Here is a 72089-nt window from a genome sequence, read left to right as displayed (position 1 = left end):
ATTGATAAGATTCTAACTAAAGAGCAATTATATATAGCCACACCTTCAAGACCTACCCTGCTAAGTGATTTAAATACTTACATTTGTGGATTGGCTACAAAACCAACTAACTTGGATGCTTTTGCTAAATTTAAGTACAACCCAAATTTCTACAACTAGTTGACTCGTATAATTGTCAAACATTAACTCTTCTATATAAATAATCCTAGCTAACCTTATATGTATTTTATTCTTTCGCTCAATGTGTTGCACTAGCAAGAACCAAAGTCCTCTAACTTTTGGAACAATATTATGTCTTATATAAGGGCAAGAACAAAAGTACGAGCTCTAAAATTTGGTTGTAGGTACTATGAGAAAACACATCAAAGTTTTCATCGCTTCTTTCTATTTTTTTTACTACATGGTACTCTCAAAGTTTTGCCAACATTAGGAACATGATAGATCTCAAGTCCCAGAAATATTCAGATGGCAAATCATCAAAACATTAAGCTACCAAATTCATGTGAGAGACTCCAACAAGAGACAAAGATATTAGAGATCTATCAACAATGGCATCCCAAATTTCTTCAAGAATGGCATATCTCTATGACAATATCCAATAGGCATCCACTTTGCAGGTGCTGTTGTGCAAATTTCTTCATCAACAAGCACCATTGACAATTCAATTCTTCTTTAACAATAACTTCATCAATAATTAGGCATTGTTCTTTTAATGTCCAAGCTTAGGATTCAATATCAAACATGCACACTTTGGCGAAGAACTTCACTCTTTGAGCCAAATTTACTATTTGTAGCCACTCTTCAAATATTTCATAGATCCACTTATCTTTGTAAGGCTACACACCTAGTTGCATGGCAATGTGATTATTCACAAAAAGAGAAAATACCAAGAAGTAAAAAAAAGAGAACAAAATAAAAATAAAGAGAAAAGGAAAAAAAAAAGAGATATGCCCTCATAAGCATTGTGTTGCACCTAAAGGTCCTCAAGTTGTATGCATTCAATGGCAGACCTGTCTCCCTACATCACTTGCACTTTTCAATTTCTCGTCTCATTTTTCTAGTGCTAGTATATCACCTTTGATCCCAAATGAAAAAGATACTCTAATTGAATAATAGCATTTGCATCACCTATTATGTGTGGTTGATCTAGGGTACAACCATGTTATTTTACAAGTTACTTGGCTTGGACTCTGATTCTAATTTTGATCAATCTTATCTTTCAATTTTTTCCACAACCTTCTTCAACAACTCCCTTTTTCCTCAATTGCAACAATTTTTTCCATCCTCAGTAGTTCAAGCTCCCATGTTTCATCCACTACTATCATTAATAGAAGAACCCAAGGAGCAAATTCATAACTATGTATTAGGCAATGTAAGCACGTGCACTCATAGTACATTTGCATCATAACCTATACACGGTTTTGGGTCCTCAAGTGTGGGATAACACTTTAAACTTGCCTAGAATTTGACCCATCTCCCAAACCATCATTAGTATATGTCATGTAAATGAATAGATGTATAGCACTCTCCCCTAGGAAGTGAATGCATGTGATATTTTAATCTATAGGTACAATAGTTTTTGGAGACTCATGAGCCCTCAGTTCTACTTCAATCTCAAATCTCCCATCTTTTGTAGCCTGCATTCCATTTCCAATGACCATTCAAGTTCAATTCCAACTAGAAGGATCCTAAATCAAGTGTATCTTCAACAACCCCATTTTCTACAAGTTTTGTCACCACCAACAATCTCAGTTGCCATCTAGCAAAATACCTATGAAGCTGATAAGCTACCAAGCTAGTAAGCAAGTTCAAGTTTCCCCATTAGTAAATATATCCCAAAAATACAGCCATCTACCTAATTTGAGCAATAGTAAGCCCCTAAGTATTGATGCACCCAATCATAAGAACAAAGACCAAATCCACAAAGGACTCCAAAAATCCAATAGTTTTGTATAAGTAGAAGTAGAATTTGAATAGATTGAAACAATATCCACCTCTTGTGACACTTCTAACAATCCAAGGTGATGAGCCTAAAGGCAAGAAAGCATGAACTAAATTAGAGGGAACAACCAAAATTCAACACAAGGAAAAAGCCTCTCAATTAGGCACCCCAAAAAAGGATGTTGGTTGAAGAGAAGAATATCCCACCAAATGAAGTGGATAATCTCAAGGAGAAACAATTTATCAAATGGTCACAACCATGGCTCTAGCACCCAAGACATTAGTTAACTAATATAGTTGCCTCAATTAATAGATGTGTCTCTAGCAAAAGAGTAAGCAAACAAACCATCAAAATGAAAGGATGTAGTTAAACCCAATAGACAAACTAAGGAGCTAAGCAATTCCTAAGGTTGAGACCTTAGTTAAAGTGGGATAAAACCTAAACCTCCTAAACACCCAATATCCTAAGACAATTGATTACCAACCTCAATGTCCTTCAAGGATGTAACATACAACCATAGTTCTACTCGCTTTATTACATAGGGAAACCTAATGAGAATTCGACCTTACCAACAAAAACTTGGCCTATCACTTAGGAAGAGCTTGAGCATATATTACCTAAGGATGCCATCATAATGTAGAAGCTCATAAGACCTTCCCAAGGGATAATGCACAAAAATTTAAGTTAATTCCTTCTTTTATAAAAGGATTTTAGGAACCTAGTGAATAAGAGATTAAGCACATCCAAGCCACATGTATCCCATCTTGAAACAATGGTATGATATTAGGTTTGAAATAGTGCAAGAGCTAGGCAAAGGGATCAAATAACTATAGCATACAATTATGCCTATGTTGACCAACCATAGTACAATTTATAACTCAATACCATGGGGAGAATATTCTTGACGAAATTTTGAATCACCAACTAATTGATGAATTCCTTACTAAAGAAGAACTACACATTGCAAGTCATGTCCATGAATCAACCACAATAAAGTCTATTTCGTATGCTTAGACTTATTTATTATAAGATCAAGAAACTTAGACATCTTTGCAAAACTCTAGTATAGCTAAACTTTGATACCTTCTTAGTCAAAAGTACAATTGATAAAGCCATGTACTTAAATAAACACACAATACAAACCTAAGTAACTAAATAAAATGATGTCATGCTAATAAAATCCACACAAAGGACAAAAGCCTTCAAAAATATAGTATAGTAACAAGTTTATAGCATTTGAAGAAACATTATGGCATTAAATCAATCATCAAGAAATGAGGACATGAAAAAAGCACCAAAATTGAGCATCTAAAGGTCAAATACTAGACCTTGGAATGAAAACTAGACCTTCAAAAGAAATTTGATAAACTTAGGTTAGAAAAAAATAACCTCAAGATAAAACTCAACTACCTCAAGTTGAAAATTATCAACCTCAAGGTGAGATTTTCCATTGGCATAACTTTTGTTAGTAGATCTTCTATAGACATAACTTTCATATGGGCATAACTTTTGATTATAGTGTCAATTGATTTACCAATCCACTTGATTAGAATCATAAAACTCCTGCAAAAAAAAAAAGTGATTTTTTGAATTTTGGATGCATTGCACTTTTTCTTGCATCCTTTTGCTAAGTCAAACCTATCTTCAATACACCAAAATCATATATGCTTATCATTACAAATAAGCTACCTAAGATATGGTAAAAAAGAGGCATGTCCTTAAGACTTTCCCAATCCTTTGAATGGAAGATCTTTGGTAGATTTCATGTTATACCCAACATCTAATCTAGTGACTAAATATGGAAATAAATAATAGCAAGTTTTTAAGGACACAATGTTAATATTCATAAGCAACATGGCTATTCATAAACAATGCTTGAAGGCATCTAAAGGAAAGACTTGTGATCCATAACTACCACAACTACAAGGGTTTGTATCATTGAGTACATTACAAACACCAACTCTTTTAGCACTATATACGAGTGTTATCTCCCTACCCTCACCATGCTTAACATCCACTATAAGGCCTTTTCTAAGACCCTAGCCAATTGCATCAAACACTTCCTTCTTTGGTTGGTGAACCCCCAATAGTATGATTTCATTTATGGGAGGAATATTCATGATGCAATCTTGAACCTTAGGCTTGTCTCCACTACATCATGGATGCTAGGCAAAAGCTTTCCTTCTTAATATGGATTTGGATAAGTCTTACAATCATATTAGGTGAATTTTCAAACTCTTCTTCTTAATATGGATTTGGATAGGCTTACAATCATGTTAGGTGAGTTTTCATCCTCAGAGTGATGGATAGGCCAGAGACTCTACAACATGATTAAGGCTCTCTTTACCAATGCTATGGCTAAGGTTTTAATCTATTGTATACTCTTAAAAGCCTTATTTGCCTTGGTTATTGATCCTTTGACCATAAATATAAATAAATGGACTAGGGAAATGTCCATTATTCATATGCGGTTACCTAGTGAACAATAATTTTCTATGCAACTTTTTGCTAATGATAACTCTAATATAATAATGGTAGATAAACACTCTGTTGACAAGATTCTTTGCTCTTAATGATGACTTCTATTTTGTTTCAAAATCGAAGGTAAGTACTACCAATATAGAGCTCATCTATGTGCACTAGGTGACCTTCCTCTTTGGCTTTTGGATTATGATTTCAAGCACATTGGCCAACTTAGGTGTTTTGTTACTTGGGGTGCCCCTGAGACAGTGTAGTGACACTAAAGCAATGTTTCAATTGGTTAGTTGAGAAGGTGGAGGCCAAGTTGTTGAAATGGACCAACATGACAAAATAAGATTGGCAAGCTACCTTACAATTGTTAAGCTAGTCTTATCATCCTATATGATGTACAGTCTCCATATTCCCCTTCTCGGCTACTTTGGTGCAAAAATCACAAGTTAATTCAACTATCTCTATGGTGATTTTGGCACCCACCAATAATGGTATGTAGCCTCATGGGATTAAGAGTCACTGATCCAATTTTAAACCATTGAAATTGCTACTACCGAAAGAAAAAGGTCTCATAAATTTGTCAAATGTGATTTGCAGACCTAAAAATATGTTTTTAAAGCATTCAAGTGTGTGCTAGTTTTGAACTTTTTGGACCATGCTTTCATAAATGGGCCGAAGAGATTGCAAACTTAAAAGCGTCTACCATGCCAAAAGTGGTGGAAACGTAGTTTCTATCTTGGTCCTTGGTGGGAACATGCTCTCTCTCTCTCTCTCTCTCTCTCTCTCTCTCTCTCTCTCTCTCTCTCTCTCTCTCCACACATACACAGAGCAAGGGGAGGAAGTTGGCTAGAAGTGAACTAGCATGAATGGCAATATAGGTAGCATGAGAGTGGAAAAGAGTGGGTGCACACTTGCATGAGAGCTACAAAATGACTAGGAAGAATGTAATGGCATGAGCTTACTACTTGACTGAGCAATTTTGTTGTATGATATTGCAATGCCAAAGAGGGGGATGATGAATCCTATCATGGTAGAATGAACTCTTCCACCCAAGGGGATGACACTAGAGTTAAGGCTTTTGGCTCATCCCCCTCTCTTGCACTACTTTTAGAGCTTGGATGAGACAATCAAAGCTTCACATTGTTGGTGATGAATGATTAGTGGTGATGGATGGATTTTACCCTACTCTTAAAGCTTTGTAGGGGTAGATAACACTTGGCAAAGGTGTTAAACTCGACTTGTCCCATTGATGCTAATATTGCTACTACATGATTAGCCTTTGCAAGTGACTACTTGGAACCAAATCTTCTAATTGAGAAAGCACTCATCTCTCTCTCTCTTCACATGTGTATACACTAGGCAATGTGTACTAGGTGATGTGAAGCAATGCTAGAAGCTGAGTGTGGTAAGGAACATGACAAATCTTGGATGGTGGACCTTAGAATTTGTGTGTGTGTGTGTGTGTGTGTGTGTGTGTGTGTGTGTGTGTGTGTGTGTGTGTGTGTGTGTGTGTGTGTGCGTGTGCGTGTGCGTGTGCGTGTGCGTGTGCGTGTGCGTGTGCGTGTGCGTGTGCGTGTGCGTGTGCGTGTGCGTGTGCGTGTGCGTGTGCGTGTGCGTGTGCGTGTGCGTGTGCGTGTGCGTGATTGGGAGAGCCCTATTGAGCATCACTTGATTGAGTGCAAAGCTATTTAGTGATTGTGAGCAAGAATGGCCAAAGGCAAGTATAGTGTTAGATGATAGAATGGCATGGTAGCGGTGGCTAGTGTAGAGCGACCGTAGTGTGGAGGAATGACCTCATGATAGCATGGATGGAACACATGGTGGCAAGCAACAATGGTGTGTTGCCCAATATTGTGTGTACACACACATACAGAAAAAGGGAGAGACATAACATAACAACAGACACAAACACAATATACACACATGTTGAGTGTGTTGGGGATAAAGGTGCTTGTGCCTTAGCTGCCTTATATTTAGCATGTACATTGTACCCATGCACTTGTACACTACACATGGTGAGTACCCATCACTATCACTTTATTCTTTATTATTTATATGACAATAGAATAAGGGAAGGCATATTCTGACAATTGGAGTTCCCACATACCATTTTGCTCTCTGTTGATTGAACCTCCATAGTTCTTACTTCGACTTATGCTTCCATTCTTGCTCCATTTTTTAACTGATATTAGAGCAAGCATTTGAGAAGCTTCACCAACATTGCATTCAATCTGGGAAGAGAGCTTGACTTAAGCTTTCATGGTGGCAGCCTTATTTCAATCCCTTTGAGGTATGCACTAGCTTCTCTACCTTCAATACTTGTTCTAGGCTAGTTGAGGAGCTTCCTAAGGCTTAACTGAGTCTTATTGAGTGCTTACTAAGTTGTGAAGTAGTAATTCTATCCATTTTGAGTGGATACAGAGCATGCTACAAAAATCATGGATAGCTTTGGAAGTTTGATAACACTTTCCTATTTTGGCCATAACTTTTGCATATAATACTAGATTGAGGCATTCTATAGCTAGAAACAAAGTGTATGCACCCTCATGAATGTTGGGAGGCCCAAGAGAGAGATCCTCAAACTTGATAAATACAAATGATGTGTATAAGATGTGCATAATACCTAAGTTCTCCCCTTTTATATTAAACCCTAATCCTCTAGGTTTAGTATAAATGACATGCCTAGAAAATGCTACATTACAAGCCATCCATGTTTGAAAAGGTTTGTCCCCAAAACTTTCAATGTACTACAAGTACATTAAGAGATCATGTTAGAGGAAACCCATATTATGAATAAGCTTTACTAATCACATGCCATGAAAGCAAATTTCCAATGAATACAAGTAGAAGTGAATATCCAAATCTATAAATAGTCAATATGTAGAAGAAATAAGGCTACTTTGATAAAAGAGCCATATATTTTTTGTTGGAGACCTCCAAATTTTGTTTTGGACAAATGACATGCTGTTATAAAGTAGAATCCATGGGGAATCTACTCATACCATAAAAGACAATTCTTGATTAAGTTATAGCAATTTAATTTTCCACAAAATTATTATAGCAAATTGACTTGAGTAGAAAACTCAGACAAGCACATTGTTTTATGAGAGTTTCCATCCTTATAAACTTTATTTCGCTTGAGGATTATGTCTTCAGAGTTAATTAAGGATCACTACACAAGTGTTTCATCACTATTCACTTACAATAAAACAAGTACCCTAGGAATAGCATTATTAAAAGGTCTCATCAAGGAGATCTTCTCAAAGGAGATCGCCAATCAAAACTTGAATGATTTTTTGTCAAAGCTAGTTTGTGACTCTTTTGCCAAAGCTCATAAGTTGTTTCATAAAACACCTAAGTAGATTTGCCTTTTATGGCTAAACCAAAGGAGAGTGTAGTCAATTACAAGAATGTACTTATCTAGAATCATCATAATGGCTCTAGGTCTCTCAGAACATGCTATTTTTACAATTGAAGACATAGTACACCCTGTTAGTCCTATTAGTAAAAGAAAACAAGCTATTGCCAAAGTTGTAGGTCAAAAATTGCCATAATATGCCCAAGAATGGCTCCAATAATCTAGTCGAAATACCCACAAAAGACAAGGAGAGGAATAATGCCCAATAACTAGCTACCACTCAAGAAAAAGAGCTAGAAAGGTAGCAAGAAGGAGAGATACCAACAAGACCTTCCTTAGCCATTAAGGCATCTCTACTAAAGGAAGTACAACTATTTGAGAAAGCTTTGCAAAAGGAGAAGGACATGACCATCAAATTGTGAGAGTTTTATGAGAGGTAGTGTGGAAAAAAGAATCATCAAATCCATAAAGAGTTGAGGAAGAACTTGCTAGGAGAGCAAGAAGATCCAACAAAGGGAAAGAGAAAGATATAAGAAGGAAGCAATCTGTGGTTGACCTAGGAGTTTTTCAGATACTTATTGCCATTATCTAGTCTATGCAGACAAAGATCACTAAGTTGGAGAGGGCTAATCAGATTGAAGTTGCCATTGCGATTTCTAAAAAGAAAAGCAAGGACTTATATATATTTTATGATTGGGTCACAAAAATTGATAGAAATGATACTTGGCACTCTTGGTAATCTTAGCACTCTAGAACATTTATGTGAGGAACTAAAGTAGGACAAAGAACAAGCTATCCAAAGAAACTAAAAATACAGAGGTATCACAAGGAAAGAATTGCTTGTGAAGAATTCTTGAGATGCTTAGCTCAATAACTTCATGACTTACATGGTTAGATTGAGAGGAATATTAAGAAAATAAAAGAGCTAAAACTGAAATGGTAAGAAGTTTACTAAAACAATATTAAACGGTCTTTTCAAAAAAAGTTCCAAAACAACATTGATGGCTTTTACAACTTGGTCTCTTTCAAGACAAATATCCATCCACTAGACATCCCAATCCTCTTGGGCTTTAATACACATTTCCCTTATCTAGAATAGAGCATTCAATGCCCATACATTGAGCTTATATAATCTTCTTCTCCATCTTAGAACTTCCAAGAGGGATTACTAGCACAACTAGAGCTCCACTTATTTTCATGCCACCATAGGAGCAAAACCTTCACATCATGTGGATAACCTCTTGCACCATGCAATGGTTAGCATACTAGGAGGACATGGATTTTGGTGAGGGAGCCTTAATGATCACCTTGAGGAGGTTTAAACAACAAAAATAACCCATCAAGATCTACAATTGCACATTTTATAGCATTGTAGCCTAATGTGACCATGTTTTCCATAATAATGACACGTCAAAGAGAACTTATGACTGCATGACTTACTATGTGATTGCCCACAATATTGAAACTTGCCCTTGTTAGGCTATGAGTCTTTACCACTGTTATTATTCCCATTTCAACAATTTTTGCTTCTAATTGTAAGTACATGGAAAGTGTAGGTTGAATCAATATTCTTCCTATTCGCTTCTTTTTTAAGTAAAGCACTCTCTATATCATTGCATCTAAAACTATCTTCAGGAGGATTAGCACACACAGTAGTATAAAATGTATCCCATGACTCTGGTAGTGTGACAAGCAAGAGCAAAAACTTTATGTTGTCCTCGATTTGAATGCCCTGCAAGATAGGCTGGCTGAAAATAGAGTCGAACTCATTCAAAAGAGTAGACATAGGGATACCCTCCTTTATGCGAAGGTCCACAAGCTTCTTCAACCAATAAAATTGAGACACGTGCCTTTGCTTGTCATAAAAATCACATATGTTTTTATATGAATCATATGCAACACCATTAGTTGAAATAATATTGAAGTACACTTGCTTAGACAAGGACAAGATGATAGTAGACTTGCATCACTCATCAAGCTTATCCAAATCTTTATCTCAAATTTTTTGCTTTGTGCCTTTGGCTTTCAATAGCCTAACCTACTTATTTTGCACCAATACTTGCCATACTTACACCTTCCAATACTAGAAGTTGTTACTATCCAACTTCTCGATGTTGAAAATAGTACTATCATTGGAAGAATTTGAAATATATGTCATTATATCAACAAAGGATTGCAAAGTACAAGAGTGTGGGCTACTATAATTATAGAAAAATAGTCCCAAAACCAAAAATGAGGGTAAGAAGTGGGGAACTAAAGAGTATATAGTTGTCACAAATAATAGGTACTAGAGTGCCCAATTAAAATGTCTGCTCTCAAAGAAATTGTTCATAAATAAATTTTAGCATTGTTGTCGATAAAAATGCAATATAAGTGACCATGCATTTGTAGAAAAATGACCAATGGAATAAGCTCTCATTGCTAGAAATATCCGGGTACCGACTTGGTTATATAAAATGCAACTAGTAATGTGGAAACCAAGTACCAAGAACTGTCAAAACATCTCAGGGAAGTTACTATATGTATATCTCTCTACATCACGTGCATTCAAGGCCTATTTATAAATATCCTTATCTGTGAGTTTTTCCTAAATAAAGCATAACCCTTTTCTATTCAATCTGTAAATAACCCCTTTATATTACACCCTTCTTTATATGAAAATGTATAGAAATGGTATTTTAAAAATACCTTATTTTGAGCCCACATGATGCACACATATATTCATGAGTAACTTACCCGAGCAAAACATACAAGGTGTTAGATACATAGATATATACAACAATGTATATCAAACATGTATCTACCACTAACAACCCACTGACAATGATAGATACAAGGTATCCAAGCTCAAAAGTAAATCAACCCATAGTCATGAATCTCTGTAATGAATAGTATAGCAAAATCCAAGGAGCATAAAGAGTCTCCCGCTAACTCAAGGAACCAAGCTTTGCAATGTAAACACAAATGTCTCCCATTGGATGTGTCCAAAATTCTCAATAGCACACAAGACTCAATGCATCAAGCACATAACATTTGGGAAACCCAAGTATATCAATGATGTATCTGGGAGCATATACATTCAATATCTCTTTCACCTGCAAGTGAAGAATCACTGAAGCAAACAGCTAACATCCAAATACATCCAATGGAGCTCAAATCCAAACTTTAAAGATCACCATAAATATTTGGATATAAACATCAATCCCAAGCATCAACATAAGCATGTGGAAGACCCGAACAACATGTAGGCATATAATAGATAAAGTTCCATAACCTGTAAGCTTGATGTCCAAACTAGAATTGTTATATTCTATATAAAATCGAGAACTGAAATTTGCATAGAATTAACTCTATGAGTGCTCAAATATATAGTTCTTGTCACTTGGTAATCCAAGAGTTTTCCTTTAAGGCAATGGATTTAGGAAAGAGTTGAATGCATGACTGCCTAGTGTATTGTCTTGAATCTCGATCAATGCCCTTTTATGGGAACGAAATCAAGATTGTACCCTATGGGTAGATGGGTCGACGTATATCACTCCCCCTCATTTCTCACTCACTATGAACCAAGTGAGGCATTAATTTGCTTCGGGTTGAGTTGAATTGCAAATGTAGTGACTCAAGGAGTGCTATTAGGTAACCTTAATGCCGAATTAAGAACCTAGATTTAGGTCGATCCTTATGGGTTATGGTCGAAATCTTCCTTTGTGAAGTGGACTCAAGAGAGCCTAGGCAATAAAGCCTATTTTATTCTAAGGAATATTGAGTGCGTCGCTTAGGAAAAGTCTCTTGATGGACCACTAAGTTGTGCCATTGAGAGCTCCTTAACTAGGCGACACATTACACCAAGGCATTACCATGATTTGGAAAGGTATTGAACAATATGATTTTCTCCTCATGGAAATCCTCGGTGACATTCATAAAAAGACACTAGTTCATAGGGTGTAGCAATGCCATTATGTATCACATAAAAGATATAAAATTGTATCACTATAGGCATCACTTTTGTATATCGCTTAAGCGATGTCAATAGTGATGCAAATCAAGATAGGTCTCAAAAAACATCTCTCCTCTCATACTCTCGCTCTATCTTTGTCTATTGCTCTCCATCCCTTAGTTTCCCTTCCTCACACACATACACTCTTGCTCTTGCTCTTATACTCTCACTCTTTCTTACTCACTCACTCACTCAGTTAGCTCTCTCTCTCTCTCTCTCTCTCTCTCTCTCTCTCTCTCTCTCTCTCTCTCTCTCTCTCTCTCTCTCTCTCTCTCTCTCTCTCTCTCTCTCTCTCTCTCTCTCTCTCTCTCTCTCTCTCTCTCTCTCTCTCTCTCTCATGTCAAAATGCAAGTTTCAGAGCACGTTGCACGTTAAAGAATGCAAGTTTGAAAACATAAGTTTAAGAATGCAAGCATGACATTTACTAACACAATTATAATTTTCCAATTGTAAATTATGAGATTAAATCAAATAAAGAAAAGCATGAGATGAAACAAAATATCTTATCATAATACATATATGGAATGTCAAAGTAGTATGATAGGCTAATGTTGCATGAATGGCTAAGATATCAGCTAATAAATCAAGGTAAAACTCAAGTAATGACCAATAAACCAAGTAATACATGAAAGTGTAACTTAGACTATGTTGTCATCATTGTGGTTTGAGTCATCATTGTCAATATTCAACTCAAAATGCTAAAAAGCGTGCCCCTACTCTTTGTACGTACTCTCTCTAATTGTGGTCCCTCGACTGTGTATCTATACCCTTGCTTGGGGTAGCTCAACTTGTTCATTGGCTCTATGCCCACCCTTGACCTCCTTCGAGAAATAGTCTTCATATCACATGTCTCATGAATATCTAGCACATTGTGAGATATCAATTAGTAGAATGAAGTTTTAGAAAGCACGTTGGGTCATAAATATATTGCCTCTCCATGTATGTTAAAGGGATATCTGATTCAGCTAAGTTGAATAAATATACTTTTGGCCTTGAATTAGCTCCTTCTTTTGAGGTAGGAGCCATGAAAGCTGCCATCGTCCATGAGACAAATCAAGTAGCTAAATGCTAGAACCAAAATTATAGAATAGATATGACTAGATTTTCGCCCAAAATAGTGTTGGGTGTCTCTCGAATAAATTAGTTCATCAAAGTAGGGCACTATTTCAGCCAGCAAAAGGGTGGTTTTAACCATGACGGAAGAGTTCCAAATAGCTACAACAACATACACACCTTCCCTACATAAGAAAAACAAAGTAATATATTCATATCTAATACTAAAGCTAAAAATTAAGATTGATTATGGGGCCAAATCTCCATCCAACAATGCCAATACCAAGCACCTAATGAGTGACGAATTGAGAGACATGCACTCCAAAGGATTGTACTTAAATGTGGTGAAAAGTGATCTCTGACAATAAGGAGAAATGCCAAGAGAAGAATGCAAATATCAACATGATCGTGATGGATCAATTGAAGAATGAACTCAATATCAAATTGTGGCAACTTCAATTAATGAATACATACATGTGCTAATGGAGGAAACTCGTGAGAAATATTATAGACCTTTGGATAGGTTTTCTTTTGATATGGGTGTGGTAGCAAGGAGATACATGCTTTAATGGATGCCACTCATGATCATATATGATGACTACTATGATGGGTTTCCATTTGATCCAAGTGGTTTTTTTGCCTCAACGAAACTCATTGCATGAATATTAGCATGCTTTCATTCAAAGAATTTTATGGTTGCATTGAAGTATACTCCAATATGCTGATCTTAAAAAGACTCCAAAAAATGCATTTAATAATGGATTTGTTATTCTTGGAATTTGTGTTGAAAATGACATTTTCTCACCAAAAAAGAGGGCTCTAACTTTTTTGCTATTTTTAAGATAACTTTTCACACGTGAGACTCTTTTTTAGGCCTACAAAAAGTGATTAATGAGACTACCTCTTACCAAGTACCAACCTAACTAATAATTTCAATGTTATTTCTATTGACCTAAGATAGACTTGAGCATTTTACCCTAGCCTTTCTAGTAGAGACTCATTTTTATCTAGCGTTTCAAAGGGAAGCACATTTCGAATACAACAAGTTTTCCATCTCTAGCAAGAGTATTCAAGCAAGATCAACATCCTCTTGAAGCAGGACTTCATCCTCCAAGGCAAAAATTTCAATAATCCACTAAGTACATCTAGAACTAAAGCTATTGTAAGGAAGTAGAAGATTGATTTTAGGAAGATTGCATAGAAGATCCATTATTCCTCTAAACCATTGAAGCCATCAAAAAAGCATAAAAGGAGATTCTCATCGGGTGTGAGATATCTTATGGAGATCAGGAAGGCAATGAAAGCTCTTAATAATGTAGTTCTAGAGTTGTCGTTCTAAAGGGTGGTCAAGGAGATATGTGAGAGGTATAGTCTCAATAGTTACAGGTGGACAAGGAGGGTCTTAATTGCATCCAAGAGGTTATAGAGGATTTTTTAATTGATTTTTTTCGAGACACATACATCTATGCTACCCATGCACATACGGTGAAACTTATTGATAAGTATATAATTATCCTAAGAAGATTGAGATATAGATTCTCCAAGGTTTTAGAGCTAGTCATCTAACAGATAAGAAGACATAATGTGCACCATATAGGAAGAAGAAGAAGGATCCAAGTCCTAAAGTGGAGGATATCACACATGAGAGATACATAAGATGGCATGAGGAGGAAAAGGCTATTTATAGAGGAACAAGTTGAGCAATGGAGGGAGCATAAAAGCAAGAAAGCGAAAGAAAAAGAAGTAGAGGAAGTGAAACCACTAGAAGATAAGTTTTTCAACATGCTTGATAATGTTAACCAAATAGGTTTCAATATACATAGGTAAAAGAAATGATATTGTTACTTTGAACTTAGAATGTGCATAGATCTTGAAGGATAAAATGAGAGAAGTAAATGATTCCATTTTTCTTGTTAGATTGAGGTATAACATATCTAAATTTGTTTATTCTTAAGAATGATATTTTTCTAGCAATATTTTTTTTTCTATATACTCACTAGCTTACTACTTTTACTAGATATATGATACATGAACTCCCTTTTGATATGCGACAAAAAATTAAGATTCTTGATCCTTTATTTTTATATTATATGAGGCTAAGTGAGCTTGAAGAAAATTCATTTGGCCATTGGCTTAGTAGAATTAATTTTGATACCTTGGAGCTTGTTATGATTCCATAACATGAAAAATAAGTTGTTAGGTATTTTTTCTAATTTCAAAAGAGTTTGTTATACTAATTTATTTACCTATGATTATTTTCAAATCTCATTGGAGCCCATGATAAGTAGTATTTTTTAATCAATTCTTTGATAACAACACATAAAAATGTAAAGATGTAAGTTGAATAATCCCAAGGCTCCTTGATCATTTGAACTTTGATTTATTGTAAGTACTCTAAATTTTATTATTTTTTAATATAGAGCTACAAAAATATTGATTGAAGTGCTACAAAAGAAGCCTCTTATGCCTTCTGATCTACTTGCACAAAGGAAGTATAGACAAGTTGTAGTAATTTTTTAATAAAATACATCAAGATACTTGATTTCATAAACTGCCATAAATAAGTTGTATAATTTTGATTTATGTTATTGTTTGTAGAGCTCTTAATATCAAGATGATAGTCATTCTTATGGTCAGAGAGTAACTGTAAATGTCATGAGATTGGTCAAGCCTATTTACATTAATGATGATAAGTTTATAAAGGTAAGATATTGTTTCACTCACAAGATAGTGCATTGAAAAATAACACTAAACTAACGTTCTTTTCTTTCAAATATGTGATAGTATTCCAATGAATGTTACAACATTGAGCATGTTTGGTATGTACGAGTAAAATTTTTCAAGTACATACTTATCAATTGCATACAACAAGATAAGATAAGAGGGCACAAATAAGGAGGGGTAGAGAGTGCGGAAGTAGAGCAAGATACCTCAACACCCAAGGTGACCAAAGCATCAAAGAAGGGAAAAAGAACTCGTAAAAAGGATGTTCCTCACAAAAAGAAATAGCTTTTATGTATTGTCTTATAAACCTCATGTATATAGATCATGAAGAAAGAAAATACAAATTAGTTGTTATAACTAAATTATTTATATTGAAAGTAAAGAGATATTTTCTTCAATATCCTTATATTGTATATCTTTCTCTCTTTTGATATCTGCAGAAAAATTAATGTTTACCATTCAAGAAGTGGAATCAAATATATACATACTAATTATTACTTGATGTACAAACTTACTCGTTTGCTGTTTAGTTTGTTGGAATGTAAATGAATATGGCAATTCAATATCTTCATTTTATGAATCCAATCTCACTTGATGTAGTATACATAATGATCTAACATTTAGTATCAATAATGTCCTCATTGAGCCAAACTTCAAGATTCACTATAGAATCTTTGCTAGAATCCTCAAGATTCTGATTCAAAGTAACTAGACTACTACCAACATAATGCCATCTACTATAATAAAAGCTAAGGATGAAATTTTTAGTAGAAAGCATTTATTTGCAAGTAATAGAGTTATGATCTATCTTACAAGGTATCTTGCCTTCTATCCTAGTATCCCACCTCTCATCAACAAATTATAATACATGATTATATGCCAACCTTTTGACTAACAATATGACCTTTGATATTCTTATCTTAGCATTGGAAAAAAAATCAATAATCATATTAATAGGCACAAATAAAGTAATATTGCTTAGCCTACTTGAGATATTAGGTTTTAATATTCTATGTATCTCAAAAAAAAATTTACATATGTAACTCTCACTAGTTGGATGCACTTGGTAAAGATACCTCAAGGCTTGTAAAATCAAGCAAAGAAAGCAATGATATTGCTTTCCATTGATCATTATAAATAGGGATAATAAAAGAATTATCATTAAAAAATATTCCATTCTCTAGAACAAGCTTTGTTTTTCTCTTACCTTTGTACATTTTTCTTCAATCAAACCATGTATAATATCAATCACATCAATAATGGACTCAATGGGCTATCATTCCTCAATATTAGAAGGATACATCATAATAAAGTATGATATCAAGTTTAATAGAAGAAAAGCATTGAAAATGAAATACTAACAACTCAATCTATGTAACGGAAAACTTGAAGCTCCAAATTCCAAATGCAACTCTATATGGATAAATACATGTTATACTAAAATCTCTTTTATGCTTTTTGTTTGCTTTAAGTCTAAAATACTTTATCCTACCTTTCTAGGTAGAGATGAAAGAGCTCTCACATCTCTATCTTTTCTTATGTTTTGCTTGTTGTATGATAATCTAGCTACCTTTGCTAATAATGGTAGGAATCCATCTTCTATTTGTTTCAAATGAATTAAACGCAAATATGGATGTGATTTCAGAGCTTGGATACCTTGTTGAAGATCGAATTATGATGTCCACGACAAAGAAAGAGGAGAGAGAAACAAGCTATCACAAAGGAAGGAAAGAGATCAGAACAACAAAACAAGGGAGGAAAAAAAGATTGACACTAAGCTTTTTGGTAATTTGGATTTGGTTTCAATTGTTATTATCATACAATCCCAAGCATGTCATTAATGTAAAGTGGCTAAGACTCTATGTGACTAATGTAAAGGATGTCATAATCACAACTATGAGATTATTAAAATAGATATCTATAATAAAAAATTGTTAGTAATATATATTATAACTATACCTATTCAAAAAATAATTTTTTTGTCTCTTAAAAATAAAACTTCCATTACGAAGGGTTTACTCTCATTAGTCTAGAGCACACTCTCTCTATATGCTAAAAGGCATTCTTGAGACCTCAAAACTCCCTTGATTTGATTTTTGAAGGCTATTTGTATGCACTTAGTCTCAATGTGAGTATTTTATGGTCAAAAGATGACTAGAATACTTGGGACAACTTGCAAAAAATTGATATACATTTAGGAGTACAAGTACCATTTTTACATCAGATTTATGATGGTTTGATATTTGGATAGCAATTGCTTAGTTTTGTTGAGCATTCTGTTTGTAATTCATTGATCGGATTATTTAGAGCTTGTAGTTAGATATACCTTGATATTTTTTGTATAAATATATACTTTTGTTATTATGGATTTTCTTGTTAAATATTCAAAATCTTCATGCTACAAACTTTTCATATTGGAAAGAGAAAATATAGAGTGTATTACTCCAAAAGGAGGTGACATGGATGTAAATGTATGGGAGGAATTAGATGAGCTAGCATAGTCTACTATTATATTGACACTCTCAAAGTCCATCTATTATAATGTAAAAGACAAAACAAGTGCATATGATGGATGGAAAAAGCTCAGTGACTTATATGAAAAAGAAAGTGCAATCTCGTAAGCTTTTTTTTTTTAACTCATTGATCTCCGCATGGAAGGGGGGGCTCCAATGTTTGATTAGCTCAATGAGTTCAATACCATTTTCAGCTAATTGACATCTCAAAAGTTTATCTTTCATGATTCAATGAAGGCTATGTCCTTGTTAGTCACCTTGCTTGAGAGTTGGGATACTTTTAGGACCACCAATAGTACCATTTCCTTCATTAAATCATGAAAGAAAATCTTAGAAGATTATCTTTCATAATTCAATGAAGGCCATGTTCTTGTTAGTCACCTTTCTTGAGTGTTGGGATACTTTTAGGACTGCCATTAGTAACTCCACATCCACAAGTTGTCTTCTGAGTGCTAATGTTGAGAGTAGTTTGCTCACCAAGGAGGTGAATAGGCTCCAATGCACTTATAGTGAGAGGAAGGTTAAATGCCAACATGAACTTTTGTAAAAGAAGCAAGTCACGGAGTAAGAAGGATGTGGAATGTTACTTCTTAACAAGAAGGGACACATAAAAAAAGGACTGCTTCAAATCAAAGAACAACCAAAAAGATAAAAGATGATTGTGGTGGCTATAGAGTGATCTTTAGTGACCATGTGTGGAACATTTGCAAGGGCTCTCTTAATGCAATGAAAGGCCAAAATTTGGTAATTTGTATCATTTGCGTGTTTCTAGTGTTAAAGACCATATTGTAGTTGTTACTAAAACAACCATCTATTACTTTATGTTTTGTGGACCCATGCTCACAATTTCATCAAGTAGAGTATTAAACTTTGTCACTTTTATAGATGATACCACAAGGAAGGTTCAGCCTTATCCTCTTTTCTTCTTAGAATCCACAAGTACCACTAGTAAAGAAGAAGAATAGAACATGGAATGATGATGATACACATGCCATTGATGTTGATGGGTCTTAATATGGTCTTTTACAAAACCCTATAAGCCAATCGCAGTACTCTACATAAGAGGTATGTCTAACTTACTTTGTAGTGATTTATACCCGTATAAGTGCAAGTGAGAGATGGATTGAAAGCCTAAAGTCGTGTTTCATATTGGAGGACCGAGTTGGTGAAAAATTGTTGTGTAATGTAAAGCCAAGGCGACAAATTATCTAAGTAAACTTGGGAAATCATACCCTTAAAGTACCTTGAGACTATTTAGTAAGGGAAGGTTTAGGGGCTTAGAGACATAGTCGAGTAACCAAAGCCATTGAGCATACCTATCTTGAGGACCCCTAGGTGTAGTGAATGTATGTGCACCTAACTATCTTGGGACATTTGCTCTCTTTTTTTTTCTTTTCCTATTCTATTCTATCTTTTTTATTTTTGAATGACACATGTGGTTCACTCCTTAGGAAAGAAGCTATAAGGTGTATGAAAGGCATCCTTTAGTGAGAAGATAGGGCTTGAGTGATTCTCAAAGTTGAATGGATGACTACGGATAAAACAGATGGTACAACAAGTAAATATGTTCTCCACCATATCCTCTAGCAAATCTATACAATAAGATAGAAATAAGTAGACTATATAGGTGGAGTCTCACAATAGCAACATGATCAATTCATGTATTGATATCAAGAATAGAGAACATAGGCCATTCTCATAAGGAGTTGGTAGCTACTATAGGAGCTTGACAAACATGCAAAGGTACTTGCAAATAACAATGAACATAGGTATCCACACATGATCATGAGCTTGAGAATGAGCTACAAAGAATGATACAAGTGCTCATAAATGTCTGTGTGTGATAATGTGTGTATGGAGAGAAAATAGGGCAATACATAAGCTAGATGAAAAATAGAGTTGTATTCATGTTGATAGAAAAGATGGATGTAAAGTATAATATGGGATAGACCTTGTTTAATCAGCATAGAAGACTTGCTCTTACTTACATCTCATAGGTGACCTCATAGTCACATGGAAATCCAATACATCTCTCCTCTTCCACAAATAGGGGATGATTTAGATGAGCCTATTTGAGAGGAGTACTTCAACATCTTGGCTTGAATAATAGGTTAAAGATAGATAAGGTTGGCCATGTGACACTCACTCAAAAATAAATAAGATAAAATAACAAAGCATTTAGAACCTTGAAGTTTCTAAGTTCTCTTCAAGTCCAAGAGTATAGAGAATAGAAAGAGAGACATCTAGAACTCGAAGTCTCAAGATTCTCTTCAATTTTGAGAATATAAAAAAGAGAAACATCTAGAAAGTCTTGAAGTATCTAGGTTCTCTTGAAGTCCATAGAATACAAAATATATTGAGGAGATGCCCATAGACATAGCCATAACAAACTACTTTTTAAATCATAGTCTTTGAATTCTCCAAGTGAGAGATTAAGCATACTAGTTTATACTTATGGAAGAAATCATAATGACATGATAGTACACATCCCAATAAAGATATTCCATCTTAGATATCCTACTTTACATATGCACTATCATGACATAGTAATGACATGATAGTACACATCTCAATAAAGATATTTTATATTAGATATCCTACTTTATGTGTGTACATGATTGGTCAAAAGTGCTTCTACATTTCAACCTTGATTTTTCTTGACTACTTTGCTCCCTACAATAGTACATACTTTCATAGCTAATAACTTCATATCTCACCATTAACTTTTGTTGATCCTAAACGTGAAAATATTCCTAAGATCACTCTCCTTAATGAATCTGTACTATCGCGGGTGAATCAAATGTGGGAAATCTTTTTGTAATCTATTTGCAATGATCTTGGAGAAGATTTTATACAAAGTTCCCATAATAGAAATGGGCCTTCACTGCTTTAAAGTTTAAGATGAGGAAAACTTTGATAACAAAGCACAAAGCACTACAATCTTCCAATCTAAGGGCATGCAATTTGATCGTCAAACCTACTAACAAAAACAAGCCAATGGGTCCTCAGGCTAATTAACATATATCGAGAAGAATTCATTAGGTAAGCCATTCCAACCAAAGCTTTTCCTCTAGGGAAAATGGGACAACCTCCTCTTCACTAATATCTACCTTCATCAAATCCACCCATTCGAGTTTCACCTCATCATGCACCGTGCCCTCAACATAATTGTGGGCAACAAGAACTGCATCAGGGAGAATTTATTGTAGACCCAAGAGAGATTTATAGTGCTAGAGACACATCAATATTATAGAGCCAAGCTCAATCACCACAATATCCTGTGTATCCAACAAGCACACGACATTCTTGTGTGCATATTATTGACGAAGGTGAGTATTAAACCAATGAGTTTGGCAATTGTGAAAATTTCTTATGGACCCAACAAAGATTTACAGTGCCGAAGGCACATCTATACTATGGAGCCAAGCTCAATGACCACACCGTGCTATGTATCCAACAAGCACATGATATTCTCACGTGCATATTTTTGGCAGATGAGGATTAAACTAATGATTTGGCAATGGCTATCATAAAAGGTGTCCAAATGGGCCAACAGTTTATATTTTGCATATTAAGAGAGAGCCTCTCTCTCTCTCTCTCTCACCAGCGGGCCACCCACCGTTTGCTACTCCCTGTACCCATCCGTACCATCTGCTCATCCGATTGTGCTGCTGCCCACACCCACGCCGACAACCTGCTCTTCTGGTGCTATCCAACCCACACACGATGAGCGGTCGGAGATATATGTGTGTGTGTGTGTTGAAGAGCTTGGTGCGATGGCACATGCCCTGAAGGTTTTGCAGTTGGTTGAAGGAGAGGATGCGGGGCTGGAAGCTTTTTGTTCTCGATCTCACACAAGTGTTGGAGATGATAGCGCACCTGAAGCTCTCGAGCCACTCCAAGCACTTTCGACACCGTAAAGCCCGAGAGCTTCACGTGCGCTATCCTCCTAATATCTCTCCTTCGTCTCAAGCATCCCATCTTGCCATATTGCCAGCTTCTTTACGTGGTTAGTGGACTTCTTGCTCACCTTGTCTCGCAACACATGCTCGGGGCTAGCCTAGGGCCACTCTAATCACTTTCGACGCCATCAAGCCCGAGAGCTTCACGTGCACTATCCTCCTAATATCTCCTTCATCTCAAGCATCCCATCTTGCCATATTGCCAGCTTCTGTACGTGGTTGGTGGACTTCTTGCTCACCTTGTCTCGCATAGCATGCACCATTATCAAGGCGGCTCTATCGCCGTTCCGCTATCTTGCCGTTGGCTAGATCAACACTGCTGAGAATTAAAAGGTGAAAAAGGAGAGTGCGCACACACACGTGCGTCCGTATGTATGCGCGCGCGCACGCGTGCCAGAGGGAGGAAGGGAGAGAGGAGGAGAAAGACAACAAAGAGGTTGTCTGCTCTCTCCTCTGGGCCGTCCAACTCCCTCCTCCAAGCAACCGCCAAATCCAGGTAAACCCTCGTTTCCCCAACACTACGTCCACCTGTTGTCCTGTGGCCAGTGGTGTACTATCCCCAATCCTAGCCGCTGGTTCACAAAGAGAGAGAGAGAGAGAGAGATGTGTAGCAAAGACAATTGTCTGTTTGGAGGGAGGGAAAGAGAGACTCGTAAAATTCAAACCTGGCTTGGGTCCATGTACAAGTTCGGAAATCATTCTGGAGGTTTAGGGATCACCAAAGCCACAAAATAAGAGAATATAGTATAGATTATATATGCACCTATTTAATGAGACTAGCATCGTGGATGACAGGGATACCATATGGTTAGCTTTTCAAAACTCAATATTTCAATATCTTTTGGTGCAAAACTTCTCATATCCAAATTGTATATTTAAATGCTAATGATAATATGCTATTAAAGATATCACACCACAATCTCACCCTCATGCAAGGCATATGATACACTTTCAAGGTCAAATAGGCAATGCTAGCATTGAAGTTTTGGCATACTATGTTGAATGATTTCAATTTGATTACGTTGCCTTATGTAAAGTTCTTTCACAAATATACATCATGAATCCTTTGATATGTGTGATCTTTTAGCATTGAAACAAAATACTTGCAAAGAATCGATTGGCCTAAAAGTATAACTTAATGCCTCTTTGAGATTGGTAAAAACACTGTTTGTTGCACGTGAAACTGTACGACACATCAGCCAGCTAGTATGTTTAAAGGAAACAAGGAGTCACGTTAACCAAGATGCATCTTTGATCAACTTATGCTGGGATGTATCGTCTTTACAAACTAAACTTTCATGCCTGCAGTACTTCCAAAGACGCCGTATTCATCGTACAATAAGAGACCCCATATTCATTATACAATGAGAGGATCCCTGCAGTACTTCCAGAGACCCCATAAACATCGAACACTTAAGAGGATGCCCCCATGATTTCATACCTTTGTACACCTGCCTTTTTATTGGGAAAAAGACTATAACACACCAAGGCATTTACCTTGTAACTTTACTACCTAGTGTTACATTATACAGCAGTTACAACTGCAAGACACTTTCTTTGCGTCTGCATGCCTCGTCTTCTGAGGTTTCGGTCTAGATTGACTCAGAATTCCCTCATTATGCCGTATCACTGCATTTTCAGTTGTGGCCATAAGACTTTGTTGCATCATAAGAGATGGAGTCCGCTGCTGCACCAACTTTTGCTTCTGTACAAGGCTGAGAGTCTCATGCTGCACAGGTGGAGTAGACTTGCCTTTTCTGTTTCCAGCTTTAGACACAATTCCTCGGGTTGTAGTTTTGCCAGAGAAACCAAAAGGCAATGCAAAGTCCCTCTTTGACCCAGAAGTTTTTGGTCCCTTCTGCTCTTCTCGTTGAATAGCTATTGAAGCCGCTTTGTATATAAGTTCATGCATTATGGAACTGCAAAATAGAATGGTATCTGTGGCCTCTTCTAGTGTCACATTGCGCTTCAAGGATAATGCATTGGGTTGGTAATCCTTCTGTGTGCCTGGATTGCTCAAGGACAGTAGTGAATCAGCTCTGATAGTATACAAAACTATTACCCTGTGATATAGTTAGTAGACTAAAGAGGCTTGGAACAATTCAAGCTCATCAGGCAGCACACATTACTAGAGTCTTAGCTATTACAAAGTCAAGGATAAAGAATATCAATATTTATTAACTGCACAGTGGAGCTATAAGATCAATGTTAACAGGAAAACAGATAAAAGCACAATACAATACTTAAAGTAAGTACTAAAACATGTGGCAAAAGTCTAGCTCATATACAGTACAAAAAGAGACCACAGGGTACATGATGTCAAATACACATTGATCAAGCAATACTTTTGGAATAGCAGTTGTAATGCACCATGGCTAACCTAATTAGGTTGCCATGAGCAACCAAGCAAATAGACAAAGTCACAATTGTAACCCACTTGGAGATCCTAAAGTTAGAACTTGTCAGATAAATTTTTTGTTTCAATTTGAAACCTTAGATCACGGAGAGCTTTTTAATGGTTTGAGGTTCCAAGTCCAATGGGTTGTCCAGCAGTCTCAATAAGTGGTAAATGTGCCAATCTAGCTAAGACTACAAGTCTAGAGTAGTGGTTTGGGCACAAATTTAGGACAATCGGTTTTCTTTATACAGTCCCTAACCAGCCAAAAGAGAGTCCTTGAATCTGCATTCAGTGAGTTGAATCCCATCGTCCAAGTGAGTAAGATAAGTATGTAGATTCCCTAAACTTTTTTTGTATTAAAAGCTTATCATATAGATTCATTTGAAAGACCTAATTGCTTACTAGGCATCTGCATACTTAGGGCATCATAGTGTAAATCTACCCCCCAAGGGTGTTAATGGTGAATGGAAATTTACCCACAAATCTCCATTCAGTGAGGTTGTAGGGAAAGCATGCTACACAATGGGTGTTCACCCATCCAAGGGGCCAAATGACACAAACACTACATGAATGCAAGGTAAAATGCAACACATGAATGCTAGTGCAGCAGGATTTTGTGCTTGAGCAATCCTGTTGCAAGGAGTTTATTCACTCACTTGAAGGCCCTTTTATAAGAAAAATGCATAGGTGATGTAAGTACAAAACAAAAAAGGATGTCGATGCCAAAGACAATAGAAGACATACAAATCCCTAGATATACACAAGGGAAAGTTGCTATTGAGCTAAAAAATGCATAAGAGCCTCTTTATTACAGCCCCAAAACTCAATTATTACCAAAGTTTCATTGAGTGATGCATGTTCCTAGAGAGTATGTGTCCTATGAGCCAAACCCTAATTTGGAAGGATCCGCATTTCTATCAATAGACAGGCTTCCCATCACTCAGTTCTACTTTTATTTTGCAGATTGTTGCCGCCTATCTCTATTGTCCACACCTAGTCTACAGAGGATATCTCAGTTTGAGCTACTTCGACTGTTTTCAGCCGGCGCCTGCTATCAAACACTCCCTACCTGTTGGCCCCTGCTGATCAGCCATCTTCTTCTCCAGATCAGGCTTCATTTGCTGCTGTACGTCCAATCTCAGTCGACATTTACCATCTGCAACCTGTCGCAATCTTGCCGTGTCATCATCAGCTCCTGCATTTACTGTCGAGCCTGCCATGTCGGCTCTTGCAGCCTGAGTTTTGCAATTTACTGCTGTCGCTTGGCTGCCACGCCATCATCCCTAGTTGCATTTACAGATTTTCTATTGTTCTGCTCTATCTGGCACTGCTCCAGTCTCAGAGCTACATTTGCTGCTGCCAAACATCTTTGTAGGTTGTCTCCTGCATTCCAAGATCTATCAAAATACGACACTCTCCAACTCATATTCTTTACCCTAGTCCTGGAGACACGGAAGTTGGAGGGTCAGCATTCACTTTGCATAGTGTGTTTGCTACATTGAGCATTGTATTTGTTCATTTTTCGTTATTCATTCATTCATCTTCAATGTTCAATGTCTCTAAGTTTTCCTAACCCTACTAAGTTCTTTTATCAGTCTATGCTTTGTCATACGATTGTGTTTGTTGTTTGTAGATGAATATTTATTTGCACAGTGTCAGAGCTAGGTACTCACTAAAGAAACCCAAGCTTTTGATTGGAGAACTCATCATCCAAAACACATTCTCAAAGGGAAGACGACTTCAAACATATCATCACCACTTCAATCTCCAAAGCAGCCTAGGCTGAGAACTAAGCAAGGGAAGGCCTCATAGCTTGCTCTGCAAGGTTCCAATACTGAAAAGACATTAGACTACCATGGAGTCTACCGACCGTACGAGATTTCACGGGTAAAGTTTGATTTCTCATGCACAGGGCCCAACACAACTGGAAGGTAATGTTGACTATTTCCCTTTAGGTTCAATGCACAAACCTATTGATTTTGCAAGAAGGCCAAAACCTCCAGTTGGGACTGGCCCATAGTAATGAGAAGTCTCAAAAAAGCAAGGTAGAAAATAAGTTTCCCACCGCATTAATTTTTAGGATACATCTAAAAAACATTTCTTATTATGTATAGTAAAAAAATATGATTCATAGAGCTTGTATAAATGGAATATTCAAAGAAATAGACATATGTATTAATTATGTACAAGACTAATGATCAAATTCTACAATATAAACCTCTAAATAATGTCAACTCTTCAAAAATATAGGTGACACTATCATTTCTCGACCATGTTATTAATTATAACGTGGTTAGAAAGAAAGTAACCATATTATTATTAAAGATCAAGTCAAAGCAAAGACGGACACGTATGTAATAAAAGTGAGAAACATGAATATATCTACTAAAAGTGTCAAAGAAGACCATGGGCCTTGCCAAAATGTTCATTACCTAAATGGAAAGCACCAAAAGTCACCCTTAAATCCTAGAGAATATATCATGACTCACCCCTCACCCTCCACATCCTCCTCAATCTCATTATCCTCACTCACACTACTAGAAGTGGAGGTATCACGATCCAAAGGTGCCTTACAATTGACCTGATTTCTGATACTTGTCATTTCTCGACCATGTTATTCATTATAACATGGTTAGAAAGAAAGTAACCATATTATTATTAAAGATCAAGTCAAAGCAAAGACATGTCACATAGGTAATAAAAGTGAGAAACATGAATATATCTACTAAAAGTGTCAAAGAAGACCATGGACCTTGCCAAAATGTTCATTACATAAATGGAAAGCACTAAAAGTCACCCTTGAATCCTAGAGAATATATCACGACTCACCCTCCACATCCTCCTCAATCTCATTATCCTCACTCACACTACTAGAAGTGGAGGTATCACGACTCCAAAGGTGCCTTACAATTGACATGATTTCTGAGGCAAATTTTTGAAAATGTTTCTTACAAGTTTTGTGTTTTTAGAAACGAGTTTCCATGCAATTATGGATTGATCATCCTATTGGAAACCACCATGGAGTGCAAGCCTACTTTCTCTTCTCCTCCATCTACTCCTATGTCAAGTATATCCACTTCTACTTCTGTATCGGCTGCAGTTGTTTCTACTTCTTTGCAAGAGTTTGGTGAAAATAAAGAAGAGGAAGGAATTCTTCATCTATTCGTAACACTTTTCAAGTCATAAAGAGGACCATTATCTTTATGTAAACACAAGAAGAGGTGCATATAAGAAAAAGTCAGTTAAGGGTCAATGAGCCCTTCGTAAGTTTTCCTTCTTCCTCTTTTTCTTCAAATTTTATTTCTGAAGGTCATTCTAAAGTCATACATCATCTTCATTTCCATCTTCTTCCACATTTCAATTTCAACCATTAAAATCAGAAAATCAATTCAATGCATTCACATATCTATTTATCACCACCTCAATTTCAAAACTCACCCTTCTCACCCATTTCTTCTACCGAAATACCATTTACTTTTGCTTTTCACACACCCTATGTGATATCTCACATCACACCAGGGGGTTCTTCAAACATAGGCATAGCCTTTAGGACCTCTATCTTTTCTATCCTTCCAAGCATTTCCTTGTTAAACTGCAACAAATGCAGAAGCGTATAGACAAGACTGACTGACAATGAACACGAGAGAGAGAGAGAGAGAAAAGAAACAGAAGAACACAGAGATCTGCAGTCAATGAATGCTTTAATGAAGAGGCTATCATGATTCCAAAGGTGCCTTACAACTGACATAGATTCTAAGGCAAAAAATTAGAAACGTTTCTTACAAGTTTCGTGTTTTTAGAGCGAGTTTCCATGCAATTATGGATTGGCCATCCTATTGGAGATACCAGCACGGAGTACAAGCCTACTTTCTCTTTTCCTCCATCTACTCCTATGTCAGGTATATCCACTTCTACTTCTGTATCAGCTCCGGTTGTTTGTACTTCTTTGCAAGAGTTTGGTGAAAATCAAGAAGAGGAAGGAATTCTTAAATCTATTCATAACACTTTTAAGCATTAAAGAGGACCATTATCTTTATGTAAACACAAGAAGAGGTGCATACAAGAAAAATTCAGTGAAGGGTCAGTGAACCCTTCGTAAGTTTTCCTTCTTCCTCTTTTCCTTCAAATTTTGTTCTTGAGGTCATTCTAAAATCTGTACATCATCTTCATTTCCATCTTCTTCCACATTTCAATTTCAACCATTAAAATCAGAAAATCAATTCAATGCATTCACATCTAATTTATCATCACCTCAATTTCAAAACTTACCCTTCCCACCCATTTCTTCTGCTGCAATACCATTCACTTTTCCTTTTCACACACCCAATGTACCATCTCACATCACACCGAGGGCTTCTTCAAACATAGGCATAGCCTTTAGGACCTCTATCTTTTCTATTCTTCCAAGCTTTTCCTCTTTAGAGTGTAGCAAATGCAGAAAGTAAACCACATCAATGGTCTCATCCAAGATCTTCTCTCAAATGAAATGGTATTGAATCTCAATGTGCTTTGACCTAGCATGAAACACTGGGTTCCATGGCAAAGCAATGCAACTCTCATTGTTGCAATGAAGGATCATAGGACCTGTCTAAGGGCAACCAAGCTCTCCTAGCAACCGTTGAAGCCACACTGACTCACATGTGGTAGAAGACGCCACTCTATACTCCGCCTCTATGGAAGAAAGGGCAACAATGAGCTGCTTCTTGCTACTCCACGAGATAATATTTGCATCCAAAGTAAAGCAATATCCCGTCGTTGACCTCCGCTGGTCAACATCACCGACCCAATGTCAATCCATCCACCTTGTAAGAACCAAAGATGAAGCTCCAATACCTACTAGATAATGAATACCAAGATCTCGGGTCCCCCTTAAAAACCGCAAAATCCTCATAACAATTTGCCAATGTACCATCTTTGGTTCACTCATGAACCTAGCCAACAAACCTACAGGAAAGTACAAATCAACCCAAGTATTAAGAAGCCAAATCAAGGACCCAATCAACTGCCTGTGGCGGGTACCATCTACCGTTGGAGAACCTACATGGACCATAGCCTTCCAATTTGGATCCATAGGAGTAGAAATGGCCTTACATCCCTCCATCTCAAACATGGTGAAAAGCTCTTGCACATACCACTACTAGAAAATGAAAATCCCCCACAAAGTCTAGTAAATCTCATCGCCTAAAAAGGAATGGAGAAGGCCCATATCTGTCATCTTGAACACCTCATGAAGTGCCTTCTTTGTCTCCTTGACCTTTTGGGCATGGTCACTTGTGAAAATAAGATCATTTGCATAAAGCACAAACAATGTGTACCCTCTAGTTGAGGTGTAGATACACAACTTAGGATCAAAAGAGGAACATCATTACTCCAACTTCCCTTTGAGGAATGATTCGATCTTCTTATTCTAGGCACGTGGAGCCTGTTTGAGGCCATAAAGGGCATTCTTCATCCTATAAACCTGTCCATGTAATGAGGATAAGCTAGGAGGTTGCTCAACATAGATCTCCTTCTTCAAATCATCATTTAGAAAGGCAGACTTTACATCAAGCTAATAAACCGGTCATGTCCTATGGCTAGCTTAGACAAGAGCAGCCCTAATAGTAGCCATCTGAGCTATAGGTGCAAAGGGGTCATGAAAATCCATCCCTCGCCGTAGTGTGAAGCCCTTTGCAACGAGCTGCACCTTGTGCTTATCTAGATTACCATCATTGTGGTATTTAGTCTTGAAGACCCATTTTACACCAATCATCTTCCTATAAATAGGCCTAGGCACAAGATCCCAAGTGCCATTCTACTCAATAGCATCCAACTTCTGCTCCATAGCCTTCTTCCAATGTTGTGGCTACAAAGCCTCCTTCACGAAGATGGGCTCTGTATCCTGCATGGCACGGGTCATCAAACAATTGTTAATATAAACAAACTCGACGGTATGTGTCCTGGTTCCTCCGAGACCACTCTGGACAATCCTGTGGCTACTAGCTCACACCTGTCACGTCGCAAACTGCCCCTCGCTCCGTCTGATTGTGCCTGCCCCAGATCGATCGCACCATCGTCAGCGCCCGCTTCATCAGCTCGCCCCCCCCCCCCCCCCACACTGCGTCCCCCTCGCCCTGACGGCTCGCGACAGCCTGTCCCGGCTGCTCGTCTTTCCCCCCGCCCCAACGGATTCGGCTGCCCTGTCTACTACCGCCTAATCCATCCCCCCTTCCCCCCCCCCCCTGCCCGCCCTATTGTGCCCGCCATATCCACCCCCTGTCTTGCTGTTCCTCCCCCCCCCCCCCCCCCCCCGCCCCCCCCGCCCGCCCTACTGTCCCCGCCATATCCATCCCCTATCTTGCTGTTCCCCCCCCCCCCCGGAACACTACCTCGTTCCGTGATATCGGCTATGTCCGTGGTGTCCAATACCCCTTGCCAAAAACAGCAGCTTCCCCCCCCCCCTCGCCACTATTCCCCCCCACCCTCCAGTTGTTCCCTCTATCAGCAGCAACTTTCCCTCCTCAAGTAGCACAGCGACGTGATTGGTAGTTTTCTCAGAAGGGTCATGCAATGGAAACCTCTAGTCAGATGCCAGCGCACTCAGCGAGTGCCCCCCAGTCAAACACCTTGTGCGTCATCCTCTCTAAGGAGCAGCTCTTAGTGCTCCAAGCTAAGGAGCTGGAGCTAAAGGAAACAGCGATTTATGGTCAGGTGATAGGACATTCCCCAGCCAAGGCCCAACTTAGAGACTGGCTTTACTCCACGTTATGCATTGGCACAACGCACATTGTGGAGGCGGTCCTAATGGGCCAAGGGATCTTCATGGTCCGGCTCAATTCGGCAGACATAGCTCGCGAGTTGCTTGCCAGTTCACCATATGCGTCCACGAAGGGAGTCATATACATGGTCCTTTGGTACAGCGGCTTTACTGTGGGGGCATTTGCACTCCACAACAGGTTTCTTCGGCACCCGGTCACCCTTCTTTTCCCCGACCTGGCAATAGAGTATCACAAGTTGGTGGAAGACTTACGACGACCCTTCAGCACTATCCTTCCCGCGTCTTTCATGGATACAGTGACAGCAACAAGAGTCCCAAAGGTACGGGTGGTAGTGAAAGAGATCAAGAATATCCCATAGTTCCTAGAGATTGAGGCGGGCGGGCACTCCTTTAGGCAGCAAGTCATTGTGACGGGGCAGCCAGGGCAATGTTTGTGCTGCCATGACTTTGGGCACCAAGCAGCAAAGTGTACATGCTTCGATGCGAAGGCGGCCCCGCCTACAAGCCCATAGGTGGATGGGGACGATTTTACACAAGTACAAAGACGACAGAGAGGGAGACAGCAAGGGGGGCCGCAGAGAACTCCTCAGACACAGCCACGGCAGGGTAATGGAGAGCGAGCGTCCCCCCCTGGCAGAGCACCACGCGCTCCCCCCCTCCTCGCCCCGCCCAACAAATCCATAGATCTCCACATCCACCCCTCACAGAGGCATTTCAGGCCGCCTCACCTAAGGGCCCACAGCCCCCCCCCCCCACCATCATCCCCGCCACCCTGCCCTCCCTCCCCCGATATCCACACAGTTCAGGCAACCCCTCCTTCACCTATCCTTGTCCCCCCACAGGAGAGGAGCCCCAGACACCGACAACTTCCACCCATCAGCTCTCCAATCCCTCCTCCCCTCACACAGCCACCAGTTCATCTGCCCATGCCGCATCATGCCACACTTACTCGAGATAGGCACAGCTACTACCACAGGAGTTCTTTTGCAGTGGGCCGTGGTATTATTTGAGAGTTACAAAGCGCGGAGTCTTCCCATTACCCCTAGAGGTGGGACTCTTCATGGTACGCAAAGCTAGGAGCGGCAAGGTCAATCTACTAGCACCACCGGATGGACCAAATTACGCCTTCTTCTGTCAGACCTCTCACACAGGAGAATGGACGACGACTCAGATAGAGGAGGAGGTAGAGAGTCAAGTGGCAAACCACATCTCCCAATGGATGGGAGAAGGGGGCTTAACACTCTTCTCCCAGCAGTGGCTAGGTTGCATGATGGACATCAACTGGTGGGTAGGGGCCGAGGTTCCTCATTTGAGTATTATCTTTCGAGTCCCCCCGCAGTGGAGAGTGCTAGCAGATGTGATTGAGTGGCCCCTTGCACAGGCGGCCCGTTTCTACCAATGTACGAAGTCTCGCCTCTCAACTTGGTTGATTAATGCCTTGGTGGTACCACCAGGCGCATCCATCACCCCCATGATACATGCGAGGGCTACCATGGGGAAATGGAGTTCACCATTCAAGCCGGTAACGAAGCGCACCCGTATGCCTCATAGCTCCTCTTCGTGTGCAGCGTCCACGCCGAACAGATGCCTATTCGGTCAGTCACAGATCTCCCCATGAGTTTACACCTTGCATCTTGGAATGTGAATAGCCTCCACTACAGTGGGGCACATGGCTCTAGGAAGTTGATTGTTCGGCAGGAGCTACAACCTGCCCTTGCCGGTCGGATCGACATCTTACTTCTACAAGAGCACAAGCTCACCTCCACCCAAGCTGAGAGGGTAGGGAAGATTCTCCCAAGCATCTCGCACACCTACTAGGAGCACGCCATCGGTGCCCATGGTAGGAGCGGAGGCGTATGCACCTCTATTGGCCGGAGTCTCACCGCCTATGTATGAGACCACGGGATGATAGTGGCAATGAGGGTTCTATGGATCAGATTGGATATTGGGGACTCATGCCTTGGAGTCCTCAATGTCTATGCCTCTACTAAGGTTAGGGCACGCAATAGGTTCTGGGTGGAGATTGCGGATGGACTCCCAGAGGTGGACTCTTGGATCGTTGGAGAAGACTTCAACAACCTAGAGGCTTTAGAGGACCAGCATGACAGAGGTAGAAACTACCAAGGTATGACTGGGGAGGAGCAGGAGGTCTTCCTACTGGCACTAGGAGCACGTGATGCTTGGAGAGATTCTGCCTTCCATAGGAGGGAGAGGTTGCTGGATTTCTCTTGGGGATACAGGCGGCTAGGTGGGGTCTCGCTGGAGCGGTTGGACAGGTTTTATATGGGAGAGGGGATGCTCTCGCAAAGGCCAAATTGGGCAGTTGGCAAGCACCATGTTGTCTGCCCGGTTCTCCTAACACTTGATCCTCCAGTATCTACCCTTGATGCACGATCCTGTCGGATCCCAGACTTGATTTATAGGAGGGAGGAGATGATGAGACAAATTGAGCATATTTGGACCAAGGAGTGGGGTAGGAGGAACCCGATCGCAGAGAAGGTTGCAGAAGTCCTAGCCAAGTCGAGCAACATTCGCCAAGAGGCAACCATACATGCCAGCCAACAGAGCTGGGAGGAGGAGAGAGCACTTCGGCGGGACCTTGCAGCCACGCAGAGATTATTACAGGAGGCACCAGGGGTTTCCTCCCTCCAGGCGCAGGAGGTGCGCACGCGAGCTGCCGTTGCTGGCCTTGAGAACAGCCGTTCAGAGTTTTCCTTCCGCGCCTCAGCAGCTTTTTGGGCACGGAAAGGGGACACGATATACAAGGAGTTTTTCCAAGTGCAGCAGTCTCGCACCTCAGGAGTGCAGATACGCAGCCTTCAAGATCAGTATGGGAGGACTCGTTCTAGCCCAAACGAGGTGATGGAGATTGCCACCGACTACTATAGGCACCTATTCCAGCAGGAGCCAGCCTCAGCTAGGGGACAGCAATGTAGACAGCAGGTTTGGGATCACATCCCGTTCCTCCTCATAGAGGAGATGGGACGCTCCCTCCTAGCCCCCTTCACAGAGAAGGAACTCCAGGTCTTCCATACACAGGATGGGCAAAAATGCCCGAGAAAGGATGACCTCTCTAAGACCTTCTTCACTACCTTCTGGAAGGTGGTGAAGGAACCCTACTGATGGCATTCCAGGAGATTTTCAACTCAGGACAGATGCCAAGGAGTCTCTCAGTAGGCCTTATCAGTCTTCTTCCCAAAGGGGGAGACAAGTTGGAGCTTTCCCAGTGGAAACAAATCACCTTATTGTCAATGGCCTATAAGGCACTGGCAAAGATGATTGGTAGGCGACTATGCCCTATGCTTCCACACATTATACATGGCATACAGACAAGCTTTGTACAAGATAGGAGTATCCTCAACAATGTATTCACCTTCTTTGAGGCGACAAAGCGGGCCTAGCACAGTGGGCAAAGACTAGCCGTACTACTCCTGGATTTCAAAAAAGCTTATGGCAGGGTGGACTGGGATTTCCTATAGGGCACCATGGTGAGGTTGGGTTTTCCCCAGGCTTGGATTTGCGAGGTCTCCGCACTCTACAGATCAGCCACCAGCAGGGTTCTCATAGGAGGTAGGCAGGGGGAGGAGTTTCGGCTGGAGAGATCGGTCCGACAAGGTTGCCCCCTGGCCCCATACCTGTTCCTACTATTTGCAGAGGCGATGTTCCACTTTCTCAAGTCTCGGGTGAGCAGATTACGCAGTCTCCGCCTTCCCGTGAGGGAGGAGACTAAGTTGCTAGACTCAAAGTATGCAGATGATATAGCACTCTACATTGAGGACGATGTGTTGATGTTGGAGAGAGTGAGACTGGCTCTTGAGGTGTTCTGTTCTACAACGGGAGCAAAAATCAACTAGCGGAAGTCAGTTCGTTTTCTCAGAGACTCGGACTCTAGCACGGAGTGCGGTGTCCACCTGGGATTCAAATGGGTGAGCAGAGGGCAAACTGTCTGTTATCTTGGGTTCCAGGTGGGACTCAACATCACTCCTTCCCAACAGTTTCTTCCAGTCCTCCACTCTATTCGGAGGAAGCTCACCTACTGGAGCACAGCTCGCCTCTCACTAGCAGGCCGAGCCCTGGTGGTTAATCAGGTCCTCCTAGCGACAGCCTGGTACATCACCTCATGTTGGTGTTTCTCGCCATCCTATGCAAGGCAGCTTGGCTGCTTGGTGTGGAACTTCTTGTGGTCCAAGTCAGACGGCTCCAGGGATTCCAAGGCCAAGGTGGCATGGGCGACCATCATACGGCATCGTTCAGAGGGAGGGCTCGGGATCATAGATCCAAAGTATCAGAGTATGGCCCTCTTGGGCAAGCTAGTCGTCCGTGGTCTCACACCAAGAGGGCAAACTTGGAAGATCCTATTGCACGAGGGTCTTCAGGAGTGCAGACCGAGGCTCAGTGGTGAGTAGAGACCGTCCCTGAGATGGATCTTCACATCAGCCTAGATCACCCCCCCAGATCACCTTTCCTACACAGCTTGCTCCGAGTGTGGCAGAGCCTCCGCAAGGCCCTGATACAGAGCCCCCTGGGCTGCCAAGAGAAAATAGACCGCCAGCCGGTGATCTGGAACACCCAGGTCAAAGATCAGGATGGGGCTCAGATTGGCAAGCGCCCCCACATCCAGTGGGCTGGGTGGGAGGCCGGCCCGGCTCGTACCATAAGGACATGGCGGGAGGTGTACAGGTTGGTGGACGAGAAGGTATTGCGGCGAGCATCAGGCTGCCAGAGAGAAGTGGAACTGAGGAGAAGGGAGATAGATGCAACAATTCCTTAGGACTGGCTTCCTCCCCCAATACGAGAGCCGATAGAGCCTGGGAAGGTATGGACCGCTAGGTTTTCTCTAGCAGGCATCCCCCTCCAGGTAGCAGGGAGAGTGGGTGGCGCTCCACTTGGGACCTTCACCATACAGGAGGGGGGGCGTCTGGCACTTGATAGGGGATAGCGGGATGAGGGGATCACGATCCTCGCATGGAGAAGGATCCGAGTGATTGGCCTGTAGGGGAAGACATGGCGACTGAACCCCTTTGTCTTCTGGGAGGAGTTCAGGGAGTGGCGCCTTTGGATCTGGAAGGGCAGGCCACTTGATGAGTTGGAGTGGGATCCAAGGGGGTGGTTATGGCCGGCCACTGCTGTCGCCAAGAAGCCACCGAGACTCCTAGAGTACACTACTAGGATTGGCAGACACGCACTGATGCAGAAGGATATGGTTTGGGCGCTGTCGCGTAGCAAGCACTTGGCGGAGCATGGCATCACGGAGCCTTTCCGACGGACCTTTTGGCACCGCCTATGGGATAGCTAGAGATTGAGGAGGCTATCATACTTCTTATGGCTGGTGGCACACGGAGGCTTGACGATGGAAAGTTGGCTTGCCCAGATGCAGAAGGAGGGAGTTTGTAAGCGTTGCACACAGCAAACTTTGGAAACCCCAAAACACTGCCTTTGGTCCTGCGAGGTGGCGCAGCTAGTGTGGAGAGGAGCATGCCGCATCCTGCGTTGCATGGCTCCCAACCTTGGATGCATCTCTTGGGGAGCTTTCTATTGCCAGGCAGGCAATCAGGGCCGTCACCTTCTGTATGAGGCCGGGATGCACACGATATTCATTATCGAGGCAGGGTCGTGTGCAGTGGTCGGCTTGGAGGCTCTACCCATCTGCCAGGTACTGGAGCCCACAGCAAATCGCTCTGAAGTATGGGAGATCATAGGGAGTCTTACTGGATGGCATATCTAGAAGGTGCGGTGTCAGGAGTTTTTTAGCGGAGAGAGACTTTCAGTACATGCAACCTTAGCAGAGCTCTAGACCTCCATCATCCACTCCCTCCGCAAACGATGGAATTAGGTGCAGGGCGAGTCCAGGGCTCATTAGGAGCTCCGCTGTCATTTCATGTGCACTTGGGGCGGCCAGGATCTATTTTTCGAGATGCAGGCAAGCAGCCCCAAATGGCGTTACATCCCCTCTCCATGGCTTCTTGCCCCCATCCCCCCTAGACTGCCTTGAGAGGCTTTTACATTTGATATTATTGCGACTCTGCATCAACTCCAGTTAGTCTGTTGAGCATGAGCGCTTCCTTGTATTCAAAGATTTTATTCCTGAAGTAATATAATTAGCCACTCTTTATTTGCAAAAAAAAAAATCATATGGCTGCTAGTCTTCAAGAACTCCCTCAATCACCGAATCACAAAGTCCATCTCAATCCCAACAAGTAGGAGACCGATACTCCCTCTACCACTCTCCATCTGCTAAAGTCTCTGAAATATCCACTGGGACCAACTCAACAAGTGAATCTGGTGGTAAAGCAATCTTCTCCTCCATTGAGAGTGGAACCCCAAAGGCAAAGGCTCCGAAGGCACTAGAGCAAGTGCCCAACTATCACCTAGATCTCCAAGAATGGGATGCTCAATACCCCCCTCTATAGCTGAAAACTCCACGAACCAAACATCTTGACTCAGGTACACCTCCACAGAAGCAAGATCATAAAGCTTGTATCCTTGCCACTTGGGACTACAAGCTATATCCCACGAATACTTGTCTCTTGGAAGCTAGCTCAAACTAGTCTCTCTTGTTCTTCTAGATGTGAATGTAGGCATCACACCTAAACACCCTAAAATAAGAGACATTAAACTTCTATCCAAAATAAGCCTCAAAAGGGGTCATACCGACCATAGTCAAAGTAGGGGATCAATTAAGGATGTGGACAGTAGTAGCCACTGCTTTGGCCCAAAGACACCGAGGTGTTTGCCGATGCTCCATCATAGTTCACTCCATCTCAATCACAGTACAATTCTTCCACTCCAATATGCCATTCTCCCAAGGGGTATTCGTGTTGTGTCAAACTACTAGTGAATGCCACGATATGCACAAAAACGAGTTAGCTTATGAGAAACGAACTCCCCTCCCTTGTTGGAATGTAGGGTCTTGAGTTTCCTGCTAGACCTATTCTCTTCGAAGATCAACCAATCCTTTCAATATGAGAATGCTTCGGACTTTAAGGCCAAGAAATATGCCCATGTCATCAACAATTAGCATAAAATACAAACTCCCCTTGAGGGACTTCATCCTCATGGGTCCACAAGTCTGTCAAAACAAGTGTAAAGCTAGGAATAGCATCACTATGCTCCTTGCCACAAATACAAAATACATATGGTGGGTGGCTCACCCCAATCTTGAGCAACACACCACCCCAGGGATCCCTATGGAACTAATAAGGGAGGACCAAAATCTGCAACCTCCAACCCAATCAGATACAATATATTAGGGCCTTCATCTTGAGATGCTTTTGTTGCAAGGCTCAAGATGCAAGGTAAATCTACAAAACTGTCACCTTGTGATATAGTTAGTAGACTAAATATGCTTGGAACAAATCTAGGCTCATCAAGCATCACACATTACTAAAGTCTTACCTATTACAAAGTCAAAGGATAAAGAATATCAATATTTATCAAATGCATAGTGGAGCTATAAGATCAATGTTAAGAGGAAAATAGATAAAAGCACAATATAATATTGAAAGTAAGCACTAAAACATGTGGCAAAAGTCTAGCTCATCTATAATATGGAAAGAAATCACAGGGTACAAGATATGAAATACACATTGATCAAGCAATTCTTTTGCAATAACACTTGTAATGCGCCATGGCTAAGCTAATTAGCTCACCATGAGCAACCAAGAAAATAGTCAAGTCACAATTGTAACCCGCTTGGAGTTCCTAAAGATAGAACTTGTCAAATAAATTTGTAGTTTCAATTTGAAACCTTAGTTTAAAGAGAGCTTTTTAATGGTTTGACGTGGAATAAGTGGCTAATGAGCCAATCTAGCTGAGCCTACGAGTCTAGAATAGTGGTTTGGGCACAAATTTAGGGAAATCGATTTTCTTTATACAATCACTAACCAGCCAAAAGAGAGTCCTTGAATCTGCATTTAGTGAGCTGAATACCATCATCCAAGTCTGTAAGATAAGTACGTAGATTCCCTAAACTTTCTTTGTATTAAAAGCTTATCATAGAGATTCATTTGAGAGAGCTAATTGCTTGCCAGGCATCTGCAAACTAAGGGCATCATAGTGCAAATCTGCCCCCCAAGGGTGTTATTGGTGAAGGGCAATTTACCCAAAAATCTCCATTCAGTGAGGTTGTAGGGAAAGCATGCTACACAATGGATATTCACCCATCCAAGGGGCCAAATGACACAAACACTGCGAAAATGCAATATGGGAATGCTAGTGCAACAAGGTTTTCACTTGAGTAATGCCATTGCAAGGAGTTTATTCAGTCGTTCAAGGGCCCTTTTATAAGAACAATACATAGGTAATGTAAGTACAAACAAAAAATTGATGTTGATGACAAAGACAATAGAAGAAACCAATTACTAGATGTACATGAGGAAAAGCACCTCCTCGAATCATAGAGTTGATGTTAAAGGCGGAAGAGAAGTTAGGGTCACCTCTCCCCATCATGTCACCATTGAAGGAGGAGCTGGGCCATGAGTGTCACCTAGGTGCTAAGAACCTAATGAAGAAGCTAAGAAGCACTAATCTGGATAGGTGTGAGGAGAGACGACCTTTGAGATAGCATCAATGGGTGCCCGAATCTTGGCCTCAAGAGGGCAAGCCTCCATGCTTGTCAAAGAAGCGGGGTTAAATCAAGAGAGGATATTGAACCAATTAAGTGAGGACCGAAATTTCAAGCCTCCAGCCCAGTTGGATACAGTAGATTCCTACAATGTTACTCCTTAACTGAAAGACAAGCTCAGTACTAGAAGAATACCTGATGACCCCCATATTAGTGCCTTCATCCTGCAATGCTTTTGGTGCAAGGCTCAGGATGCAAGGTAAATCTAGAGAAGTGCATAGTAAAAGAAGTACATGAGAACCTACATGATATATAGCTAAAGATTTTGCTTAGCTCATCCTAAGGGTCCATCTAGGAGAGTAACCTTGAGGGACCAAGGACACAGTGTGTTCAGCTTTTCAATCAGTCAAGCTTTCAAGAGTCCTAAAAGGTGTTGATTGAGGGGGTTGACCATAAGTAGACTTAAAACCCCCTCTTGGTTGCCAAGGGGGATCGGCTTGGCTAACCCGTTTGTATCTCTGAGGTCCGATTGGTAGATCCTTGCATTATTAGTCTTAATTGAAAGGCAAGCCCAGCCTCTAAGTACCAAAAGGATGCCTGACAACCTCCAAATCAGTGCTTCAGATTGATATATGAAGCAAGGTAAACCTAAAAAAGTGCGATGACAGCAATAAATGAGACCTACATGATGTCGAGCTAAAGATTCTCTTGACCTATTCTAAGGGCCCAATTAGAAGAGTAGCTTAAAAAGAGTGGCCCGACCAGCCTAAGGATCGTACTAGACAAGTAGACAAACTAGACTTATGACCCTAATGGATAGCTAGCTTAAGGATAGGATCACCATTGGACTCCGTCTCTTATGGCATATGCAAACTTAGAATCCCCTCTCGATTGCCAAGGGGAATCAGCATGGCTGCCCCTTACAAGGCCTGGCATATAGTACCACAAGGATACCTGATGACCCATAAATCAGTTCTCATGAAGAAAAATAAACCTAGATAGAGTGCAACAACGGAAGTAAATGAGTCATGACACCTACGAGAAAATTTTGCTGCAAGGCTAAGGAAGTAAGGTAAACCTACATAAAGTGCAACAGCAAGAGTCATGGCACTGATATCAAGCTAAAGAATCTGCTTAGCCTATCCTAAGGGCCCGTGTAGAAGACTAGCCGTAAAAGCATGGTCTGATTGGCGTAAGGATCTTATTGGGCAACTAGAATAACTAGCCTAAGGACCTAATAGGGTCCTAGACTAAGGATAGGGCCACCACCGAACTCCACCTCTTGAAGCAAGGAAAGTATCATTGTTAGTCTCCTGAGGGACCGAGGACGCATCGCCTTCAACAATCTAATCAATTAAGTTTTTGGGAGTCTCAAAACGTGTTGCGAGTATGCAACCTCAAAACCCCCTCTTTATTGCCGAGGGGGATCTTCTTGTCTACCACTTGGTACACTCCAAGTCCAATAAGTACTTCAATTTTGAATATCTATTGATTGCCTAGCCTTTGTACAACATGCATCATCAACATTGCCCGGCTTCTAGCAATGTGTACGAAATCTATTCTTTTTAGGGATGTGATGCTAAGTGGGTTTCTTTAGTTTAGCAATGGAGTCCACTTAGGGTTTGAACCTAGAGTATCACTATGTGCAAGAGGGATTCTTTGCATGGTGGATGCATGCGTAGCATGAAGATTAGGATCTACAATGGAAGTAGTTGTTCATAGAAAAATATATGTTTGGGCTCCCTAGGGTGGTATTTTGAGCCACTAAAATTAGGGTTTACACTAATCAACAAATCTTGTGCAATAGGTCATGTGTCATCACTGGCCAGCTGACGCCATCATTCAATTCCAAATAGCTGTGTTTTCTATTGCCCAACTAGCATTTTAGTGGCATCATCATCATCAGCATCTAACTAGCTATGAAGGACCACAATTTGTTCCCTCTACTACAATCAACATCACCTTTAGCCTAGTGGACCACCGATACTACTATTCAAAATCTATCATGAGCATTGACACACTCTCAAAGTTGTACTTGGCATCTCCAACACCACTCTCAACTCACCTCATCTTGAATCCTTGAGACACGGAGGTTTGAGGCCTATGTTGTATCATATTCAGCATATTCAATCATTCATTCATTTGAGCATTCTACATAATGAGCTGCATTGTTGTTCTTTTCACATTTCTCTATCAGTGCCTGAGCATTTCTTTATATGGCATTAGAGCTAGGTGTCGTTAGCCTACCTTCTTTTTGTCAATCTCATCTCCTGGTTGTGAGCCCTAGTCAAAGCCTTAACATTCGGCAAATTGCATACCTATACTTCATTGATATATGAGATCTTCTTCAGCTTGGAGTTTCATTCAGTATGGATTCATCACTTACAAGCTATTCTTGTAATCTTTCTTCATCAGTTGTCCCAATTCCAACTTTGAGGGCAAAGCTCTTTTAGGTCGGGATGGCTTGTAATAAAGTATAAATGCTTAGCATATTTCTCTGTCTCCATCGTGGACTACAAGCTGCACACTATCCATGTCTGTCACCGTCACTATCTCTATCACCATCACAGGTGCTGCCATCATTTTTCAGCCTGATCCGGAGCCCTCACTGATGCCTTGAGCTGGGTGCAAGGAGCGATCAGTCCTCATTGTATTAAGCTTTCCTTCATTGTTTAGTGCAGATCGTTCTTCTCTTCTTGCTCTCTCTTCTCCTCTCCTTTCCTCTTTGTGTTCATGATTCTCTTCCATTGCGCACTCTCACATGTTATCATCGCCTACAAGAAGACACCAAGTTTCCAGCCAAAGAAGAGACCACATTATTGCTGAAAACTCAAATTTCAGCCTGCTGTTTGCTGCAGAAAATGCAGATTTTTTGTGTTTCACAGGAGCCACACAACAAACGCAAGACATCCACAACTCTTTTCCTGTAGGTGTTGTTGATTTTCCCTCTGTTCCGGCTCTCTTACAGCAAAAAGCAGCAACCTTCATGTGTTTGCAAGTTATACGAAGATGTCTAATCCCTAGTTCCAAGGCTTTGATGACTCACACGAGGAGGTTTCCTATCACTTCTCTGAACAATAGTGTGATTATCATCAAGAACGGAGGTCATGGAGCCCTTTTGGATGGTCTCATCCTTCAGAGCAGCCTTCTCCTCCCCCTCTCTCCATGTTTCACACAAAGCCTGTTCTACTGACTTTAAAATGCCTAACATGGCACCACCTGTCCACATGCTTGTTCTCCCTTCTTTACCCAAAGAGGACCGGCTAGATGGTTCCAACTATTCACTTTGATCTTGTTAGGTTTAATGCATCCTTGACACCTTCAATCTTTGGGAGCTTGTTACCCTATCTATACCCCATCAATGGATCATGCAGCCCTATGGGATCGGCTCAACTCTCAAGCCCAATCCTTTCTTTTCAGGAGTTTACAAGATTCTTTCCTAATACATGTTCACAGGTTGAAGAGAGCATGCGAAAGTGTGGAAGAAGCTTGGGTCTTTGTACCATCAAAATACTTTTTCCCACAAGATTTCTCTTGAGAAGAAACTTTGGATGCTCGGTATTGATAACTCTCCTTCCATGAAGGATCACATCAACAAAATGGAGGACATGAGGGATGAGCTTGCATCCTTCAAGAGGACAATATCTTTGGAGGATATGGCAATGATTCTCCTAAATCGGCTAACATCTCCAAAGTTCGATGTATTCTATACCAACCTTCTTACATTGAGGACCTGAGAGACTCTTCTTTGGGAGGAGCTTGCCCCACCAATCTTAGAGCTTGATGAGCAGCTTAGAGAGGTAGGAACGAGTGGATCCAACTCCACGAAGGCTTTCACAACAAGCCCGGGAGGAGGGAAGAAGAAGGCGAAACTAGAGGCAAAGAAAAAGGATGACACAAAAGAGGACACTAAGGATGATAAGAAGCTGCCCAAATTCCCACATTGTGGTAAGGATACTCAACCAAATAAGAATTGTTAGCAAAAGTACCTCCATTTGAAGCCCAAGGAGGGTCTAAGGATTCAAAGGCTATCCTAGCTACCACTGAGTCCATCTTTGTACATGTATTTGAGAAGGAGGATACCACTCTTCCCTCTTCCATTGCAAAGAAGCATTGGCTCGTGGACAATAGGGCTTCTTCCCACAAGACCCAATGACAAGATTGGCTTCAGGATATGAGTTCTAGAGGGGGGATCTGTCACCATTGGTGACAATTCTTCTATACCGTGCATATAGAGAGACCATTCCCATATTGCCAGATTGGTAACATTCTTTTGCCAAAGTTCTTTAAGTACCAGATTTGGATTTTAATCTACTGTACGTTCATGGTGGTACACAGATAGGTACCTGAGTTATTTTTACTCGGGGTGCAATGACTATGGAGGATGCTTCTACAAGAGTGGTTCTTTGGCCAAATACATAGAAGGGCAAGGAGCTTTATTTGCTCACAACCCTTGCCACAAGGACTTCCCACGAGCTAGGACTACTTTGGCATGCCCGATATGGGCACCTCAACTTTGATACTATCAAGCGGCTTCTCAGAAGAAGATGGTAGAGGGACTTCCTAATTTCCTTCCCATTTACACTCTATGCCCTAGTTGTCTAAGGGATAAGCAGCATAGGGAGCCCCAACCACAAGTTGCCTCTCATAGGACTTCTACACCACTGGAGTTGGTCCATACCGACCTATGCAATCCTGTGGACACGGCCTCCATTGGGAAGGCCAAGCATTTGGTATTGATCGTTGATGACTTCAGCTGTTATATGTAGCCTTATTTTCTAGAGTACTGAAGTAAGCTGGACTATAACTTCTATGATTGGAAGGGGTTTGTGGAAACCCAAACATTTTTCAAGTTTGGAGGCATTCGAGCAAACCATGGCAGTGAGTTTTATTTCTAACCTCTTTTCTAAGTTTTGTAGGGATAATGGCATTCGGGTGGAGTAATCCCATCCGAATACACCATTCAAAACTGGTGTAGTGGAGCATGCCAATCGAACCATGCTAGACATGGCCCATTCTATGTGGAGCATAGGAGTCTTTCTCACTCCTTTTGCGATGAGGCGCTCACTACTACAATTCATATTCGCAACCAATCTTCTACCTTCACGTTATAGGATATGACTCCCTATGAGGCTTTTTACAGAAAGAAGCCTTCCATTTTCCATTTTCACATCTTTGGGTATGATGCTTTTGTCCATATGGACAAGAAGAAGAGAGTGAGCAAACTCGACTCCAAGTTGAAGAAGCTTATCTTTGTGGGCTATAGCACAACCATGGAGGGCTATTGGCTCTATGACCCAAAGAAAAGAAAGATCAAGGTGAGCAAGGATGTGATCTTTGATAAGGCTTCTAGCTCTAACAAACCTTTTGATGGTTCTTTTTCTACAGGTGATTCTCTATCATCCACTGACCCCCTCGGCCCCCTCCCCTTCCTTCTAGGTTAGTCCACACTCCATCTATGACTCCTCCCCCTCCTCCTCCTCTCCCCTTGCTTCCCTTCCTCCTTTGACAGCCCCTTCTTCTTCTACTACTTCATCTTTGACTATTCCTAATTCTTCCCCATCTCCTCAAGTTTCTTCTGGGGTTGTTGAGCCATCAAAAGGGGAGCCTTTCTCTTCAATTGAGGGGGATGTACCTTTACCAAGTGAGGGGGAGTCCCTATCCCAAACAAGCACATTGCAGGTACTGGAGGCTACTCAATCTCCTTCGCATAGCAAGATAAGCGTATGACCATTCCATGGTGGTTTCGGTAACTTATGCAGGACTTTAGTGTTTCCCACTTTTCTGCTACCCCTATAGGCCCACATAGATCAGCCAAATTAGAGGCCCAACAGGATAGTTTACTTTGCATAAACTATGCCCTTATGTCACAAGTTCTTCAAGATCATGAGCCTACTATAGTTTATGAGGCTCTTTCACAAGATATTTAGTGTTGAGCTATAAGAAGCACCCTACTATAGCACTTTCTTCTATAGAGGCTAAGTACCGTGCCCTTGTTCGATAGCTATGGAGTCAGTTTTGACTCCATCGAATACTGGCGAAGATTGGCTTTCTGCAAACACGTCCCACTCAACTACACATGGATAACCAAATTACCTTAGCTCTAGTAAAGAACCCCATGTTTCATACTCACACAAAGCATATTGAGGTTTAGTATCATTATGTACAAAAGCGGATCGTGGATTCCTAGTTAGTGGTGGTCTATTGTCCTATGGCAAACAATGTGGCAAATCTCTTCACCATGAAGCCTTTACCCATTGGGTCTTCATACTCTCCTAAGATTTGAGAGGGGGTGTTAGCCTACCTTATTTTGTCAGTTTGACTTCTCCTGGCTGTGAATCGGAGTCTAGTAAGTGTTGAGCTAAAACACGCTTTACAACTAATTAGCATTTTTAAACAGCCCCAAAACATGCTTAATTAATGAAAAACACAAATTTGGTGTGCACTTCGAGAGAGTTTCAATGGTCCCCCAAAACCCTAATTTTTGGGACACCCTTCAACATCTATAAATAGAAGGCTACCCACCATTTAGCCTCATCCTTCTGTGCAGGTTTCTCACTCTACTGTGCAGATTTCAGTCATCAGCCACCTACCATCTGCTGTCCAACCATCACCGACTGCAACCTATCACTATCCAACCCTAGGCAGCCTGTTTTCAGCCATCACCTTGCTGTCATTGTAGCACCTAATAACCTTGTGTTTCCAACATCATCTAGTGCCAACAATAGGCTATTGCCATCTCTCCCACCAAGCAACTACTGCAGTACTTGCGTTTTTGCCGTCCAGTAGGCCATCTACATCAGCAAACACCTCTCTCGTTGTCACCTGATAGTTCTCTACCTCAGGTGATCAATTTTCAGCCTTCTCTGAGTACACTACTGTGTTTATCAGATTTCAACCTCTGACTATTGTGTTTTGGTAACCAGCCTGCTGCCCTTCATTATTCACCACTCTCTCATCTTCGATTGTTGGTTACAGTACTCAAGATCTATCTATGGTGGATGTCACTCTCCAACACTCCATTGCTCTATCCTTGGACATTCTATACACTCTTACATTCATTCACTTCAAAGTTTCTTCTCTCTATGTTTGTCTCTATGCTTGGGCTTTGAGTTTTGTGTTTTGCGTAAAGGGTTTGAATTTTGCTTGTCTTTGTTGGAGTCTTTGTGTTTCACTCTTGGTCATACATGTTGTGTTTGCTCAATGCAAAACCTAGTATATCTGCACATGGTATCAGAGTTGGTGCTTTTCTAAAGAGTATCCTGCGGCCATTGTGGAGGCTAGTTTTTGTGTGAGACTCACACGCGACTCGATTGTGACTCATAATGTCTCACGCACCTTCTTCTAGGGATCCTATGATGCCCTATCAAGGTCCTCCATCGTTGGAGGCTTTGAGAAGTTATTATGGTCTCAAGAAGGAGGTAAACACACCTTCACCTTTACCATCTTCTTCTTCTCATTTTGGTCATCTTACAAATGAAGAGTTTGAGGAGTACTTGCGCATCACGTACAGTTCGGTTTACACTCCTCCAACAAATGTTGCTGCTTCATTTGGACCGGTTGGTGAGACTAGCCACCTCTATGATCTTTGAGGCACCACGACATTCGGTGCATCTAGTGATCCATCTCCTTCATCACACCTAGGACTTATGTCAAGTTCATATAACCCTTTTGAGTCATATGAGCCAAAACCCTCTTCTGTTTCTCCTTTTGTTGTGCAAGATCGAATGATTTTCAGTACGTTAACTTTAATAGAGGAGGCTCTCGAAACAAACACCCCTCATCAAGTATATCTCTGCCATCTGTTTCATTTGAGCAAGTAAACCATACTTTTCAACTCCCTCCCATCCCACCACTATCTTCTCCATATTCTGATCTACTCACATCTTCATTCCAAAATCTTGGATTACATTCCACTTCTGCTCAAAGTACACTAGGGGTTGGATCTTCCGTCTCCGCTCCTAACACTTTCTCTTTTCCTATCCCAAAATCTACCTACCCTCCATTCACTCCATCTCTTGGTTCATCATTTGGGGGAATTCCACTCTTTAACATTGTACCTTCCGCTTTACCACATCCTTACACTCTGGGACGACTGTGGTGGGCATCCCCCTCACTGCCCCCACACAACCCCCCCCCCCCCCCACACGACCTTTCAGACGTAGGGATATCTATCCTCTACTTATAGACATCCCTTGGGTTACTCCTATGTTAGGATTTCCTTCATTTGCTCCACATATCCCTATCCCTTCACTTTGGGCTCCTCACACAGTTACCATGCCCATACCCAATCCGCCTATCCCCCACCTATTCACCCTACTTCCTATTACACACCTTCTCCATCTCCTATCGCTACTACTCCTATTGCAATGGCCAAGAATGCCTTCACAAATAAGACATATTTTAACGGGTCGTAACTTCATGTAGCAAGTGCTTAAATCTCAAGGACTTTGGGACCTCATTGTCGATACTAACCCTCAATTAGCTCACCCCGATGACATCCATCAATGGAGAGCCTGCAATGCCACAACCAATGTTGAGTTAATGCTTCCTGAGTTCCAAGCACAATTACAACATTTTTTCCTCGCATCTGAGCGTTGGAGTTATCTCATTGACTATTATATGGTTCAAAATTGCACTCGACGTATCAATCTCAATTTTGTGCTTCAGGAGTTTTCCATTAAGGAAGGGAATGATCTTGAAAGTCAAGTTGGCTGAATATCGGCAATTATTCATCGAGTTTGCCATTACTAGCTTCCCAAAGTTAAACAATGATCAAGTCATGTTCTTCTTGAATAAGTTGCCCAACAAATACTTACATTTTATCCAACACATTATCTCACTCCCTAGATTACCAACCTTCTACGAGTTTGAGTGCCAGTTCTTGCCTTATACGAGGTGCATGATCAAGTCCACAAGTTCTCCACACGCATCCATTCAAAGGGAGGGAAGCTTGGTTGCCTCTTCTTTGGGAGGGAAAACCACCAATGGCAAGAACTCCCCAAATGCAAAGGCAAGCCAAAACAAGGGTGACACAACTTCCTCTAACGGAACCAAAGAAACACGACCCCTTTGACAACAAATTCCTAAGAAAAATAGGTTTTACACATTGCCAGAGGTTGGGCCATGTGGACAAGGAGTGTTGTATCAAGGCCCAAGGTCTTCCTCCTAGAAAACCACCACAAACTGTTGCGACTGCCTCCACTCCGTTTGTCCAATCCAGTGGGGCTACATCTCCCACTATTACACCATCTGCTCCATCTACCCTAGCGGCTACTGGATATGTGGCACATGGACAGTCTAAGCAACCTATCTCTACTCCTAAAGGATTAGCTAATTGGTTTGCTAGTAGCTCACCTATTGCACTTTATGCATCCATTCCTAAGGCATCCATTGCATCTTCTAGGACCCCTTCCCCACCTCACCGTATGCGATGATGGCCACACACTCAGCCTTTCCCTTTTTAGACTTCCGTTGCATACTTGCATACTCATTGCATTGCACTTAGCTTTGCTTTCTTTTATTTTCACTTTTGTTTTTTGGAGCATCTCACTACTTATCTCTATGCTTGCAAATTTTTCTCTATTTTGCAAAGTTTTGTATTTCAATGTAGGGCTAACATTCAGGCTTGCACTAATCCTTCCTCAATTGAAGACAGGAGATGCAAGCTGTTTCTTTCATGGTTCAATCTACTTGGAGTTTTGCTCTTCTACCAGCATGGAGGCTTCCCCTCCCACGGCAGATCATGCAACATCTCTCTTGATACTATCATGTGTCAGAGTGAAGCAATGCAGAAGCGAATGACCAAGGGAAGAGTGAACAAAGAGAGAAGAGAAAGAGAGAGAGAGATAGTGGAACGCAGAAAATCTGCAGTGAAGAATGCTGTATAAGAATGCAGAAATATACACAAGTGTAGAGAGAATGTCTACATATGTCTCCATAAGGGCAGACTCCACGGTTTGCAACCTAAAAACTGGGAGCACAACTGAAGAAGACTGCAAAAACCGGGGCCAATAAACAAGCCAGCAAAAAAAAATGCGAGAAATACCAGGTCAGTTGCATTAAATGCAGCCAACTGGACAGCAAATCTGTTTGACCAGCTGTCCGACTGCAATCTGCCATTTGCCTCACACGTCAGCTGCCACATGGCATTCCTACTGCACCTATCACCTGTTGTACCTATTCTACTTGCTGCTCCTGCTACTTCTGCCTATCTAGGGAATGTCCGGCTCTAACACCCCCTCTTAGATCTTGGACACAGCAAAAGGCTAAGGGATCTGGAGTGCTGTCGAAGTAAAGCTTGAGGAAGCACCTTCGTAAAACAAGTCTACAAGATTGTCATGTGTCTTGCAATAGACCAAGAAAATGATCTTGTCTAGAACCTTCTCCCGAATGAAATGGTATTGGATCTTAATATGCTTCATCTGAGCATGAAACAAAGATTCCTAGCCAAGGCAATGCAACCCTCATTGTCGTGCTGTAGAACAGTAGGACCTCTCTGCGGGCAACCAAGCTCCTCCAAGAGCCTACGAAGCCACACTGTCTCACAGGTAGCAGAAGACACTGCCCAATACTCCGCCTCAGTCGAAGTTAAGGCAACCGTGGGTTGCTTCTTGCTGCTCCATGAAACAACACCAGTACCCAAGGTAAAACAATAACTAGTCGTGGACCTCCGATGATCGACATCACCAGCCCAATCTGAAATCACTCCGTCTTGTAAGTACCAAGTTTCTAGCACTGGTACCAACTGGATAATAGAACCCAAGATCAAGAGTTCCCCGTAGGAACCACAAAATCCTCTAAGCAGCATGCCAATGCACCATCTTGGGTTCACTCATAAACCTGGCTAGCACACCTATAGCAGAACATAAGTCAACACGAGTATTAAGAAGCCAGATCAAGGAGCTAACTAGCTACATATGATGGGTAGAATCCGCCAAAGGAGAATCGGAATGAGTTATAGCCTTCCAATTCGGGTCCATAGGCGTCGTAAGAGACTTGCATCCCTCCATCTTACAGGTAGTCAAGAGCTCCTATACACACCACTACTGGGAAATAAAGATCCCCCTCAGAGTCTCATAGATCTCATGACCTAGAAAGAAGTAAAGAAGTCCCATATCCATCATCTCAAACTTCGCATGAAGTGCTCCCTTCATCTACTTGACTATCTAAGTATGTCACCCGTCACAATCAAGTCGTCCACATAAAGAACAAACAACACATAACCTCTACCTGAGGTATGTACATAAAGAACAAACCACACACGACCTCTACCTAAGGTGTGTACATAAAGCTGGGGGTCGGCTTTGGAACGCCAATACCCCAATTTCTCCTGGAGGAACGAGTCAATCTTCTTATTCCAAGCACGGGGAGCCTACTTGAGGCCATAAAGAGCCTTTCTCAACCTATACACCTTACCGTCAGAAGAACTGGAGGCTACTCAACATAGATCTCCTCCTTCAACTCCCCATTCAAGAAGGTAGACTTCACATCCAGCTGATAGACCGGCCATCTTCTATGGCTAGCCAAGGCAAGAACGGCGCAAATAGTAGCCATATGAGCTATAGGGGCAAAAGTATCATAGAAATCAATGCCTAGGTGTTGTGCAAAACCTTTAGCAACAAGACGGGCCTTGTGCTTGTCCAACATGCCATCACTACAATACTTGGACTTGAAGAACCATTTGACTTCAATAATCTTCTTATGAGGAGGCTTCGGCACAAGATACCAAGTGCCATTACTCTCAATCGACTCCAACTCCTGCTCCATCGCTTTCTGCCAATGACCATGCTATAAAGCCTCCTTCACAAAGGTGGGCTCTCGATCCTGCATGACACGAGTCATCAAACAGTAATTATTGTCAACGAGCATGGTGTGGTGTGCGTGGTTTCTCCGAGCACACCGCGGGACATCCTACGACTACCACTTCTCAAGGACCCCCTCAATCCCTACATCACGAAGAATGTCACGAGCCCAACGAGGAGGAGGCCAGATCTCGCCTCATCACTCTCCATCTGTTGAAGATTCTAGAAGGTCCACCAATGGCTGGGATGGAATTGGTGAATCTGGTGGCTGAGAACTAAGCTCCTCATCTAAAGAAGAGTCCACGAGAACCACAGGCTCTAGAGAAACAATCGCCAACAACCAACTATCATCGAGATCTCCAAAAATAGGTGTTCCTCACCCCCCTCTGAGGCTGGAACTTCCATGAACCTAACATCATGGCTCGTGTAGATATCCCACTTAACAAGATCATACAATTGGTAGCCTTGAGACTGCGAGCTATAGCACACAAATATCTGTCTTTTGGAAGCCGTTTTAAATTTGTCACGCTATGTCTTTGGGATGTGAACATAGGCATCACACCCAAAAAACCTTGAAATAAGAAACATTTGGCTTAGACCCAAAGTATGCCTCATACGAGTCATACCAACAATAGCAAAAGTAGGGCAACAAGTAAGGATGTGAACTGCAGTAGCCACAGCCTCAACCCATAGACACTGAGGCGTCCTGACAATGCTCCATCATGGTACAGGCCATCTCGATCACACTACGATTCTTCCGCTCCAATATGCCATTCTCTTGAGGGGTGTTTGTATTGGCAAACTCTTGGTGAATACCACGATCTGCACAAAAATGAGCAAGCTCATTAGAAACAAATTCTCCGCCCTTACCCAATCTTAAGGTCTTTAGTTTAAAACCCAGCAATCGATTCTCCTCAAAGAGCAAATAATCCTTAAAGTTTGAGAAAGCCTCCAACTTCGGCTTCAGAACATAAGCCCATGTCATCCTGCTATAATCATCCATAATTAGCATGAAATACAAGCTCCCTATAAGGGATTCCATCCTCATCAGTCCACAAAGATTGGTAGAAACAAGCTCCATTGGTGCTGAAGACTACCTCGAAGCCTTGCTGGGAATAGCATCACGAGTCTGTTTCCCACGAATACACGATAGACAAGGCTGTTGGCTCACCACAATGTCCAGCAAACCTCGAACAAGATGTCCCTTTGATATCTGCTGAAGGTAATCATAATTGAGGTGGCCAAACCAAGTATGCCAAAGCTTGGACTGAGTTTGTGCAGTAAGAAGAAGAGAAGTCAAGGCAGAGGAAGACCGCAACTTGTAGACTCCATTCTCCTCATAACCTGAAGAAAGAATGTGTCGCGTTTCACAATCAAGAATTTGAAAAGAATCCACATTAAATTCAACCAAAAGACTGAGGGCACAAATCTTATGCACCGAAAGTAGATGGTACCTCAAGGCTGGCACATAAAGCACCTCAAATGTATGAGCACGACCTCACCCATCTGGAATAAGATGCATGTCTCCCCATCCTTGTATAGAAATAGACGAACTGACACCAATGAGAATCTGGCCATGCGAAGGCCATAAATAAGCAACAACACCTGAAGACGCAGTCATGTCCCATGAGGCACCACTGTCAACAATCCACTCCCGATGTATGGGGCCGTCAATGCAACATCAAAAGCCATCAAGGTCAAATCCTAAACCACCTCCGAGTGGAGAAAAGCAACTAATAGGGAGCAACCACCGTTCGGGAATCCTTTGAAGATTTCTCCTTCTTCCCCTTGTCCTTCTTCTCCTTGTCAAGGCAATCCTTTTTCCAGTGACCTATTTTGCCAGAGATGTGACAAATCAACTTCTTTTCTTTGTCCTCCTTGGATTTATTCTCCTTCTTCTTCTTTCAATCCTTCCCCTTCTTCTAAGAGAACTGACCAACCAAAGCCTCGAATTTAGAAGCATTAGACCCTTTCAATTGCTCCTCTTGGTCCAAGACCATAGGAACCAACTCTTCCCACCAAAGAGTCTCAAACCGCCTTGAAGCAATCAACATGGAATAAAACCACTAAAACGAAGTGGTAACTGTGAAAGAAGAGTTATCGTCATGTCTTCAAAAAAGATCACCTTCCCTACATTTTGTACCTATGTCTGAAGCTGCCTCAACTTGTTAATATGCTCATATATAGAAGATGACTCGTTTACACTCATGGTCCTCATCTACACTTCCAAAGAAATACACTCAACAAGAGACATATGATTGTACATTTGATCAAGCTCCAGCCATATCTCCTAGGCCACCATCAAATGCTCAATATGAGAGAGAACAATTGTAGTGCATGAGAGAAATAAAAACGAGCGAATGCGAGCATTGAGTTTATCCCAATGTGCCTGAGGCCTGAGCCTTTACCAACTCCACCTTATCACTAGAAGAGAGTTTGGACTCATCTCATGAAAAAGGACAATGAATAGCCTCTGTAACAAGCTCCGCCAAATCATAGGACTCCAAAATGGCAAGCATCATGATCCACCAGATGCGGTAATTCTTACCATCGAGCTTTTGATCTGATGGAAGAGCCATTGAGACGGGCACCTTCTGGTCCATGATCACCTAGAACTCTATCTCGACCTCAAAAGACATCTTCACCTACAATGCCAGCACAAAACATAAAAAAACACTTCATATCAAGAAATAAATTCGAGCTTGAAATGTTTTAAAAATTACTCGTTGAGTTATCACATAAGTGCCTGCACGTAAATTGAAGTGAAAATTTGAAAGATGATTTCTTGAATATTAAAAAATTAAAAAGTTACTTTGTAAGAGAGAATATTCCAATTCATAAGCATACCATCTTGTACAAGGCACTTACAATGGTATCAAAGCTTTGGCTCAATCCTCCACCCTAACACTAGTAGGGCTTACAATTCTAAGTTCACTTGTTTTCTGCCCTTGCATTGATTGCTTGAGCAAAAGTACATTCCTTCACGATGGGGAGTTGCCCATCTTCAACCCTCTAACTTGCCTCCGCCTCTTTTGTCTTGTTATGGCTGTAATTGTTAGCAATCATGATTGCCATGCCTTGTCATCTCTTGCTTATGAGCCTCAATCTAAGTCAAACAAGGACTTTAGGAGCTCTCACCTGTTTGTCACTTCTTTTGACGAAGAAGGCAGCTCATTCCAGAGCAGCCATTTCATTGCCTTTCTGTGCATTTTCTCCTCCAATCCAGTTCCAAGTTCCTATGTGCATCTCCCGGGCAATTTCTACATTTACCAATCTACCATCACTTGCCAGATTTATCCATCCCTATTGGGATTTTTCCTACCATGTCATCATTTGCGATTGCATTTAATGATGTCTGACTCCAAAGAGATAGTAGGGTTTGTAGGGAGAAACACAAAGTGCATATGGCAAACACTGAGAAAAAAGAAAAACTCAAAAATAATAGAACAAAACAATAAAGAACTAAATCATGCTATGTGAAGAAAATCTGATACAACGGAGCCAAAGCTCAAAAGATGACTTCACTCACCTGTTTGAATTAGGTGGCAAAACCTCTGGGAAATCTACACAGTGAAGGGAGCGCAACATAGTCCTCCAGGTAGTGGGCTACCGAAGTAACCATTCGAAGGTGAAGGACAACTATCGAGGGAGTGAAACGCAGTCCTTTGATACCATGATGGATAAAGAAGAGAATCACTAGCTCTAGAGGGAGCGAAATGCAATCCTCACATGTCACGAAGTGGGCTAGGCTGCAAAACACAGCAATAGAACACCGCAATAGAATACAACAATAGAACCCAGCAATAGGACACTACAATAGAAAGCCATAGTAGAACGTAGTAGCAACAAAATGCAATACTAGAATGCCACAGTAGAACGTTGAGTGGAAATGGTGGATGGTAACCACGAATTGCAATGTCCTCCAACAAGGGTATGAGCAGCAATGGCTAGGAGAGAGAAGGGTGTCGGAATGATGAAAGAAAAGTGGTGGAGAATGATTGAAGGGGGTATAAAATGAATGGAGAGGCAACCTATTCATAGGCCTCAGCTATCTAGGGTGGCACGCCACTGTGTGGACGCCATTGAAAAAATGGCTAGAATGAGGACACCAGTCCTTTTTGGGGTTGCCAATGCGAAACCCTAACTGAAGTGTGAAGACTGAAGAAGTGGTTTCTCAACATTCCCTCTCACCCCCAAAAAGGGATGAAGAAAGAGGAGCGAAGAGAGATACGAAGAAGATGTGCAGAATACCAAAGTTCCAAGATTTCCACCTAAAAGATAACTTGTAGTAAGGAACAGTAGACGGGATGAACAATAGAACCTAACTCCACCTCGAGAGAGAAACCATTAGCTCCGTACCTCCATGATGCTGGAAGGAATTCAAAGGCCTCATTACCAAATCGTGGCTGAATCTCGAAGGCTCCAATCAAGGTGATACCTGAAGATCCTGGGTATCAATAGGAGAAATGATTGCTCGAAGACAGCCATCCCCAAAGAGTAAATGGTGGGTGAAGAACTTCATGATGAGTAGGTGTCCCCCTCTAAGGGTGAAGATGAAGGGCTCCCCTTTGAAAGCGAAGTAGTAGAAGCCCTCAAAGAAAATACATCCCCCTTTGCGAGAGAGAGTAAATCTAAAAACTCATAGATCACAAACTCAGAATCATCTGATGACAAAGGAAGCACTGCCGGTTGTGGCAAAGAAAGTATCTACAGTATCAAAGATGTCGAAGAACTCTGAGAGATGGCCTCTCAAACCTGAGTAGTCGAGGGTGGGGAAAGGAGAGGCTCATGCTAAGCCAAGGATGGGCAACAATCACTCTCTCTCAATGGAGCGGACTACAGAGCCAAAGTAATTAAAGGTGTCAAACAACCACTGTCTCTTGAAGGAGCAGACTACCGAGGGCTGTTAGCCAACAATCAATGTCTCTCGGTGGAGTGGACTCCAAAACCATGGGTTATCAAGGTGGCATTTCTAAAACCCGAGAAGAAGTAGAAACAACCTCCGTAGCATATTGTGGCGATCACGAGGAGGCGGTGGCACCTAATGAGCCTCCTTGTGCTCAATAGGACTTAATGCATATCAGATGCGTGGCGTGTCTTATTGCCTTGAGCATAAAAATCTAAAAGCCGGTGCAGAATAAACTATGTGACCCAAAAGGAAGAGGTAGCACAACAAGTGCCTAGGGGTAGACACACGTACTTCAGCATTGTAGAGAGCAAAGATCCATGTTGGCAAGCATTGGTGGGAGGTCCGGTGATGCCGAAAGAGGAGTAGTCAATGGCCTGTCCATCTATCTATGATGAAGTCATAGCACTAGAGTGTCAACCTAAAAAAGGGAGGGTGGGAGGGAGAAGAAGAGAAGGGTATCTCCCCATGATGTAGCGGAAATAGGGGGAAAATCAGTAGATGATGCCGAACCCACAACCAGTCTTTGCCTTCTCTGATGCAAAGGATCTTCACAGCTCTCTAAACACCTCTGCCTTTGATACCACATCTAGAAAACATGTATGCTCCAAAAATTCCATGTTAGAATAACAAGTATGCTATGATACCATGTCAAAATATACAACGAACCAAAGAGACAACAAGGAGAAACATAGTGTGTACGGCAAACACCGACTTTCTTGGTAGGTGCACACTCCAATTCTGTCTGTTGCTCCATCTCTAGTGCTGCCATCATCATCAGCCTAATTTGGTGCCCTCACTGACGTCGTGGGCTGCGTGCAGGGACTGATTAGTCCTCCTTCTGTATTCAGCATTTAGTCCTTGTTCAATGCAGATTTCTTTCTTCTTTTCTTGCAGTCTTTCTCTATTCCTTTGTCTTTGTGTTTGTGTTTCCTTTCCACTGCACACTCTCACAGTAATCCACTATTGAATCATTTTCATATTCAGCTTCAAGTGTTTGTTCTTTCCATTTTCTTGAAATGTTTTGCCACATGGATAAGTGAATATTCTAATTGTTAAGCATACTACATCATACAAGCTACAATGCCACATCATGATGATGAAACAAGGCATATTTACAGTCACATAGATTGTTTCATTTCATACTACATTATACAAGCTACAATGTCACATCATGATGATGAAACAAGGCATATTTACGGTCACATAGATTGTCTCAAAATGCTCTTCCCAAAAATGTTATCCCTTTTGGCATAAATTACAATCCTATAGACCCTCCATCCATTTACCCACCACCATTACACATTCTAGTCCCTAATACATCAGGGTTTTAGGGTCTAAAGGTGATTTGGTGAGGAAGGCTGAGATATCAAGAGTTAGTCCATGTGCACTCTTTCAAAGCCTAGTGCTCATAATAGCTCACGTAACCCAAACAATAAATTACAGCTCTAATACTGTGTTAGGATACACTAGGGATTGCAAAGAAAACATTTTGTAACACAACTAATGGATGAACTTAGCAATGAAATGAGAATCAATGGAGTGAGTGTCAATGAACAAACTGAGTACATGATTCAAGCTTGAAGCTGCTTTTCTCAGTGACCAATGTTATGCACCACTAGAATGCTACATAGATCTTTTTTCTTTTGCAAAATCAGTCATCCTTCATGATCCAAATCACTCATACGATCCTCTTTTTGAATGTCCATATCGATCAATGCATTTTCTTTTCCCATCCCTTTTGATTGATATTTTATATGATCTTTTGTACATTCACTACCAGATAACATGCTAATTATTATTTATTATCCATAAGATTATAATATCTTTTGATCTCTTGTCTCTTGTAACAACTCGCATCAGACAAGTTTGTGTCTTGTTCCTCACAATCCATATTACATAAGTTCTTTTCTTCTTAATCCCATACATAAGATATGTAAAACACAAATTCAAGACATGAAAGAGGGAATGGATGATGGAAAGTATGTTATCTTACACTATACAGTGTATACACGAGAACCCAGGCATGTGTGTGTTCATGGCATGGAGCGACCTTCAATGCATAATGCACGAGGCTGGATACTGGCTGTGGACAATCAATCCAAAAAAAGCAAGACTAGAGAGACACAGGAAAGCAAGTCAAGCACACACAATGATTAATAAGAATGAATGAGAGTGTGGCATTGAATAGCCCAAAGTACCTCAATAGGTCACAAGGTCAGACAAATTAATAAATCCCAATTTTTAGAATTTAAAAAACTGTCTAAAGCCATTTTTGAAGTCCAAAAACTTGGCCAACTGTGTGCAATGACCTGGGAACCTTTCAGACAAGGTTCTGGCCTCACTCCGCTGCATGATCTAACTGTTGTTACTGATCCAACCACTATCATCATCCATCATCATGAAAATTTTGATGTCTGTACTAGTCACAATGTCGTGCCATTTTCTTGTTCTTATAAACCATGTGACACAAGATTACCTTTCACTTCTGTTATAATTCACATGACATTATGGTACATGAGGTTGTGGACATCTGACGAATACATGTCATACACTTGATTATCATAAATCAAGTGTTCTTCCACCCCATTGTTAAATAAAATGATCGAGGGATTGATGTGAAGAGAGCCTGATACGGATAATTGAAACAGTTTCTGAGCCACAGCTACTAGGACACTAGGAAACGGTTACATTGGTGAGACTGCATACTTCTGAAACGGGCAATTCATATTTCAACCTTCTTTCTTTAATTACCATGTCAGTTGTCAAGTACCCTTTCCTTAGCAAAATGCAACATAGAGGACTGATCTACTGTCATCCTGACTTAACTATCTTTAAGAATTAAGTTATTGTAAACCACTCACTATATAACTCTAAAAGTGCAAGAGAAATTATTGGAAAACAAATTTGAGTTCTTGATAACCCTTCAGAGCTTAAAGTGCAAGAGAAGTTCCTGATAAAAGAAACAAAGCTGATCAACATAATAGAATCTTACCAGAAGATACAGCTTCCTTCCTTGTTAGTTCTTCAAATAGGAGTCTGTCCACCTGTCGTTTATAATCTTCACATGCCGTTCCATAATCAGCATGTGTGTGTACACTCATATCTGCATCTTTCTGGTGCATGCTCGTGTCTGCATCTACATCAGGATGCGCATGAATAATTGGCAAAGCAGCTTTTATGTTGGGACTCTCTAACACACCACATACAACTGTGTCCTCTAATTCATCAAAGGAACCCTCAAATCTTGGTAAACTGTTTCCTTTCTCAAGCTTTACAAGGCTTTGCTCAGCAGTACCCGTTGGCAGCTCAGGAACTGGATTAACAGGATCAGAATTACTACCACAATGGATAGCAGTAAGTTCCTTAACATCTGAATTTTCTGCAGGAATGTCAAGCATCCCACTGACACATGGCAGCTTAATTGCCACTTTAGTCTCTTCATTATATAATGAGAAAGATAAATCAGAATGTGATGAATTCTCTGCGCACAACATAACACTCTCAGAGGGAGTCGCTTGAAGCCTCTCAGGCTGCTTGTAACCAAAATTACTTCCAGAGCAAACATGAGAATCTGCAGTAGACATGCTGCAACTAGAAGTTTTTGAATCATCAATCAAGTGTTTTTGAGACATTAGAGAGCTTGAATCCTTCAAAGGTCGCTGTGCCGAATACCAAGCCAGTTCGATAATGCTTGATGCAGTCCTGCACTGACTCCTCTCACTCTCTTCAGAAGCACTCCAACATGTGGGACTTTTATGAGCAACTGGTTCAGCTAAATGGCTCACACCTTGATCAAGAAAGACGTCCATCATTTCTGATTTCATGTCTCTGGAGCTTTTCAATTCACATGTGAGACTTTTGCCATATACTTCCATGTCACTATGCTCTTGCTTCAAACAGTCTGAGTGTCTAGAGTGAACTACAAAGGCAGTCTGGTTTTTTACAGGGCAGTCAAGCCTCACCTTCCTGCTGCTTTTTGTAGCATCAACATTGTACCTGCAAGGATCAAAACTACTTAAATTAGGCATGGGAACTGAAGTGCATCCTAAATCAACTATAAAATCTTGTCCCTCATTTCATGCCTGTTGGTATGTGAAATTAGATCTCCCTGAGTGGCAGCAGTTTGTCCATCATCTTTAGCAGTAAAATCACCTACAGTTTCAAAAGCCAAGCTAGTGAAATCTTCTCCCTTGACTTGTTTGGCTACATTGCAGCTTCTGTTTTTAACCTTTGAACTCCCATTCAAGTTGATGAGAGTGTTCGGGGAAGGGTCTGTTAGGTTCTGATGTAAACCTGTATATTTACTATTGAAAAATGATGTAGCAGGTGCTGTTGACATTAAAGGCCGGAACATGGTTTGAGAGCTTGGGTGCTGAGCCTTCTGACAAAACAAAAAAAGTACAGTACCTATATTTAGAAATAAATCATGCCAGTGTGCAGTGCAAACTACCAAAATGCTAGCAGAAAGTGGTGTCTACATGCCATATGCACATGGTTACAAGTCATAATTGATTGCAAGACATGCCACCTGAGAATCTGATGACCTTTTGCTTGTGATATTTGATTTAGAGCCACAGGACCTTGTCAGCCTCTTTGAAGGCAAGACCTGCTTTCCCACAAGGACATTTCTTGAAGTGATTTTACCAGATCGAAACCTTGCTTCATCCTCCATATCATCACAAATAGGAGCTGAATCCCTACTTGTTTGAGAGCCCTTCTCATCTTGTATGCAACTTGCTAAAGCGTCAGGTGTGATCATATGACTTTGTGTTTCATGGAAATCAGGGTCATCAAGAAAGGGATTCTTACTTTTAGGTGATATGCTCTGAAAGCTATCCTTTTCAACAGAGTGATTGAAGAGGCTCTGAAGAGTTGAAGGTTGTTCTCTAAAAGAACCTGATAATAGACAGTCATTATGTTTTGCAGATGCGGATGACAATTGGCTTCTTCGATTTATACATCCTGCTTTAGTTGTGGAGGATGGACATGACCTATTTGATGCTTTTCCAGTTTTTGCAGGGCTAGACCTCACCAAAGAAAGGGACGATGATCTTCCTCTGTTTGTGTTAGCTGTGCTAATTGTACTTGCTGTAGCAACACTTGGATGCTCTGCTGCTGAGGCCTCCTGTACATAAGACAGCTGGGGCCAACACAACCTTTGATTAGCATCATCATGAGTCCACAGGCATTGAAGAATCAAAGCAGCATAGGCCACATTTGCTTACTCAGAAGATTCAACTCTATTTATCTATGACAAACATCTTGCCACAGGAGATAACCAAGAACCACAGGCTGTTGAGTATCTGGAGAGTTCAAAAAGCAATCTGCTTCATGCTATTGGAAAGCAAGCTGTTGCTTGCAAACCTGCTTTCCACTGACATGAAATCAACACTTTACCAGAACAAGAGAAGAAGTGGAGAAGAAGTGGACACCGATATGATTTGAATATCATGGCATCAACTTGTGCACAGGCAGGTGCATTAGCACCAACACAGACATAGCAGGTTCTGAAAGAGCGTAACATAAGGAGAATACTATCTGCAGGCAAGAGCATTATGGCACAGAAGCACCATGGTAAATTCACATCAGAGAAGTGCTGTTGAAAATTTGGCATAAACAACAAAAACACTTCTTTTGAAGGAGCTTTGCTCTTGACTCCAATATACCTTAAACCTGGTACTTCAAATTATTCGTGATTAAGATCACTGTAAACTAGCACAAAGCTCTTCTAAAGATGAGTAAATATCAAGGGAACACAAAGACCCTGTGGATTCACGATATAGAAACTACTGTCACAAATACATCAGGTTGCAGCAATGAGATGCAAAAGGTTTGGTCACTTTTCAAGGTTGTCTCTGATGAAGTATAGAAAACCATTGCAATGAACCAATTTGCAAAGCTACTTGAAGGTATCTTATGCATTCATACTTCATGAGGTTTCAGCATCTTACTCTGGAAGATATGGATCCTGACGTCGATCGTGCAAGGACCCTTCGTTGGGACAGATTCACAATTGGCACATCTTGATCTAGGTAGGGGAAGAGAGGAGTGCCGGGGGGAGTTAAGAGCCTGAAAGTACAACAAAGCAATCTGTGGGTATTTAGCCATGTAGGTTTAAGATTTGGACCAAGAACATGCAATTGGGATGTTACACCACATATAGAAACGGAGAAGCAGGTATCATTTTATCCTTGATCTGGCCAAGGACTTCACAGGTCCTTAGTTAAACACCAAGTACATTTCTGCAAACATGGCAAACCTTATGAATGCAGGAAATCGCAGAACATCAAAAACTTCCATTTAGCCTCCAATTTCTACATGCAAAGTGCAAGAACTTCCATCTACCATCCAATTTCTACGTGCAAATTCTGAATATCAATGAGGCTAGACAAGATCATTATTTTCTCTCCCTTGAAGCGTAATGTTGTTGAAAAAATCACACCAAAGCGAAACTAGTAAGTCTCAAAGGAGGTGGCCTACATGGTTTAAAGAATTGAGGCGACAACCGGGGAGCTGCATGTTCAAGTCTGTTACTACCACGGCTAGAGACATTCTACCTTGTAAGAGGTTTACTCAAAGCTATTGCGAGTTTACAGTTGGCATCATACCAAGAGCATAATTTGTGTGCAATACCAGACAGTCATCTAGTTAACTGTTCACAAGTTTCTTTGCACAGGCACCAGTTTACAACTACAAGCAAAGAAAACCCGGTTAAGTATGATAACGCACCAGTCATAATCACTCTTATCCGTGTCTGAAGCGAGTAATTCGCTGCCTTTGCGAGGAGGGGTCATCGCTAAATGAAGCCAGAAAACCTAGATTAGTCCTTGATTTCTATGAAGGAGGACCAAAACTATGAGTATAGTTGTGGTTGGCTTTTGAAAGAATTTCATGGGCTTACTTGGTGATGAACCTTCAATGCCATTGTTGAGAGGACAGAGAAATTTACGCCTCTCCCGAGCTTGCATTTCCTGGAACAAAGCAAGGTCATCGCCTTTGTCCCTGTGCCAACTTCCCATACCGCTCCGCTGTTGGATCACCTCCTCCCCAGCCTCGGTAAATTCACTTCATGATCATGGCTATCCACAGAGCAATGCTGCCTGCTGGAGTGATGGAGGAAAGGAAGACAAGCAATTGGAATGACTGGCCTGGCATAACAGAAAATTTGCATAGTGAGAGCTCTTCTACACGAGCTTTTGCTGGGTGGTGAAATCAGTGATGTGCAAGAGGGAGAGAAGCAATGGCTGCATGGAAGCTGAAGAGTCAGACAGGAGAGAGGAACTCACAGAGAGAGAGAGAGAGAGAGAGAAAGAAAGAGAGAGGAAAGGTTTCGTCTTCAGTTCCTTGAGAGAGGATCAGGTTATGGGGCAATAACAGGGCAGATACACGCAAATTCACAGACAATGCGTCTGTCTAGCTCTGCATTGGTGTATTCATTGGTTGTTCATTACTAACACAAGAAAAGAACAAGTGTTTTTCTACCTGTCTCGCACAAATTGGCTCTCTTTCTCCCACTCTTACAGCCCTCCCTTCCTACCTGCTCACCTGGAGACAAAAACGACACATGATGGGGAGAGAGAGAGAGAGAGAGAGAGAGAAGAATGTGGCTTTTCAAGGCACTACATAAGTCCAAGGAGTCCCGAGGCTTGTATGAGAGAGAGAGAGAGAGAGAAGGGGAGGGGGGATTCTGGGTAGTAGGAAGTTGGAACTTGGAAGCAGGGACTCAGGACTGTGATGTGTGGACTTTTGGAATTTGCAGCACTACAGTAATACATCTGTCCATTAAAAGTTCCCATCTATCAGTTGATTAGATAATTCAAAAATCCTCATTGTAAAATCCTTTGCTTGCCGGGAACAATGGGATCTTTTGTCTGACAGTTGTCGATCACAAAGCTTCACCTTACCCATTCTCGTTAAAGAATTGCAAGCAAAGAGAATGTTTGCTTCGAAACGTAAAGCATGGCATTGTCTAGTTTACTCGAATCGGTGGTGGCATACGTGACCATACACATGCTTTAGCTGAGCTTAGCCCCTCTCTCTCTCTCTCTCTCTCTCTCCCTCTCTCTCTCTCTCACCCCTACCCACTCAAAATGGATGCTCATATATGTATCTGAACAACAAGCTTAAATTTATCATTTATACAACCAAGCTTAACATCATGCAACACTAGGCACAATGCACCTACACGGAAATGATGTTGGCCTCGTGATGACATGGATTTGGAAAGTGAGAGAAATCTTGCAAGAGTGCCCCCCAATTAATCAACAATGACTAACGTTTTGAATTCAAAGTGGCAAGCATTACAACCTTAGAGAGCAATTTGACAGGATCAATTTTAACCAACATTTAGCACTTCATCTTAGACCTTACCCACATTTTTATATTTCTTATTTGTAATGAGTACATTGCTAGAAAGCTTTAATTAGTTAACCTTGCCCATATATTTGCATATATGCCAAAAGGCTTGATTTCTTTAAACTTTGCATCCATATCTTATATGTATATGTCTACATATTTTGCAAAGTTTATGATGGTGGCAATGATGTCAATGATGATGATGACAACCACACATGAAATTGACAAAAATCGACACTTTATGGTAAACTCCTATACATGTGCATGTTAGTGAGATAATGTGAAACTAATGATAGCTAGATGGCTATATATAGAGAGAGAGAGGCCTCGACTTCTTTATGATAAGTTTGTAGTTTCATATAGTTAGTCACACTTATTGCAAGAAACGAGTATCAACCTACTCCTTTCACTAAGAATATTGATCACAAAGAATGTACAAGAGTAAATACAATCAATATTTGTTTTATGTCAAGTTTGTAGTTTCATATAGTTAGTGACACTTATTGCAAGAAACTAGCATCAACCTACTCCTTTCACAAAGAATATTGATCGCAAAAAATGTACAAGAGTTAATACAATCAATATTTGTTTCCTTTGATCTCTCTTCTTTTTATTTATTTATTTATTTGGATGTGTAGACACACCCCACCACGATCATGCTTCCATGGTCTCAATGAAACCTAACATTGATGCGATTTGGTCCGTTAGTGTTAGCCATCATAAAACATCCAATAAGAGTCTTTTTTTTTTTTTTGCTCCATGGTATGGCAATATGGAGGTGCCTTGTGTGAACCCAAATAGTAAATTGTTGGATGGAAATGCAACCCAAAAGGAGATCCTTTCTCCACCCATATCATTGACTCTAGAATGTATGTTTGTTTATTACAACATGAATGCTTCCCTCTTCACCAACAATGACCATCCCAAAGTCCATTCCATGGACAATATATTAGTGGATAGTGGGTCATTCATTATGGAGTTTGGGCTCTTATTACAACCCAAACAAGAACATTACCATTTGGTATGCAAAACCATTGTTTCCACTCAAAGAATCGTGTCTAAGAGTTCTAAATGGCAAGAGGCTCTTCTTTTCATGTAATAGTATAATGAATTAATCCTTTGCCTAATGCCCATGGATGGATATGGCTACATGTGATGAGCATTATGGAAGTTCATTCTTTTGCTCACTATAGTTGTTGATAAATGCTTCAACACCATTTCCTCTCGACATGCAAATGAAATGCTAACATGGCTGATCTTGCAAGGCAAATGAAACATGCTTTGTAGAAAAAATGTTGATGAGCATGATAAATTATTGTCAAGTTTCTGAGCAGTTAGGCTCTAGTTGTATGTTTTATTTGGTTATGGGTCTAGAATTAACTTAGTTGAACAACATATTTGGTTGGGAGAAAAAGAAAAGGAGGATTCTGTGGCTCAATGCTATTATTGCTACCCTTCTTCACCTTCTTCTTACTCTACATAACAAAGAGACATGAAGGTGATTTCTATGGTAGGCCTCCTAAACAGTGTTGGTTATGGAACCATGGTGGAGACTATTTTGATGCGCACACACACACAACCATCATATCCATAGTGAGGATGTCCTTTTGAATAATGTATAGGTTGAATCTCTTATCACTAGAAACACCATACTCCTAGACAATAGTGCTCAAAGCTTTACATGTTTTATTGCCATGGACACACATTGACTATGAACAAGTAATACATGGTTCTTGATAAAATCAACATGAAAATGATGAGCAAGCAAGGGGCAAGAGATTTCTTTTTCATCATACAAGTTAGGGGTTAGATAAAACTTGCAACTAAATCTAAGGAATAGTTTTCCAAGGAGCACATTTATGCTAAAGAGCTACCCTCAATCGTATACATGTCCCTACTCAAAAATCCAAGCTTAATACATTGCAATGCGCAATTTTCCCATATTATGTAATCTGAGAAAGTTGTGTACAAAGACTTTATGTCTTAAAGGCCACAGTTTCATTACAAAGTTCAAAGGCCTTACAATGAGACAACACATTATTGTGAAATGGCAACATATATAGATTAACTTAAAGACATTTTCTTTTTCCATAGCTTGCTTCTCCAAAATTTTCAAGCTTTGTACTACTTTGCAAAAAGCATAACCTGCTTTTGACTTCTAAGTCACTATGCTTAAGGACATTGACCGTCTTTATGATAGCTCCTCTACAATCACAAAAATGGTATGTTGACTTTGAAGTTCAAAGCATGACATAAGCTTGAAAATATAGTCAACGACATATAGATCTACTTCAATGACAAAAAATACTCATCAAGTGCAAGGGATGTTCTTCAAATATAGATAGCTCACTTTGCATGGCACTACAAGAGTGCTATAAGGTGGCATGTGCCTCTTAGCTGAGTCCATTAAAGAAACTTACCAAGCACACCTTCCTTACATCTCTCTTTCTCTACCCCTTTTCTCTTTTGATTTAAAACCATGAAATTTTCCCTATTCACTTGAAGCATACCTAGAGAGGAAGAGATGGGCTCCATCAACACTTGGAAGCATAGGTGCTAAGTGCTTCATGTGGAGAGAGAGAGAGAACGAGAGAGAGAGAGAGGTGTGCGTGTGTGTGTGCATGCATGCATGCGTGCGTGCGTGTGTGTGTGAGTGATGAGCCTTTACAACATTTTCCTTCATTATAACTAAAAATGCATCATTCTCATGTGATAAGCATGCACTTTACCAATTTAATTGTCCATTTAGAAAACTTGTTCATGTTGACCACAAAGGGATTCAAGTTGCCATGAGCATATAGGACCTTTTAGATTATAAAGAAGCACATAGGAGCGATCAAACTATACTTACCTTGTATTTGAGCAATCTTAACAAAGAACATATTGGAATGTGAAATCTATTGCACATATGAAAAGACAACTATCATAAGATATACCTATGTAGCCTCTTGACAAATGTGGATGTATCCTCTAATAAGGTTGGTTAAAACTTAACAAGATAAAGAGGCACACGTGAATCATGTGATGGCATGAGAAGCTAGAAAGTGGCCCACCTCTTATAGATGACAACGTTGTTGCCATAAAGGGGGTCTCCACCCTTTTCTAAAAAGTCACTTTCCTCTCCTTGCACCCATTGAAGGACTCATTCTAATAAGCGTCATGCAGCTCCACTTCTCAAAGTGCACAAGTGTATAGCTTCCTTGAATTTTATAAATGATCGTTCTAGGCCAGGCCAAGGGCATGTATTGCTTTTGCTCTCAAATCAAAGTGCTTCCTTAGACTTAGCGTTTTCTTTATGTTAGTATTACGTTCCTATGAAACATATGAATGATTGCGATTTTAGAGCTTCCAACCATTATACTTTAGTTTTCATGACCACATGATTGTAACCCTCACAAAGTGTCTAGAGTGAGGATAAGAGAAAATCCTTTCTAAGTTGAGCATAATTCCATAAAGTTACCTACATGTACGAAAAATAAGGTCATACTATTAGAGAACATATATAAGCATTGACACTTTTGTTGTGAATAATGGCCCTATGAGAGATACCATTATTTGCATGCTCCATCCTATGAAGCTTGCTTGGTTTTCTCCATCAAAGAGCCTTGTAATTTTAAGATGTGACTACTGTCTAGTTATCTTTGATTCTAATTTGATCCACATTTACCATGAATATGGCAAAGTGTTTTCTAAGCTTGATGGATGAGTAAGGTAAAGTTCGATGCAAATTTGTGTTAAATTTGAAAACTGAACGAATACACATGCTGGTAATCAATATATATTACATGTGATTGTGTTATTTTCAATGATAGTATGTTCACGCCACACATAAATACAAGCTTGCACTCACTTACTATTTACAAGCTAGTTATGAAAGAGTACAAATTACAATACCATAACTTTTGTTTATTCACATAGCATTGAATACATTTCATTCAAACATTATTAGTGCATACTACATAGCATTGAATTAGTTTGGTATGCCTTTTTTTACAATTCATATGGTGACCCTAATTTAATGCACCATACTTTTACTAGATTCCAATTGCACAATAGGTTTTTTACATGACTTTAAGACTCTATAATATCATGCTTCTTCCCCTCTTTTGATTCTCACTATTTAAATCTCTTTGGTGGCATCTGTATTGAGAGCTTTTAATTTCAATAAAACTTTCTCCCATTCATTATTTCTATTGTGCTAGTGCCACTTTATATAATTAAGCTTTTCATAAATTGGATTTCCAAAGAGCTACCATCATTTAATTTCATATGTTAAAAAGATATGTTAAAAAGCCAAAAGGTTGGTGGGAGAACTAGGCTCCTTTAGAAATGTAATGGCATGTACTAGCCCAGTACTCTTCAAAATCCAAATGATTCATTCATGTCACAATGATAATTTAAGAGTTTTCACTATCAACACACACTCATTCTTAGAGTCAACAACTAAAACAAGTTTAGCTAAGTATGTTAGCATCTCTGTCTTGATCTCTTCTTTGAATCATGTGCATTTTAGTGATTGTAACAAATTTCATTGCATTCAATTATTAGTGTGATTTGTTAGTTTACTTTAAACATTTGATATAATGTGATGGCTTGGTATGACCAAAGTTGGTCTAAATTGATTTTCTATCCTAAAGTTGGCTTTGTTTAAATTAAGGAAGCTTCTTGGTGGGGACTAATTTTCCTAAAGCAAAAGGTGACCATGTTGGGCACATCAAGGAATGGTTCCCTCCTTTTACATAAATGTTTTATGAAAAGTTGGTGGAACACCTATGAGAAAAAATTCCAAGTATAATGGGTGTAAGTGGAAGAATGGACGATAGAATTGATTCAAGTTGCATGCTTGCCCTTATCAAAGAAACTTGAACACCCTTGGCCAATATCATTATACCAAGCCATGGACTTGAATGTTGGCAAATCATTTTTAAAACCATAATAGTGAAATTAGGAAGGGTGGAACTTCTCCTTCCACCCTTCCTAGAACTTCCTTCAACATGCAAGCCACCAACACGTGAATCCCTCAACAAAATGGGGTGTTCGTCAAAGTGGCACAAAGTGAAATATGACTCTTGCCCTTCGCCGAGGGGCCAAAGCTCACATCGTATTGATTCACTTTCTTTTCTACACTACCTTTAAAACAAGGTATCGATGCTTGCATGAACGATGAAAGAAGAATGTTAGGAGGGTAGCTAGCTATTACTTAAAAACTTTGTTATCTTTTGTAAGAATGAATGTTTATAAAAACAGAATGGAGGCATGCCTAGAAGTTGAATCCCTCCTTTCTAAATTAAATAGGGCACTTAGTATTGATGCTATTTAGTTGTCAATCACACAAATCAATTGATTAGAGGTGATTATATTATGTGGCTGTGAAAACATGGTGCAATAGTTTAGAAGCAAGCATAGGAAGTATATGGTGATTTCATACTCCCATACATTGATCAAATGATTGCCTACTACTGTCACTTCTTGCATACATTTCCTAAATGTGATTGTGGCAAATGTTTTGTGATTATAGAATCCCAAGGGCAACTCTTTAAGTAACTAGTTGTGATAATAGAAAGTGATCAGTGAACACAGCCCTTGAGGAAGTCATTGAGTAATCAATTGGCCTCACCTCTTGTATCTTTGTTTTACACATAAGCACGTTTCAGTATAGAAATGGTTACATTCCCCTCGATAAATGAGATATTGCAATTATTGAGTTCTTATGGCATTGATTCTCACAATTTCATGTAATGGGTGCATATGTGCAAATTGAGAGTCGGATGTTGAACAATCATACGAGCACAAGGAATCAAAAGAGAGAAGTGAAACCCATTAGCACAAGCTTTTCCTCATTAATGTTGGGATCATGGTAGATCTAGTGGTTGAAGACCATGGAGATGAGCCTTGAAGCAATCCATTTGGTCTTAGTGCAACTACATGCTAAGTTTCACATATAATAATGCTTCTTCATTTTCTCTTGGCAGGGTGCTTTTTGAGACAACAATTTGTCTTTCTCTTTGGTTTATTGCCATGAGACTTGTATTTAATAAGTGGATTGGTTTACGTAAGGGAATCTTTGAGGGTATATCTCAAGTACCACCTTTTGCATCGATTAGAGTGTGAGTCCACACTTGTAAAGGAAAAAATTAATGCAATCCATATAGTGAAATTGATTATAACATCAATGGTGATAGGCATTCATTCCTTCACTTGTATATTTTGAGGAACAAATTTGATACATTCATAATGCTTTCAAGAAATGAGTTTTTTGTTCGACTCTCAAGATAGCCTAACAAGGGCTTTGCTTTTCAAGGTATTAAACATAGCCCTCTAAATCAAATTCACATGGTGCACCAAAGTCCTAAGAAGTCCATCAAATATCACATCCACACTTAGATTGTCATTGTATAAAGAGCATTTGTTTGGCTTTAGAAAGGCTACATGCTAGTATTGACCATTGCATTTATATGAGAAGGGTGAGATGTGGACAACCCTTAGGGTGACCTTTAAAGAGGGATTTCCTCCTTGAGGTATTGCATACATCCCTCTGAAGTAAGTTCACTCAAAGCATTAAGTACCTACTTAAAACTACTCAAACTCTCAATTGAATGATGAGCTTGCAAATCTTTTTGATTTTGCATGATACATTGCTCAATGTTAGCATGAGAGATATCTAGCTACATGACATGCTTCCCATGCATGAACATATAGCTTTCAAAGAAGCAATCATGCTACATCTTTAAGTGGTGATGCTAATCTGTCAATGAACATGTGAAGTTGCCAATGGAAGACCCATCAACATTTATGCTTTAAAATTACATGGTGTAATGGATGGAATCTGAGCAAAGCGTAAAGAGTACATAGCAAATTAGAAAAGATTTGATATTTCTTTATTTGCAAACAAAGTCATAATATGATGGCTTTATCCATTTTTGTGCTTTTAATAGTAAAGCGTAGATGGCAATCTAGGTGAAGAGCGAAAAGCTCGTTAGATGGACCCTAACAGGGTGAATGGATGAACATGGTTTGGAGAGGGTCTCCTATTGATGGCCTACAAAGACGATCAGCCCACATGACTTACATACGATATTGTTAACCTTACTAGTGGGCCAATGAATATTCTAGGGGATATTTCCTTTACCATAGAGTGGAGGGCCCATGAACTCTTTTCGGGGGTTGCTATTCCCCTCCCCCCCATGCCCTTGGGGAGTCTGCCTCTAGGACCCAAAATAGGGGGTCCTTGATAACTCCCACATGTTTGCAACTCATTAGGTGTGCTTCAAGTTGCAGTTTGAGT

The 72089-nt window shown here is 40.6% G+C and overlaps 1 protein-coding gene across 4 annotated transcripts; it reads right to left on the bottom strand.

Moving 5' to 3' along the window:
- Positions 1-23145: 23145 nt before the first annotated feature.
- LOC148035059 (uncharacterized) lies at positions 23146-64420 on the bottom strand. Of its 4 annotated transcripts, none has more exons than XM_087679967.1 (9): positions 63932-64419; positions 63351-63597; positions 63179-63245; positions 62401-62518; positions 60978-61589; positions 60743-60827; positions 60532-60601; positions 59442-60445; positions 23146-24025 (listed from the first exon to the last, which is right to left on the bottom strand). In XM_087679967.1, the coding sequence occupies exons 2-9, from the start codon at positions 63466-63468 to the stop codon at positions 23538-23540; spliced, it is 2562 nt and encodes an 853-aa protein (XP_087536093.1). In that variant the 5' UTR covers positions 63469-63597; positions 63932-64419; the 3' UTR covers positions 23146-23537. The 4 variants fall into 4 exon arrangements, with proteins under 4 accessions (XP_087536093.1, XP_087536091.1, XP_087536090.1 ...); XM_087679965.1 differs by having other exon boundaries at positions 60743-60830; positions 63932-64416; XM_087679964.1 differs by having other exon boundaries at positions 60532-60827; positions 63932-64420.
- Positions 64421-72089: the final 7669 nt, after the last annotated feature.

This window comes from Lygodium microphyllum, chromosome 6 (genome assembly GCF_053477565.2).
Source record: "Lygodium microphyllum isolate KBCC chromosome 6, Lygodium_microphyllum_v1.1.10, whole genome shotgun sequence".
Classification (NCBI taxonomy): Eukaryota; Viridiplantae; Streptophyta; class Polypodiopsida; order Schizaeales; family Lygodiaceae; genus Lygodium; species Lygodium microphyllum.
This window is presented reverse-complemented; position numbering and strand designations above follow the sequence as displayed.

Excerpts from the sequence above, each read along its gene's own strand:
- LOC148035059 (XM_087679963.1), bottom strand. The coding sequence starts at position 63,468 with ATGGGAAGTTGGCACAGGGACAAAGGCGATGACCTTGCTTTGTTCCAG. Across the intron at positions 63,246-63,350 it reads CATTGAAGGTTCATCACCAA|CGATGACCCCTCCTCGCAAA; the intron begins GTAAGCCCATGA and ends GGCTTCATTTAG. Across the intron at positions 61,590-62,400 it reads CAGGATCCATATCTTCCAGA|CTGTCTTATGTACAGGAGGC; the intron begins GTAAGATGCTGA and ends TGTTGGCCCCAG.